The 72,089-nt window shown below is 37.0% G+C and overlaps 2 protein-coding genes across 7 annotated transcripts; one reads left to right on the top strand and one right to left on the bottom strand.

The window, feature by feature from the left end:
• Window positions 1–36,677: 36,677 nt before the first annotated feature.
• On the bottom strand, window positions 36,678–43,530 carry LOC110799973 (uncharacterized). 6 transcript variants are annotated; one of them, XR_008919444.1, is made up of 9 exons: window positions 43,314–43,528; window positions 43,079–43,176; window positions 41,230–41,358; window positions 41,053–41,151; window positions 40,908–40,965; window positions 40,711–40,786; window positions 40,526–40,634; window positions 39,872–39,986; window positions 36,678–36,916 (listed from the first exon to the last, which is right to left on the bottom strand). XR_008919444.1 is itself a non-coding variant. In XM_056827374.1 (8 exons), exons 3-8 carry the CDS (start codon window positions 41,320–41,322, stop codon window positions 36,805–36,807), a joined length of 552 nt encoding a protein of 183 aa, XP_056683352.1. In that variant the 5' UTR covers window positions 41,323–41,358; window positions 43,079–43,176; window positions 43,314–43,528; the 3' UTR covers window positions 36,678–36,804. The 6 variants fall into 6 exon arrangements, 3 of the variants coding, with proteins under 3 accessions (XP_056683352.1, XP_056683353.1, XP_021860951.1); XR_008919446.1 differs by having other exon boundaries at window positions 36,901–36,916; window positions 39,872–39,985; window positions 40,422–40,634; window positions 43,314–43,527; XM_056827374.1 differs by lacking the exon at window positions 40,526–40,634 and having other exon boundaries at window positions 39,872–39,985.
• A 1,361-nt stretch (window positions 43,531–44,891) lies between these two features.
• LOC110799974 (glucose-6-phosphate 1-dehydrogenase 6, cytoplasmic) lies at window positions 44,892–58,877 on the top strand. Its single transcript, XM_022005260.2, has 16 exons — window positions 44,892–45,123; window positions 45,672–45,861; window positions 46,323–46,408; window positions 46,801–46,867; window positions 46,957–47,143; window positions 48,848–49,005; window positions 49,081–49,149; window positions 49,573–49,631; window positions 49,898–49,934; window positions 50,227–50,298; window positions 50,879–51,026; window positions 51,237–51,332; window positions 55,415–55,485; window positions 57,734–57,849; window positions 58,353–58,398; window positions 58,506–58,877. Exons 2-16 carry the CDS (start codon window positions 45,679–45,681, stop codon window positions 58,671–58,673), a joined length of 1,563 nt encoding a protein of 520 aa, XP_021860952.1. The 5' UTR covers window positions 44,892–45,123; window positions 45,672–45,678; the 3' UTR covers window positions 58,674–58,877.
• Window positions 58,878–72,089: the final 13,212 nt, after the last annotated feature.

Raw genomic sequence — 72,089 nt, 5'->3', positions numbered from 1 at the left:
GTCCGATACTAGTCTTCCCAAAGTAAGTATCTATGCAAATGATTACGACATTGCCATGTCCACATAGTTCAAGAAACAGAACTACTAGTCATCTTGCATTCTAGTCGTCTAACATTTTCTATGCGTCCATCTTTATAGAAAACTCCGACCAGGGACCATTTTCAACTTTTGACATTCAAGTTCACTTGATAGATATTTCTTAGTCACAGGTCTGGTCCTGACAGTCTATCTTGAATATATCGTCAAATTGAAGGGACTCGTCATTTAATACTAAACCAAGAGTAAATGGAATATGAAAATTCATTTCATATATGATAAATGTTCAACCCTTATGTTTTACAACCATGGGCCTCAAACCCATCTTTAAAACAGTTCATGGAATTCAAAGCTATGCTTGATTTCCAGTGCTACAACGTGAGTGTTGCTTCTCACTTGTTGCATAGGTTTAGTTATCATGCTTTGCCAATCTTAATATCCTTTTCATCGAATGTTCTTCGAGATATGATGATAAGATCTTTTGAGTATATTTATTTTGTAATCTAGTCTTTCTTGCTACAATAGTGGTTCTACGCATTTTGCAATGAAGAACCATTAAGTCAACAGACATGTGATCTTCTCAAGTTCAATGAAGAACTCTTTAATATAAGCAACTCTGTTTTATTGCTTCTTAGGCAATAAGTATTTTTACTTCAACTGTTTGGGTTGCTAGTGATGCTTTGTTTGGATTTACTTATCCAAGCAGTTCACAGATATGTGGAAGACTTTCCAGCTGTATCTTTAGAACATAGAAATTAATATTTTAATTTCCCACGCAACAACTCATGGTCTCCAATCCATGTTGCCATTTTAAAACACGATGCTCAATAGCTCGTCCTTGCCAATGGTTAACTCCAACGGGATCTTGCTTGATCCTTTACCAGTGTTTATGCGTGTAGCATTAATATTTAGCATATCTTTATTTCCTTGAATCAAGAACTATTCCTATGTACCTTTTCAATTACCATAAGTATTCTTGATCTTAATCTAGTTGATCTTCACTTAGATCAATAGAGATTGGTATATGTTCGTCATGCCTAAAGTCATACGATACGTTTTTGGCGATCCTCATATTATATCATACATGATAAATTCTTTTGCAGAATAATTCCCAATTGAATTCTATTCATGTAACTTTAGCTCATTCTAGTTTCAGTAGATACTGAATCCAGCTAAATTTGTTGACATATAATATAGGTTTAAGAATCTCACTTGGATCCTTTGATGTTTAACTTAGTAAATGCTTATACATAGTTCAAACATTCATTACTTAGATTTATTCATATGGGTCGAATATCTCCAATGGAGTCTTTCGTGTTAGATTTAGTAAATGCCATTACTTAATCTAAAACAATATTCTAAGATCTTTGTAAATAGATCTTAATACCCAATATGTAAATAGATCCTTGGTCCATCATTGATGAATAATTTCAAATCTAAGTCATTAGCATTTGAATGTTATTTCACAATAGAGAGATATGTGTATGACACACATAGGACCAATTAAGTTTTATGTACTCCCACTAAACTTCTTATATATATCTATAAGAATCATGTAAATTTTATGAAACTAAAATCTTAATAGCTTCACTAAAATACAGTTCCAATTCCCAATTGCTTGCTTAAATCTGTACTTAGATTTTATAAGCTAGCATTCATTTCAAGCATTATTTGAATCCACAAATCCTATAACATGTCATGTACATAGTTTCTTCCAACATTCGACCGAGGAAGATGTTTTGTCATCCAATTGCCATATGTACCAATATGCAATCATTGCTTGAATTATAGACTTAAGCATTACGATTTTGCATGAGGTTTCAACACAATCCACACCGTGAATTTGCTTATAACCTTTAGCAACTAATCTAGCTTTGTGTGTGAACACAATTTCATGTTTGATGGTTTTTATCCTTAAAACAAACTTGCAACCAATAGCTGTGAAACTATTCTTGCAAATCAACAAAATTTCAATTTTGTCATCAAAACATTGAGTATGTTTTATGGCCTCTAACCATTTAAAACATTTGAGTCTATATATGGCCTCTAACCATTTTAGGGAATCTTGGTTTCGTCATAGCTTTCTCACAGGTCACAAACTCATGATAGTAGTTTGACTGCAAGTTTTAGGTTTCTTCACTATCTAATAGAAGAATCGCATAGCTTCAGTGACCTGAACTCCATGTTTCTTCACTATCTAATAGAAGAATCTCATAGTTTCAGTGACTTGAACTCTATGCCTACTTGGGTATAGAACATCAAACAATAGAATATCAATAGCCACTTGAAAGTCCTTTGAATATTCTGTTCTCCTTGAAGCACTTGTAAAGTCCAGCAAGAGATGTCTATTCTTTAAAGCCACTTCTAAAGTCCTTAAAGAATAAGTGTTCGGATTTTCTAAAGAACTTCGAAAAGCCTCCGGAATGTCCGTTTATGTTTGTTGTTCGCCTCGAAGACTTTCGAGGTCTATTTTCTCCCACTTGTCATTTTGGAAAAGAATCTCCAAAAGGACATTATTTCGAGCAAACAAACATTATGTTCTCAAAAATTCGTGGTAGAACAATACCCTTGTGTCTCATTTGAATGAATCACAATGAAACATATATCTATTCTTAGGCCTTAGTTTGTTTGAATAATAAACGCTAAGCTCCCACTGAGTTTAGGAACTCTTTAGATATATATTATGAAAAGATATTCTGAAATTACTTTTCAATAGCTTTGACGAATTTGGTTTAGTTTGGTGGTAGTTGAGAATTTTGTTTTAGAAATTATAGGAAAAGTCTTTATGATCCATCATTGATCGAATCAAGTACTAATCGACTTCGATCATTCCAACTTACATATGCCATATCTTATGGAGCTAGATCGTGAAATTACAACACACAATCATTGATGATCATTCTTGGTATAAGTAATCAACAATATGATCTAACCTAGATCTTTATGATTTCTTACCAAGTGGATTTTATACTTCTGAATCTTTGTACTAGCCAAACAGATTCAAACTTATATCACTTTGAGTAAATAAACCTATATTCACTCAAATCTGTGTGAAATAATAAAGTCATAAAATCTTTCTTTAGCTTTGAACTCTATCGTCTAGGCGTTCTAACAATAGTTCATATCTTTTGTTACTTTCAACAAGTAAGACTAGCTTGTCTTGAATTGATCTAGAAATCAATCAACTTTCAAAAGTCCATCAAAATAGAGCTTATGAATGTTAACTTATTGATATGGTCTAAGCAACAATGCCAAAGATTAGTGGAACTCAAATCAAGGGTTTGATTTGAACCTAGTAAAGTTTTTATTGTTAAAGAGTTGTTTGTTTTAATCAAGCATATTGACTCAACCCGTAAATGACCATTTCATTCAAATAAACAAACAAACATTGCTTTTGTTCTTCTGAATGTGAGTCTTTCTGTGTTTGAAACAGAAATTTAGGTATGCTGATTATGGAACAAAATAGCCATTAAGTTCCAGCCTTTGAAAGGACTTAAAACAAAACCAGATGACCCTACAACTAATGTAGCATTGCCATGCTTCATTTCCCACTTGTAGGTCATTAGTGTAGCCTAGCTTCCATTGTTTGAGTTATTACCGAAGTAAGAACCTCAAGCGGTATATGATACCAAGGAAGTTTGATTGCTATGTTACTTCTCTTTAAACATAAACTTATAGGTAGAAACGAAATCGTCAAATTTCTTTCATTTGTTCCTTATTTTCCTATTTCTTGTACCCTTTCTTATAGTCTTAAGAATTGAATTCTTTAGTGTTGACTTTTATACATTGTTTAGACATGTCCAATGTCACTCCAACAAAGTTCTTACCATTTTATTTTTGTTGAATATTCTTTTTCAACTAGATGATCTTACCAGAAGCTTCTAAAGTTCTCTAAGCATCTATCTATTCGAATGTCCAGGGACTAGACTCATTCGAGAATTAAATGGAAAAAGATTTTAGGTTGTTAACCATTGGTAAAGCTGAGCGTTTAAACTCAATGCTTTATGATCTCAAAACTACATTGTATTTTGAATTCACAAGCACCAATCGGTTCGCCATTCGACTTTGATACTCGAAAACAACCATAAAAGTCGCTAAAAGAAACGTACATTTTAAATTTCTCATTTTCTCTCATTTCCGTGAATCGTTCTTGGATTCACTGCCAATCGAGGAAATTTACTGGTACCTTTCTAAAAGGATTTACTGCAGTGCAAGATATTTAATTATAAACAATAATTAAAACATACATTGAAGCATGCAAAGTCTAAACATTTATCATGAGTAATAACTTGAAAATTAAAGCAAACATGCAATTCAAACAAGTTATTAGCATTTTATTCGATTTTATTGTTCCGGCAGGTGTGAATAAAATTATTCCAAGACCCTAAAAACCATTGAAGAATTAAGGACATTATGTATTTTGACTCAATTCTAAAATATTTTAGGTAAGAAAAAGCCTTTTGCTAATAGTCTAGAAACTACTCTAGGTTGATAGGTACGTCTAAGAACTTATTAGGTAAACCTATCGAATTTTCCCCGACATAAAAGGACTCACTTATATCGTTGAGTTTCACCAAAACTAACATGTACTCACAATTATTTGTGTACCTTACCCCTTTAGTATCGATAAGTAACACCTCGCTATGGCGGAAATCTATTACTAAGATCGATGTAAAGGATATCCAAGTAAGTGTTATTTTGGCATGGCACCTTTTAACTCAATTTTTAAGTTTGGAACTTAAGGCTCTTACTATGTTGGTTAGATTTTAAGTGAACTAAAATTTTAATCATGCAACATAATCAAGCCACAATCTCATGCATATTTAAGACATATTTAAAAGCAATAAATAACTTAAAGCATGCATAAGATAATTGTGATCTAGTATGGCCCGACTTCATCTTGAAGCTTCAAATTCAAAGTCCGTCTTGAAAATGGATTGGAAACTCCGTCTTGAATTTCACCGTGGGAGGCGCCATTTTCTTCAAATAGTATAAGCTATAATTAAACTAATTACAACTATTTGATGGTACGCAGACCATATTTGAAATGAAAAACAAATTTGGTGCTTTAGACCAATTACATTCAAATTAATGGTACGCAGACCATATTTTCTATCCTATTTGGGCCATACTAGTCACTTCATAACCTGCAAAACAGTACATATACAATATATACCATTCACCCATTCATTATCATGAATGGCCCACATAGCTGGTTAGTAAAAAAAAAAAAAACACGTTGTTTGCATCACATTAATATTTGCAGCAATTAATCAAGGGCACCAATAATCTACTAATTATTCAGTCCTTATTAATATTAATCAAGTTGTTTTAACCTTAAAGGATTTGTAGACCTAATCAAGAGTTTATGACTAAAATTGCTCCCACTTAAACCAATAAATTCATATGCTTTACTAATTTTAAACATAAAAATGTATTTCTAGTCTAACCGGAAACATACAAATTTAATTAAAATTTAAAGCTCATATAAATTTATAATTGAATCCATTTAATTTATTTTTCAGTTGAATTAAATGAATTTAAATTAATTCAAGGTTTAATTTTAGTAAAATAATTAGTATAAATAAAATTTATAATAATTATAATATTCAAAATTAAAATCCGAGAAAATAATTTAAATTATTAATTTTAAAATTAATTAAAATTATTTCCGAACTGAAATTCCTAAATTAATATTCAAAACGACTTAATCGTAACACGACGAGCACTTGGGCTTGCACCCAAGCCCCGTCGAGTGCACGAGGCTTAACGCCTCTCGGCCGATCGTACAGCACCACGCAAGCAGGCCACACGCAACGCAGCAAGCACAGGCCACGCTACGCGCGGCCCGCTCACTCGTCGCGCCTGCTTGCTTCGCGTCTGCTTGCTTCGCTAGGCGCGGCAGCGCGCTGTGAGGGGGTCGAAAAAGCACAAGGCTAATGCGTGACCTTGTCCCTCGTGGGTGTGACATTTCTTTTTGTCAAATCAAGTGTAATTGGATTTCCTGTAAGTTTACACCCAATTGACTAGTAATATAGGAGTCGCCATTCAGTTTTTAACGACAATGAGAAAAACTGACAAAACCCGGTTATCGTGACATAAAGGGAGTGCAATTATGTTTGACCACGACGGCTGTAGGTTCCCTTGTGATCCCTGGTGTGGGGATCTCTCAACATACACCCGCAAGGTAGAGATTGAGGGTTCGGGGGACTGTAACTACCGAGAGGAGTACTCGCTCTTCGATAACTCCAGAGGCAGGATATCCTTACTAGCTCAGCATAAATAATTGAAGAGACATGCGTTAACTATTAAACTAATCTGAGTTGATTTTAGCAATATGCAAATATGATACTAGATCGATCGCGATTATCTGATTTAGATTGTTTTAAGGGACCTAGCATGATGATCCAATTTCCCAACATATTATCTTTATTAGGCGTGATAGAACAATCAGATTTAATTAGTTTAACAGTTCATAAAAGGGCGAGGAAAGCAATTAAATCATGGAAAAGGACACATTACGACACACCCTTGAGAGGTGCATCACGGTTCTCAGAAAACTAACCACTTTGACTTTGCTATTTCTCCTTTTATTTAACGAATCTCAAATTACGGGACAAGATACGCTCTGTTCGATTTTTGGATCGATTGCGACAGAACGCGTGATCAATTTCTCAGCGTGAGGCTTAGGCTTAGGGGTTTAGAGTCAATACTCAGAATAATAATTGTGTGTTGTGTCCTTTTCACGTCGAACTTGGGGCCCTATTTATAGAAAAGAGTTCGTGGAAAGATAGAATTGTAGAACTCTAATCCACGAGGAATTAGGAAAGAACACGTCCCAGGTATTTTCATCGCCCAGGGTTGGGCGTCAAAGATTTCGGCGCCCAGCTCTGGGCGTTGAAAATAGGATCCAGGCAATTTCAGCGCCCAGGGTTGGGCGTTGAAATTGATGTTTGGGCCGTTTCTTTGTCAGATTCGGACTCTTAGAATCCGGAGTGTATGAGATTTAATCGAGTCTTTTAGTGCGTATTAATTTTATGACGGAATGCATCTGGGCCCGTTACGAACTCTAGGCTCGTTAGGACTTTAATTAATACGTAACTCTTTTTTTCGAATTGTATTAGGAAGAGGATTCTCTCGCAATTTCTATCTCATTTAGGATTTATGTTGGAGTGCAACACCTAATTCTGACAGGTTTCTATCTTTTATGACTTGCCACTTTTAACAACTACCCATTACGGTAGTTACTATTTTTAGCAGGTTTCCATAAATAGCAGGTTTCTATAAATAGCAGGTTTCGGGTGAAATGGAAAGGGGAATTGAGATTCGTTATTTTATAGGAGATGCGTTGTCAAGTGGAGATTTATGTTCTCATCATCGAACCTTCCCTTTCGGGAATGGGGACAAAAGTAGGTGTCTATAGTTAGCCCCCACTTTGACTGAGTCTTGGAGTAAGACGATGGTCAAAGTACTAGACGGAGTGCGTCACACAAGCCATGGTGACCTGCTTTTGCGAGGGTCTCATGAGCCCCCGAGTGATAACATTTGAGTTAAGGGTCATCACTTGAAGTGTCGACATATCCCTCACGTTTCATTGGGATTCGTCAACAGATAGTATAGAAACTCCCTCACTTTGTCATTGGAAGTATCTAAAGAGGCGTAGGAACTCCCTCACTTTGTCATTGGGAGTAGCTACAAATGTTTTCGAAATAAAAGCTATAAAGTGTAATTGGGCCTGGCCAAGCCCAACCACGAGGTAAAAATATTTTTAAAGATTCTCATTTTCAGGGCTAGCTAAACGAGAAAACCCCCTTGTTTTTATAGGACGTAAAACGAAGGAAAATCCAGCATATCGTTCTTTTTTGGAAAAACGGAAAACCAATCCTTTAATTTTTGGAAAAAGGGAAAACCGATCCTTTAATTTTTGGAAAAAGGGAAAACCGATCCTTTAATTTTTGGAAAAAGGGAAAACCGATCCTTTAGTTTTTGGAAAAAGGGAAAACCGATCCTTTAATTTTTGGAAAAAGGGAAAACCGATCCTTTAATTTTTGGAAAAAGGGAAAACCAGAAAAAGTTATCGCTGCAGCGACTAAGGACCTGCGCGGTTAGTGGCGCAGACCCCGCCGGCTAAGGGTGGACACCCCGTCCGATAGAAGTGGACGAATCTGTTTTGAAATTTGTTTGTGCTTTTTGAAAATAAGGACCTACGTGGTTTGTGACGTAGACCCCGCCGGCTGAAGATGGCGAGCCTATTTTGAATTTGAAGATTTTATTTTTCGAAAACTGAGGACCTGCGCGGCTAGTGACGCAGACCCCGCCCGCTGAGGGTGGGCGAGCCCTGTCCGCTAAGGGTGGACACCCTGCTCGCTGGAGGTGAGCGAACCTGAATTCGTTTTTTTGATTTGGGATTCGCGTGCCGCCGTCTTGCCTGATTGCGGTAGGCAAGTCCCTATTTTTGTTCATTGTGATTTCTTTTTGACAATTTTTTTTTATTCATTCTTGCAGGAGAGAATTCTTTCGAGGGATGCTCGGATTTAGTTGCAACCTGAAGGTGGGTTGACAACGTGCTTAGACGGACCATTGCCTCGTGGTCATCATCTTTCATGGTTTTGAGCTAGTCTTTACGGCTTTACGGCTCAATTTTGCCACTACTTGGGTCCTTGATTAGGGGACTATGTATAAGTATCAACGGCGACCTTTGTCTTGAGGTCGTAATCCGATTTTATTAATTTTTTTTTTGAGACATCCAAACATGGGACTGCGTGTAGCGTAGTCCGGGAATATGATTTTGACTCCGCACACTCTTTGTTGGAGTATATATTTTTTCGCGAGCCCCAAGCAATTGGGCTCGTCGGTCATTTTTCGCCAAGAGAAGTACGTATTTTATAACGTCTTTTGATCATGTTTGGGGTCGCGCTCGTATGTGCGAGCGGCCTTTAAAGTGGTGTGCTATTTTGGCGAAGTCGTGGAGTGCGACTTCAGTTTCCGGGCGACAAAGTTTATTTTCCAATAATATCCGGTTTAGCTTGGCCCGGATTTAATCTTTTGACAAACAAATATTTTTTATTTTGAGAAACCAACGACTTAACAATATTTTTTGGTGTTTCGAAGAATGACCTTGATATTTATTTCGCTCATATTTGTTTTGAAAAGTGTACACATACATTCCTTGAGACGAGTCTAAGTTTTGACCAAGTTTTAACATTTATTTTTTATATTTGGGTGCTAAAGGTGCTTTTGGGCTTGATCTTAATTGCAATAGGGCCTCGTGCCTAGCGACACGGTTTTACGTCCTTTCTTGTTCCGCGTTTTGTGAAATCTGGGCCTTGGGCTGCATAATCAGCGCCTAAGGCAGGGCGTTAATTATTTCGGCGTCCAGCCGTGGGCGCTGAAAGTCCTTTCCTGGCGAATTTTGATTTTCGGATTTCTTAACGCGTTTCCGAATGGGATCAGGATGTCACTTGATGTGTTCAGCTATATATAAGGGCTAGATACGTCCCTATTTTCCATCACTCTCAATTTCCGTCTCTCTTGTAATTGCTGCGTTTTTAATTACTCCTTGCTTTCGTTATGTCGATTCCTCCTTTCTCACTCCAACGGGCTGTTAGGCGTTGGCTACGAGCCCTTACTCCTACAGAAAAGGCTTTGTTGAAAGAATACCACTTAGAGGCACTTTTAGGCTTACAAAAAATTAATATTGATTATAACTTTCTGCATGCATCCCTAAGATTTTGGGATTCCGATCATCATGTTTTTGTCTTTCGGGGCAACGAAATATGTCCTTTGCCAGATGAATTTGCTGCGATCCTTGGTTATCCTACTAATGCTACTCCTGCCACCCCTGGCACCATTGAAGAGGGTAAAACAACCATAGGGGCTTTCCTAGGACTAGATGCTAACATGCGTGCTGAGATTGTTGTAGGTGATGAGGTTAATTTGGCAAAGCTTGTAAAACACCACTTTAGACCTAGTAAAAATATGACCGAACAAAAATTGAACATTCGAGCCCTTGTATTTTGCTTGTTGAATCATTATTTGTTGTCGAATAACAATGGTGAGTTCGGTGACATAAGGTTGATCCCCTTGATTAGCCAGATGGAAAGTTGCTATTCTATCATACTGTTGGTTGTTGCCGAGACTTTACTGAGTGCGGATGAACTGAAGAAGGATGCCAAATCTGAATATTTTAAGGGGAGCCCCCAATTGCTGCAGGTAATCGATCTTTTCCTTGCGCATGTTTTTTTTTTGCATTCTTTTTTACTCGTCCTGCCTGGAGCTGAGTTTCAGCGCCCAGAGCTGGGCGTTAGAATTTTCGGCGCCTGGTCCTGGGCATTGAAACTGCGCCCCATGCTTCGTTTGTTTATTTATTATATTTTGATCTGATCGTACCCGTTTTTTGCAGATTTGGCTCATGGAACGACTTAGGCTCTTAGAAATTCCTGCCGATCCTAAACACTATCGCTCTATAGCCTTGGGTAACCGGAAGTGTTTGCACCGAGGCCAGGACGAGGCCGAGTGGGCCTCCTTTTTTACTCATGGTATTTGTTCTATTAAGTGGGTGGTACCGTGGTGGGGTTTGACTACTATGACGGGGGGTTCTGATGTATCGGTTTATGTTTCCTTGTTGGGGCTATCTCGGCCCATTTATATCTTCCCTTACCGAGTCATGCGTCAATACGGTTTAAGGCAGACTATCCCCTTTTTTGATACGGTACCACCTAAAGTAGCGGCCTTTTCACAAGCACGGGTTCAAGCATGGGCTAAGTATTATGATGGTCTCCCGCGTTGGGTCGTAGCTACAAATGGCTTTGTGGGTCTTTCTGAAAACTACAAGTTGTGGATGAGTTCCGATGATAAGGCTGTGAGGATCGAAGCTCGAAATGGGGAGTCGGCTGAGCTTTTGATACCTCGTATTCGGGTTAGATATGAGGGCCGTGATTCTGCCAATCCTCGCACCCATGGTATTAAGACTGTGAAAGCTCGTCCTGATCGAAAGCGAAAGGAAGTTCCTCCCCGTTCCAGTTCTAGGCCTAAGAAGATGCCTAACATGAAAGGGTCTGCCGTTGCTAAAAGAAATGCAAGCTCTCGCGGAGATCGTCGCCGGAACAATGTATGGGTTAGGAAGGCTCAGCCGCCTATAGAAATAGTGACTAATCTAGGTGATGTTGATAATCCTTCTCCCACCATTGTCTGTGCCCTTGAGGCTGAGCAGGCTGTAACTGAGAATGTTTCTGAAGTCTTGGCATCTTTGGAAGTTAGTGTCCAGAAGCCGGTTCTTATGGAGATTGATATAGGGGCAGCGCAGAAGACTGTGGGGGTGGATCCTGCGAACCTTGCCCTCTACAAGACTTTATTTGATGATCCGGAAGAACTAGAATAGTGTAGTTCCTGCTAGGGTGTAGGTGCCCTTTGTTTATTCCAGTTGTGTTTGTTTTTCCTTCTTAGCACTTTTGTTTTCCTTATTATTTTTTTTTAATAAAGGCGTATTTTATTTTTGTTTTCGTTTTTTGCATCTCCTCTTTTTTTATATATGTGTCTAACACTTTTTGCACAATGTATATATTTTTTACTTGATTGGACCGAATCCATAAATAGGATTGCCTACGTATCTTTGTTAGAATCAGGTCGCGCGTAGTTCTTGCCAGAATAAATTCTAGGATGCCGGATTTAAATAGATATGCCCTGAGGTGGAAACTTATTATTTAATCGGTCAAATGAGTGAAGTATTATCATTATTTTCGTCTACTGTTTTTTGCCGTAAGCCGCGTATAAAAATTAAATTCTATGTTTTTTTTTGTACGGCTATTTTTTGGTACGCATATCTGAATACGTGCTGTACCCCCCAAGTGTTCGTTATTTTTCCGTTATGTGCGGATAAAATGACGAGCACTTTCTGGAAAAAAGTTAGGCAGGCAGAGAGTTTCAACGCCCAGGGTGGGGCGTCAAAGATTTCGGCTCCCAGCCCTGGGCGCTGAAAATACTTCTGGGCGGTCCTTTTTTGACGCTTTGCTTCACATGTTCTTGCATTTAATTCTTTTTGTTTTGTGCTTTACTTTTTTACTTGTATTAAGATCAATTTTGAGGCTATTTCGGAGGCTTTTTTGACTGTTAGCGTGAGACGCATTTTTGTCCGGATTAATTTTTTCTATTTGTGACTAGAAACGGTTTTGAGAATGGGGTTAGTGTGTGGAAGATATGAAGATTTTTGTATAGGCTTTTGAGTGGGCTGAGGTGCGTGTCGGTGCGGGGGGCGGTGTCTATTTTTTTATGAGTTTTTTCTTGAGCAACATTTGTATTGTTTGAATTTGATTTCCTTTTGATTTCTTTGGGTTGCATGGGTTAGACCCTCATGTTTTGGTAATATGATAATGTGGTTCTCTTTTGGGGTTTGATGAATTTCGATGTCACGATTCAAGACCGAGTGGGCCTTGTTTATTTGGCCTAGAGTGGGCCGCCTCTTTGCAAGTACGTTTGGTGCTCTTTTAGTGTTAGAAATAAAGTTTTTAGGAGGAATATTACGCCTTTATTAATTTGGAAAGTAAGGAAAACACACTGCAATAAAATTTAACCTATATTCTAAGGGGTCTTAGAACCATCTAAAGCCTTTATTATTTCTTTTCTACCAATCTAAAGAACTACTAGGCGCTTTTTACTAAGGTGATCTATATGGCTCAAGCCTTGGGTTTAGTCTCGTAAAACTTTGGTCCTTCACCGGTACTCATCTTGAATTCTATTCCTTTTGCGTTGACCCACTGAAATGTCTTCACCCATCCGTTCTCGATCTCTTCTAGTGTTGATGCAAGAGAGATTAACCGGGTTGGATCGAAACCTTCATCTTGTAAAGCTAGGGTAGTCATCACAGTCTCGTCCTCCATAGGCCTCGATTCGTTAAACAATGTCCATAGAGCCTGGTTGTCCAATATTTCAGCTGTTTTGGTCTTGGTGAGGTGGGGTGCCTCATCCAAGGTGTGGCAGTCATGGAAAATTTCAAATCCGGGTTTTAGCAAGCCATCCTGAACGAAGGGTTCAGGGAAATCACAGCATGGGTGTTCTTCTCCTTCCCGAACGAACATCCCGTTAAGGGTCCTTTGATATGGGGGAAGGAGGGTGGTTTGTTTGGCCTTGTTGAGGCGTAGCCCAGACAGGCGGTCAGCAATATCTTCCTCCGTTGGTTCAAAGCCTAAGCCAAAGGGAGTAGATTTGTTGGGTAAAGGATGGAATGTGCATTCCTTCTTCCTTATGCCCAATGGGGTTCCTGGGAAATAACCTTGAGCTAACAGCATTCTAGGGACGACTCGGGATGCGCGCGGGTCTAGAATGCTGGATCATAATCTTTGACGAATTGGATTGCTTCATCCATTTGAAACCCATAAAGGTCGTCTGCAGTTTCGCCGTTCCAACCATGGTACAATTGACGTCGAGGGGAGGGGCGCGGATTTCTAGTATTACCCCGTTATGGTTAAGTTTAACCATTTGGTGCAAGGTAGAAGCCACACCTCCTAAGTCATGGAGCCAAGGTCGCCCCAAGAGGAGGTTGAAAGTGGGCTTGATGTCGATTATTTGAAACTCCATGGTGCGTGCCACATGGCCGGTTTGTATGGTAAGGTTGATTTTTCCCAACACAGGCCTTCGAGAGTTATCATAGGCTCGTACCCCTTGTGTGGAGGTTTGGAAGTCATCGTTTCCTAGCCCCAAGCAATGGGCGGTTCGCAATGGGCAAACGTTAACCGCTGAACCGTTATCTACGAGCGCTAGGGGGATGTTTTGTCCTTTGCATCCAACCACTAGATAGAGGGATTTATTATGAGCACCCCCCTCCTTGGGCAAGTCTTTGTTAGTGAAAACTATGGCCTTTTCTCCAGCATCTCTCGTGACGTGGCTAACCAATGAGTCAGGTGTGATATCTGTAGGCACCGAGATGAGGTCAAGTGAGTGGATAAGCTTTTCGCGATGTTCCTTTGAAGTACACATGAGGTCCTAGATGGTAATCTCGGCCTTGGTTCTTTTTAGCTGCTTCAAGAGAGGATTTTCAATGACTTCCGCGACGGTGGTGTGCCGTCCATTCTCAGGAGTTTCTCTGACTGGGATATCGTCCATAGGAGGTGGGCGAATATCCGATTGATATATCCTTCCGGATCGGGTGAGATTGTCGACTTCGGGTTCCTGAGGGGTGGTGTCAATGAGAGCATACCCGGGCCAAGTTTCAGTAAAGAGGTCCTGGCCCGAGACTTGAGACAGGTAGATATCTTCACCATCATCATCCCACACACCGCACACTTCTCTCTCGATTCGATCCATAGGGACCACAGCGAGTGGTGCACCTTGAGGTGTAATATACACCGTGGGGTCGAAGTTCTCATTTTCTGGTTGGTCGAGAGAGACGTGACAAGAGCCGAGTGGGCTTTTGTTGTTGTTGGGTTTGCCAACGTTAGGGAGCGGTATCACTTCATCCTCTATCATGTCCTGGATCGTATGTTTTAGGTTCCAACAGTTTTCAGTGTCATGCCCATTTCCTTGATGGAATTTGCAGTAAGTACCTTCGACCCAATATTTGTTCTTGACAGGAGGGTCACGGGTGGGGCCCATAGGCCTCAACTTTCCTTGATTGGTTAGTCTTTCAAAGGCTTGTACCAATGTCAACCCGAGTGGGGCAAACTTTCGGTCTCGAACCCATCTCCCAGGGTTTCTTCGGGCGGGAGTCTCCTCTACGGCATGGACTTCTTGGGCTTGGGATGTGTTGCCCCTGTTGTAGGCATTGCTTTTGTATGCGGGTTTATTTTGTATTGTTTTTGCGAGATCATCCTCGATCTTTATTCCCACATCATAAACTCTTTTGAAAGTGTCAAGTCCCAAGTACCTAAGGTGTTGTCTGTAAGCCGGGTCCAGGTTGTCAATGAATTTTTGGACCAATTCTGTTTCGGGAGGCCTATTGATTAGTTGGGCATCCTGGTCCCTCCATCTAGCAAAGTAGGTTGTGAAACCTTCGTTTTTCTTTTGGAAGAGAACTTCCAGCTCGCGCATGGTGACTTGAAAATCCATGTTCGACGAGTATTGCTTGATGAAGACATTGACAAAGTCTTCCCAAGTGGGGAAGAGCTTAGGGTCCTGGTGATAGTACCATTTGAGCGGCACAGGTTCCAAGGACAAAGGAAAGGCAGGTAAATACATGGACTTGTCCACGCCTTTCAAGTTCATGGCATTCACAAAGCTCAATAGATGATCAAGGGGATTGTCCGTGGCTTTAAACTTTGTTAAGTCAGATGAACTAAACTTTTCTGGTAGTTTGCCAGGAAAAGGTTCAGGATCAAGGGAGAAGTACTTGCTCCCCATGGTTTGCTGTAGGACCCATTTTTTAATCCTCTTCTCGTTATCGAGGTCATTTTTGGCTTGTGCAGCCGCTAAGGCTTCGTTTTCCATTTTGAGTTGGGTCATTTGGGCCATCTGGTCTCGCAATTCTTCGATGGACATGTTTGAGGGTGCGAATCGAGGTTGGGGAAGCGGAGATCCTTGAAATGAGGGATGATGGACGGAGCTTGGAGTCACTAAACCTGGTGTTGGCGATATATCTTCGAGACGCACTAACCTTTGATTTCCCGATCGGCACCAAGTGGCAGGACCAGTCCTATGCATAAGATAAGCTAAAGTTTAGGCCCCAAAGTTTCAAGCATTACTTAGTTTAGACTTTGACTCTCTCTATTGGTTTCTTCGCTCTTTCTTTTGTTGGTACACTTTTGGTTCTTTCTTTTGGTCATTCTTTGGATTTTCGAAACACTTGCCCATTGTGACATTCATAGTTATTGGCATGTTCGGTTTTGGTGCCGAGTATTGTCGTCGTAGGATGCCTAACAACGACTCGAAGAGTTATTTATATATTTTTTAGTCGCTTCAAGAATCGAGTGCTTTTCATACGCCCTTGCAGCAACTTTTTTACGAATGGTTTTTTTTTTGCTACAAATTTTTCGCGCGGGCACCGAGGCTGCTGCGCCTGACCAAAAGGCCAGGCAGGAACTTCAGCGCCCAGCGAAGGGCGTGAGAAATTATGGCGCCCTGCCAGGGGCGTTGAAAATGCGTCCCTGGCTGGTTCTCGTTTTCTGTTTACGTCTACTTTTGTTTTTGCGAATTTAATTTTGCGTGCTTGACTTATAACGTCCTTTACGCGTTGTGCAGCGTTTGTGGGATTCGTTACGGGCCATCCCGAGCGTCGCTTATTTTTGTGGCGATCGTTCGGGTTTGCGGAACACGTATTTCGGTATAACTCTTTGGCCAATTGGTTTATGAATGTTTGGGCAATTTTTAAGGTCGTTGGTTTTCTAACATTGTTTGTCACACACAATCACATATTTCGCTACACATAACTAACATTACATCATGAGGCAATAATAATATGTCATGTAGTTTATGATAGGCTTCTATGGGTAGTATTTGCGCCTGGCTTGGTACCGCTTCTATCGCAGATCCAACACATGCCCCGGTCGAGGTAGTGCCTTCAACAGACGAATTTCGCCCAAGAGGCCAATCACGATGTAAGCCAAGGGGGCATGCACCGATGAGAGGGACCTAATGGGCGAGCGATTGGGTTTGGGACGGGTGTACTACTAGCGAAAGTGCCGAGTGGACAACATTCGAAGCGTATGCACCCCCCCGGTTGGCGATGGGTATCCTTAGTCCCAACTCCCGAGATGAAACATCCAAGGGAGCCAAGATTCGTTATGCGGTTCTGCCCGTTCACATTAATATGCTGATTTTCAGGTCGTCCCAACTTGATGGGGAAATAAACGCGGGGTAGGATCGTTTCACCCTTCGGCTATTTTGATTACCTACAAGCACGAGTATTTCCTTCACTATCCCCAGCAGAGTCGCCACTGTGAGGGGTCAAAAAAGCACGAGGCGAATGCGTGACCTTGTCCCTCGTGGGTGTGACGTTTATTTTTGTCAAATCAAGGGTAATTGGATTTCCTGTGAGTTTACACCCAATTGACTAGTAATATAGGAGTCGTCATTCAGTTTTTAACGACAATGAAAAAAACTGACAAAACCCGGTTATCGTGACATAAAGGGAGTGCAATTATGTTTGACCACGACGGTCGTAGGTTCCCTTGTGATCCCTGGTGTGGGGATCTCTCAACATACACCCGCAAGGTAGAGATTGAGGGTTCGGGGGACTGTAACTACCGAGAGGAGTACTCGCTCTTCGATAACTCCAGAGGCAGGATATCCTTATTAGCTCAGCATAAATAATTGAAGAGACATGCGTTAACTATTAAACTAATCTGAGTTGATTTTAACAATATGCAACATATGATACTAGATCGATCGCGATTATCTGATTTAGATTGTTTTAAGGGACCTAGCATGATGATCCAATTTCCCAACATATTATCTTTATTAGGCGTGATAGAACAATCAGATTTAATTAGTTTAACAGTTCATAACAGGGCGAGGAAAGCAATTAAATCATGGAAAAGGGACACATTATGACGCACCCTTGAGAGGTGCGTCACGGTTCTCAGAAAACTAACCACTTTGACTTTGCTATTTCTCCTTTTATTTAACGAATCTCAAATTACGGGACAGGATACGTTCTGTTCGATTTTTGGATCGATTGCGACAGAACGCGTGATCAATTTCTCAGCGTGAGGCTTAGGCTTAGGGGTTTAGAGTCAATACTCAGAATAATAATTGTGTGTTGTGTCCTTTTCACGTCGAACTTGGGGCCCTATTTATAGAAAAGAGTTCGTGGAAAGATAGAATTGTAGAACTCTAATCCACGAGGAATTAGGAAAGAACACGTCCCAGGTATTTTCAACGCCCAGGGCTGGGCGTCAAAGATTTTGGCGCCCAGCTCTGGGCGTTGAAAAAAGGATCCAGGCAATTTCAACGCCCAGGGCTGGGCGTTGAAATTGATGTTTGGGCCGTTTCTTTGTCAGATTCGGACTCTTAGAATCCGGAGTGTATGAGACTTAATCGAGTCTATTAGTGCGTATTAATTTTATGACGGAATGCACCTGGGGCCGTTACGAACTCTAGGCTCGTTAGGATTTTAATTAATACGTAACTCTTATTTTCGAATTGTATTAGGAATAGGATTCTCTCGCAATTTCTATCTCATTTAGGATTTATGTTGGAGTGCAACACCTAATTCTGACAGGTTTCTATCTTTTATGACTTGCCACTTTTAACAACTACCCATTACGGCAGTTACTATTTTTAGGAGGTTTCCGTAAATAGCAGGTTTCTATAAATAGCAGGTTTCGGGTGAAATGGAAAGGGGAATTGAGATTCGTTATTTTATAGGAGATGCGTTGTCAAGTGGAGATTTATGTTCTCATCATCGAACCTTCCCTTTCGGGAATGGGGACAAAAGTAGGTGTCTACACGCGTGTTGTGGCGCAGCACGCTTGCTGCCCACACGCGTCTGCACGCTGGCTTGCGCCTTGGCCCATCGCCCTTGCCTACTCGCCCACTGTGCGCACAACACTCGACACAAGGGCAGCGTGCTACCTTGTGCTCGTGTGCCATTGCCCTTGCTCGCTGCATTGTACCGCACGGGCGACGAGCTCCCTTGCTCGTCGTCGCGTGCCCACACTATACAACACCCCTTAAGGGTAATACGTAGCGTCCATTTCTTTGTGCGTGCAAGATTTATGGGCGTGTTATATAAAAATTTAAAATTTTTAATTCAAAATTAATGACAAATTAATAAATCATATTAATTTCATAATTTTAGGGCGAAAAATCGAAAATTTATTAATCAATTAATTTCCGATTACAATGGATTCAAATCTAGGTCATAAAAATTAAAATTTTAACATAAATTAACAATTTTTATGGTGGATTTTAATCATGGATACCTAATTAAATTATTAATTTTAAAACAAATCAATTCTAAATTATTCGAATTTCAACAAATTAATCATCATTACAAATTAGGTTGTATAATTAACAAGTCTAGGAATTCATAATTGTTAAAAATATACTGTAGGTCAATCAAAACTCAAGATTTATCAACAAGAATCGCAAATACTTAATTTAACATCTTAAATTTACAAACTTTTGCGTTCGAAAAACTAAAACCTCCGAAAAGTCATAGTTAGGCTTCGAATTTGGGAATTCTGGGTTCGACCGAAAAAGACTGTTTTTGTCAAAATTTTAGAATGCCTTTTACATGCGGAATTGACACAAAAATCACTCGATTTGGATGAGTAACGAAGAAACTGCCGAAAAACTACGTACATATAATTAAATAAACGCAATTTGCAATTAATTACGAAAATTAATCACCCCTTTAATTCTTTGCAAATTTGTAAAATTTAACCATGTTCATCTATTTAGATTATGTAAATAATAAGAGGCTCTGATACCACTGTTAGGTTATGATACATATGAATAAACATATATCATGCGGAAAAACCATAAAGCCAGGAAACATATTATTTACACATAATCATCTAGCATAATTCAGATGCATACACTTTGTAGCGTGCCCTCCCTATCTGCGCCCGAACCGAACAAGAACAAGTCTTTAGGACTCCAAGTGTCGTCCCTCCGTAGATAGTCCACAGCACGTCTGGATCCGCCTTAAGATTGACCAACTAGAATCGCCCTTAAGGTACTAGGATTTTCGGCTAATAGGCAAGTGTTGGTGGCTGATTTTTTGCTTGAAAATCTTACCTTTGAATACTTCAATCCTCTATGTAAATATGTGACCCTAGGCACCTATTTATAGAGTTATGGAAAAGGACTTGGAATCCTATTAGGATACTAATTTATTTAATTAGAATCTTATTAAAACTCTATTTAAATAAATTCTATCTTTATTAGGATTAGGATTTAATCATATGACGAATTCCGATAGCATTAGGATTCGTCACGAACACGAGCACACACACATGCATGCACGCCCGCACGCAGGCCTTGCGGCCCACGCCGAGCGCACAGCACATGGGCCTTGCTTCGCAGCCCATCTTGCTATGTCGTGCGTGCGCGCCAAGGCTTGGCTGGGCCTAGCCTTGCGCTGGGCCTGGTCGAGCACTTGGCGTGGATGCGTATGGCGAAGGAAATATGTCCTTCACCCAAGATGCATTAAGTCTAATACCAAGGTTCAGATTAATTGCGAACAATTAATTCAGTGAGATGAAGTGATCGGAACAGCTAGCTGGAGCAATGCTTCCGATCAGTGAGTTCTAATGGATATTGAACTCACAACTTACTCTTGACTGAACCTACAAGGTCACACCAATGACACGTAACAGATCACCGGATTAAATGAATCGGAAATTCATTTAATAGCTTTTCGGGAATTGGTTGGAAACGTATTATACGATACGACCTTTGTCGGAATCGTATATCGTATCGCGAATATTCGTAAGTTGGGCGACACGAATAAATCGTATAGTACGGCGGTGATTCCTCGTATACGAAACGATAAATAATATATCGGAAATATATTAAATCGCGAATACGAATGGCATCGGAGTTGCCGGCCCGTCGAGCCAAGCACATAAGCGTGCAAGGCCCAACAAGCCAACAAGCTCGCGAGCCAAGGCAAGCGAGGCAAGCCCATTGGGCGCAAGCACGCAACAGCAAGCAGTAGCGCACAGCACGACGAGCGAGCAAGGCCCATGGCCCAGCTGCTCGGCGCGCGCGCTGTGGGCTTCGGCCTGCAGTGTGTGTCGCTGGGCGCGGGCGTGTGTCCGTTGCTTGGCTCGCACGGCTTGCTAGCCGGCCTTGCTTTTTGCTTGGTCGGTTAGTAAGGTTAATGATATAACCTTACAACCTTGTTTCCAACATACGCACAATTCATATTACTCAAACCCTAGAGACACAGAGAACCCTAATTCTCTCTATGCCTCCAAAGTGAGTTCTTCCCAAAAGCAAAGTATCTTGATCAATTGTCTAAGCTACGATTATCAAGACGGATCTGATCGTGTTGGTGAACCAAGTAGAGGAACGACAAGTGGAGTTCTTTGTTCGTGTTCGTTGACAGATTATTGTGGAAAACACGCTTCGAATGTAAGTTTGCTTAATCTGTGCTTTATACATGTTTCCTGGCTTTGGGGATTGTTCCGCACATGTTATTATGTTTAACTGTATTCCCCTACAGTGGTATCATGAGCCTTATGTATTCAAAGCATGAATTAGCATGATTATTATTGTTTTTGCATTTATCGAAATTTTGGATTTTTTGTTGATTTTCGGAATTTTTTTTTACGAATTATTGGATGAATTGCGTATAATCAGGTCCGAAATCAAAAATCATTGCTTTTTCGATTTTTAAAACCCTAATCTGATGGAAAACGATTTTCTAAGATCAACTCAAGAGAATAGAATTGCGAAAACAGGCCTCGAAGTATTGTTTTTTGGGCGTTTTTGTTAATTTTTCATTAAAAATTAAAAGTATCGGACAGTAATTCAATTAAAAGGTCGACTTAAACTACTCGGAATTGCTTGAAATTTTGACACAATGTTGCTGGGTACATGCTGGATATATGGTAAAACTTTCTAATTTTTCCGATAAGTATAAACCCTAATTTTTCCTTTCCCTAATTCGTAAAATTTGCAACCCTAATTGAATTTTAATTAATTTTGGTTTAATAATTCGGTTAATTGGGGAAGGGGGTATAATTTCATGGGTCGGTGGCTAATTTTAAAAATTATTGGATTAATATTTTGAATGGTTTCGTTAATTTTAAACGCACTTAAACCAAATTATTAATAATCTGAAATTTAATTGTTTATGAACGATATAAAGTTTCGGATTTTATTAATTAAAAGTTCAAACTTTAAAGTTGATTCGATCGTTCTTGAAATTTTGAATATTGTTATCCCTTGATTTATTAATTTTACGAAATTGGATTGTCGTTAAAGTTTATTAAATCGTTAAAAATCGTTGTTTTTCGAAAATAAAAATCGTAACTTTTTTTGAAAAATAAAATTAATGCAAGTTCGTGAATTAAATTTAATTTTAATTAAGTTGGTCCGTATTACGAACCAAAAACACGAACATGAGCATGGTGGAAGTATGGCTCGTCGAGCCATACGAGGCCATTGTGCTCGATCGAGCCATGCGACACGGGCAGCAGCATCGATGCTGCGTGCCTCGTGCGCGCTAGGCGAGGAAGGGGCAGGCGAGGTAGCTTGCGGGGCTGCGACGAAGCGAGGCGCAAGCCTTGCGACGTCTAGCACACACGATGCACAACACGCAGCGCAGGGGCAGCGATGCTGCGGGGACACGCGCGCGCGCGATCGATGGGGCGGGGTGCGCGAGCTCTGCTCGTGTGCTCTTGGGCCTCACGCGAGGCGGGGCTGTGCGCAAGCCTAGCCCGATTTAGCAATTGGACTTTTTTTTTAAAAATCGTTTAATTCGTGGGCTTCGTATATTTGCATTAATTTGGGCTAACGGGATATTTAATTTAATATTTTATTTGCTTGGGCCGGGCCGCGAGTTTTAATTTAATATTTCATAATTAATTATCCGGAATTATTATTGGTTTGAGTGGGAGCCACTAAATGAAATTAAAATGAAATAATTATTTTAATTATTTCGTAGGTCGCATTATTTTAATTAAATTCATTTTAATTAAAATAAAGTCTAAGGATTAATAATTTGCAAATTGATTAATCTTTTAGGACGTGTTTATGTGAACGTGAATTTTAATTAATTCACGTAAATACTTGCATATTAACATGGGCCATTCGTTTTAGCACACGAATGGATGAATGCGTAGAATATATATTTTATGTAATGCAGGTACTCCAAGTGACTAGTATGGCCAATTTAGGATAGTTAAATACGATCTGCGTACCGTTCTATCTTTGAATGTAAAGTTTTAAATATGGTCTGCGTACCATGGAAATTTTGATGTAATTTATTATTTTCAAGTATTTCTAAGTTTAGAACTTTAAGTTAGCATTTGAACGAAGATTCAAGACGATGTCAAGCTAACAAGAGGTGATGAAGATTGGATGCTTCAAGACAAGATGTTTTGGGCCATACTAGATCACCATTTATTTATGCACTTCTATATATATATTATGCGTGAATGTATGTATGCTTTGCATGAACAGGTTGTTTCCTATGAATCGATTAGTTTTAAGTTCACTAAATAATCGAACCAACATAGAAACAACTAGGTCCAAGTAATATTGAGTTTAAAAAATTGCCTTCCAGATCAACACTTACAAAAATCTAGGGATCTAAGATAGTAGGTTTACGCTAAAGCGAGGTGCTATTTTAGTTGACTTAGGTGGTAAGGCGTCCTAAAGGAGCACGTTGATTGTGGTTACAACTCAAACAACAATGGCATTAAGTTGTGGCAATGGGATAAATTATGGCATTAATTTATTAACCAAGAGTAATTTGGAGATTACTAGCATAGGTTTTGCTTACCTAAAATCTTAAACTACTTAAGACATGCTAAAGCTGCTTAAGGATTTAGGACTTTTGGGGTCTTGGAATCGTTTCATTCATTTTGGACCATGTTTTTACTTTTTGCATGAATGAAATGTTTTAATAGCTTTAATGATTACATGTTTTTGCTTTTATTTCAAAGTTATTGAATTGTATGAATGGTTATTTATTGCAAATTCTTTTCGATTGTAGTAATCAAATGGCCGCAAACAATAACACTTTCAATCTGCGTTCAATTCTCGACAAGGAGAAGTTGAATGGCAACAATTTCCTCGACTGGCAAAGGAACTTACAAATAGTTCTTATGCATGAGGAAAAAGAATATGTCCTTGAGGAAGAGTTACCGCAAGAGGCTGGGCCGGAGGTAACTCAAGCTTCCCTTAATCGTTGGATTGAGGCCAACAGGGATGTCAAATGTGTGATGCTTGCATCCATGAGTCCTGAACTTCAGAAAACATTCATTAACTCGGATGCTTACCAAATCATCTCGGAGTTGAAGAACATGTTTCAGGACCAAGCCAGAATCGAAAGATTCGAGACTCAGAGGTTGATCCTTGAGACTAAGCTCAAGAAAGGAGAACCAGTGAGCCCACATGTTCTTAAAATGATTGGACTCTTTGAGAACATGAGAGCTCTAGATTCTGACGTCTCAAATGAAATGGCTATAGACATCATTCTCCATTCGCTTCATAATGGCTATGATCAGTTCAAGTTGAATTACAACATGAACAGCATGGAGAAATCTCTTACTGAGCTTCACGGTATGCTGAAAACCGCTGAAAAGACGCTTAAGCAAGAGAACAAGCACGATATGCTTATGGTGCGTAAGGGCAAGAACTTCAAGAAATCAGGCAAGAACAAGGGCAAGAAGGGTAAGGGCAAGGCTTCGCCCTCATCCAAGTCCAATGGCGCCGGTTCTGGTAAACAGAAAAGGGCGACTCGTTCTCCTGCCGACTCTGAATGCTTCTACTGCAAGAAGAAGGGGCATTGGAAGAGAGATTGCTTGAAGAAGAAGGAAGATGAGAAGAACGGGAACGTTGCTTCTACTTCAGGTATGTATGTTATACATTGTAATCTTGCTAATTCTACTTCTTGGGTATTAGATACTGGTTGTGGCTCACACTTATGTTCCAATTCACAGGGACTAAGGAGAAGTAGAAAGCTTGATAAAGGCGAGATGGATCTACGCGTGGGAAATGGAGCACGGATTGCTGCATTAGCCGTATGATCTTATTTTATTTCTTTGCCTAGTGGGTTTGTTTTGGAACTAGAAAACTGCTACTACGTTCCTAGTATTACCAGAAACATCATTTCCGTTTCAAGTTTGGATTCTAAAGGTTTTAGTTTTCAATTTAAAGACAATAGTTGTTCTTTTTCTTTGAATGGAATGTTTTATGGTTCAGCACAACAAAAAAACGGTCTTTATGTGCTAGATACGAGCAAACACATTTATAACATAAATACCAAAAAGGCTAAAACTGGTGATTCGGATCTCACATTTCTGTGGCATTGTCGATTAGGCCATATAAACATAAAGCGCATGGAATTACTTCAACGGAAAGGAATTCTAGAATCATTCGACTTAGAGAAGATTAATCAATGCGAATCTTGTTTACTTGGCAAAATGACAAAGAAACCTTTCTCAAAGGTGGGAGAAAGAGCAAGCGAACTACTAGGGCTACTACATACGGACGTATGTGGGCCTATGAGTACGAAAGCTAGAGGTGAGTTCAGCTATTTCATAACGTTTACGGACGACTTCAGTAGATATGGCTATATTTACTTAATGAAGCACAAGTCTGAATCGTTTGAGAAATTCCGAGAATTTCAAAATGAAGTAGAGAATCAACATGGCAAGAAAATCAAAGCTCTAAGATCGGATCGAGGAGGTGAATATCTTAGCCACGAGTTTGATGACCATCTAAAAGAATGTGGTATTCTTTCTGAATTGACTGCTCCGGGGACACCTCAATGGAATGGAGTGTCGGAACGGAGAAATAGGACCTTACTCGATATGGTCAGGTCAATGATGGGTCAAGCCGAACTTCCTTTACAGTTTTGGGGACATGCGTTGCAAACTGCAGCACTCACACTGAATCGTGCTCCGTCAAAAGCTGTTGAAAAGACTCCATACGAATTATAGACTGGGAAACTTCCAAAGTTGTCTTTTCTGAAGATTTGGGGTTGCGAAGCATATGTCAAGCGATTAATTTCGGACAAGCTACAACCTAAATCTGACAAATGTTTCTTCGTTGGGTATCCAAAAGAAACTATGGGGTATTATTTCGACAACAAGGTATTCGTTGCTCGTGACGGTGTCCTTTTGGAAAGAAATCATATTTCCAAATTGACAAGTGGGAGAATAATAAACCTCGAATAGATTCGAGACGAACAACGAACTCAGAACTCTTTAGAAGCAGTTCAAGTTGATGAACCTCCAAGGTCCTTTAGAAGAGCCAGTGGGAGTAGTTCCTCAAAACGTTGTTGCCCCTCGTAGGTCAAATAGAACTATTTTTCAGCCGGACAGATAGACAGGCGTCCTCTTGACTGAAAACTTAGACGTTCTCATATTGGATAGTGATGAACCTTTGACTTACAAGTAAGCTATGACGAGCCCAAGCTCCATTAAATGGTTAGAGGCCATGCAATCTGAAATAGACTCCATGTCTGAAAATCAAGTCTGGGATTTGGTTGATTTGCCGGATGGGTTCACACCTATCGGATGCAAATGGGTCTTCAAGTTGAAGAAAGACAAAGATGGAATTGTATACATATACAAGGCTAGATTGGTAGAAAAAGGTTACAGGCAAGTTCACGGCGTTGACTACGATGAAACCTTTTCTCCAGTCGCGATGCTTAAGTCTATTCGGATAATCCTTGCGATTGGCGCTTTTCATGACTATGAAATATGGCAAATGGATGTCAAAACTGCCTTCTTGAACGGTGTTCTTGAAGAGACTGTGTTCATGACACAGCCGGAGGGTTTTGTCGATCAAAAGAACCAAGGAAAGGTATGCAAGCTTAAGAAGTCCATCTACGGACTAAAGCAGGCATCAAGGAGTTGGAATAAACGATTAGATGAAGCAGTCAATAAGTTTGGCTTCATCAAGAATCAGGACGAATCTTGTGTATACAAGAAGGTCAGTGGGAGTAAAATTGCATTCCTAGTCTTGTATGTTGACGACATACTGCTTATTGGAAACGACATTCCTATGTTGGAGTCTGTAAAGACTTGGCTCTGGAAGTGTTTCTCAATGAAGGACTTAGGAGAGGCACAGTACATATTGGGCATCAAGATCTATATGGATAGATCTAAGAGGATGATTGGACTAAGCCAAAGCACTTACATTGACAAAGTGCTAGCTAGGTTCAATATGATGGAAGCCAAGAGAGGCCACCTACCCATGTCACATGGCGTATATCTAAGCAAGAATCAGTGTCCCAAAACATCTGATGAGCGTAGAAAGATGAGTGGAATTCCATATGCTTCGGCTATTGGATCCATCATGTATGCTATGATTTGTACAAGGCCGGATGTTTCGTTCGCACTCAGTGCAACGAGCAGGTACCAGTCAGAACCAGGTGAGGCGCATTGGACTGCTGCAAAGAATATCCTAAAGTACCTGAAAAGGACTAAGGATCAGTTTCTGGTTTATGGTGGTACAGATGAGTTGATTGTTAAGGGCTATACGGACGCAAGCTTTCAAACCAACAGAGATGATTTCAGATCACAGTCTGGGTTTGTGTTCTGCCTCAACGGCGGAGCAGTAAGCTGGAAAAGTGCTAAGCAAAGCACTATTGCGGATTCTACAACTGAAGCCGAGTACATTGCTGCCTCAGAAGCAGCAAAGGAAGCTGTTTGGATTCGGAAGTTCATCGAAGAACTTGGTGTTGTCCCCTCCATTAAAGGACCAGTGGCTTTGTATTGCGACAATAGCGGAGCCATTGCCCAGGCAAAGGAGCCTAGGAGCCACCAGAAGTCCAAGCACGTACTGCGGCGATTTCACATACTTCGAGAGATCGTTGAAAGAAAGGAAATCGAGATTTGCAAGGTTGGAACTGACGACAACGTTGCGGATCCATTGACTAAACCGTTGCCACAAGTGAAACACAACGCACAAGTAGCAACCATGGGAATCAAGCATGTTGGAGAATGGATTTGATTTTCTAAGTATTGTTTTAGAACATCTGTTAGATCTATGTTTAAAACAATTGGTTTAACCATTTCATATTTATGAAATTTATTTATTTCATATTCATTTAATTGTGGTTTAGAATTATATGATAAGTCCATGTGATTCAAATCATTCAAATGGGATGTCAAGATGGATTCTTCGACAAAGAAACACCCATAAGGGAACTTCAATATTGAAGTCACAAAGGATCCCTAATCCAGGTCATTGAAAGGTGGACGACCAATGACTAATGAAGATTAGTTTGCAAGTAGATTACTTAGTTCTGTTTCTTGAACTAGAGTGACTGGATGTCAGAAATCATTTGCATGGATACTTATTGGATCTTGTATCGGATTGAAAATGAGAACGCTTTAAGAGATTCAAGTCATGTCATAGGTAGTTCTCATTAATGGTGATTAGAAATCGTTCCTCAGAACATGAGCGATTATGTCTGCTCGTTTGAGAATTAGTTCGCTTTGATACTAGCTAAACGTCGCACCGTAAAATGAGGCTATAAAAGCAGTTATTGGGCGTACTGTGAATCAAAGTGAGTGTTCATAGATTGCAAGAATGGATTGTCCTCCTATCTTTGATAGGATATGGTGTTGTTGTGTAACAAGGCCTCTCGGAGAGTTAGATACTGTAAAATGCATGGCCGTGCTCAGAATGGTTAGGCTTAACCTTCTGCAAAAGTTTGACAGTTGAACTCTGTAATCCGAGAAACACTTCTGGACCTAATAAGGATGGCTTGGATCTTACCTTATGTTCAGTAAGTAACACTAAGTGACAAAGGAATGTGGATGCACACTTGTCTGAATGACAAGTGGGAGATTGAAGGAAATATGTCCTTCACCCAAGGTGCATTAAGTCTAATACCAAGGTTCAGATTAATTGCGAACAATTAATTCAGTGAGAATAAGTGATCGGAACAGCTAGCTGGAGCAATGCTTCCGATCAGTGAGTTCTAATGGATATTGAACTCACAACTTACTCTTGACTGAACCTACAAGGTCACACCAATGACACGTAACAGATCATCGGATTAAATGAATCGGAAATTCATTTAATAGCTTTTCGGGAATTGGTTGGAAACGTATTATACGATACGACCTTTGTCGAAATCGTATATCGTATCGCGAATATTCGTAAGCTGGGCGACACGAATAAATCGTATCGTACGACGGTGATTCGTCGTATACGAAACGATAAATAATATATCGGAAATATATTAAATTGCGAATACGAATGGCATCGGAGTTGCCGGCCCGTCGAGCCAAGCACGTAAGCGTGCAAGGCCCAACAAGCCAACAAGCTCGCGAGCCAAGGCAAGCGAGGCAAGCCCATTGGGCGCGAGCATGCAACAGCAAGCAGTAGCGCACAACACGACGAGCGAGCAAGGCCCATGGCCCAGCTGCTCGGCGCGCGCGCTGTGGGCTTCGGCCTGCAGTGTGTGTCGCTGGGCGCGGGCGTGTGTCCGTTGCTTGGCTCGCACGGCTTGCTAGCCGGCCTTGCTTTTTGCTTGGTCGGTTAGTAAGGTTAATGATATAACCTTACAACCTTGTTTCCAACATACGCACAATTCATATTACTCAAACCCTAGAGACACAGAGAACCCTAATTCTCTCTATGCCTCCAAAGTGAGTTCTTCCCAAAAGCAAAGTATCTTGATCAATTGTCTAAGCTACGATTATCAAGACGGATCTGATCGTGTCGGTGAACCAAGTAGAGGAACGACAAGTGGAGTTCTTTGTTCGTGTTCGTTGACAGATTATTGTGGAAAACACGCTTCGAATGTAAGTTTGCTTAATCTGTGCTTTATACATGTTTCCTGGCTTTGGGGATTGTTCCGCACATGTTATTATGTTTAACTGTATTCCCCTACATGTGGCTTGCTGGGCGTCGGCCTGGCCTCGTGCTGGGCCTTCGTCTAGCAAGCCTCGTCCGATGCTAATTCGTACGATACGCTTTCCGATTAAAATCCCGATTCCGGAATTTATTTTCGATACGAACAATATTTAATATTTCCGATTCCGTAATTAATTTCCATTTCGAACAAATATTTAATATTTCCGTTTCCGGAATTATTTTACGATTTCGATAATATTTCCGATTCTGACAATATTTCTGTTTCCGGCAATATTTCCATTTCCAATAATATTTTCCGATACGTACCATGTTTCCGTTTCCGGCAACATCTACGACTTGGATAATATTTATATTTCCGATACGATCCATATTTCTGTTTCCGGCAATATCATCGTTTCCGGAGTATTCATTTCTTGCCTTTGACGATCTCAGCTCCCACTAAAACCAAGATCCGTCGATTCCGAATATCCATAGATGGAGTATTTAATTCCATTAAATACTTGATCCGTTTACGTACTATTTGTGTGACCCTACGGGTTCAGTCAAGAGTAAGCTGTGGATTAATATCATTAATTCCACTTGAACTGAAGCGGCCTCTAGCTAGGCATTCAGCTCACTTGATCTCACTGAATTATTAACTTGTTAATTAATACTGAACCGCATTTATTAGACTTAATATTAAATGCATACTTGGACCAAGGGCATTATTTCCTTCAATTACTCATGATAAATGTTTAGACTTTGCATGCTTCAATGTATGTTTTAATTATTGTTTATAATTAAATATCTTGCACTGCAGTAAATCCTTTTAGAAAGGTAACAGTAAATTTCCTCGATTGGTAGTGAATCCAAGAACGATTCACGGAAATGAGAGAAAATGAGCAATTTAAAATGTACGTTTCTTTTAGCGACTTTTATGGTTGTTTTCGAGTATCAAAGTCGAATGGCGAACCGATTGGTGCTTGTGAATTCAAAATACAATGTAGTTTTGAGATCATAAAGCATTGAGTTTAAATGCTCAGCTTTACCAATGGTTAACAACCTAAAATCTTTTTCCATTTAATTCTCGAATGAGTCTAGTCCCTAGACATTCGAACAGATCGATGCTTAGAGAACTTTAGAAGCTTTTGGTAAGATCATCTAGTTGAAACAGAATATTCAACATAAATGGTAAGAACTTTGTTGGAGTGACATTGGACATTTTAAACAATGTATAAAAGTCAACACTAAAGAATTCAATTCTTAAGACTATAAGAAAGGGTACAAGAAATAGGAAAACAAGGAACAAATGAAAGGAATTTACGATTCCGTTTCTACCTATAAGTTTATGTTTAAAGAGAAGTGACCTAGCAATCAAACTTCTTTGGTATCATATACCGCTTGAGGTTCTTACTTCGGTAATAACTCAAACAATGGAAGCTAGGCTACACTAATGGCCTACAAGTGGGAAATGAAGCATGGCAATGCTACATAGTTGTAGGGTCATCTAGTTTGTTTTAAGTCCTTTCAAAGGCTGGAACTTAATGGCTATTTTGTTCCATAATCATCATACCTAAATTTCTGCTTCACACACAGAAAGACTCACATTCAAGAAAAACAAAAACAATGCATGTTTGTTTGTTTGTTTATTTGAATGAAATGGTCATTTACGGGTTGAGTCAATATGCTTGATTAAAACAAACAACTCTTTAACAATAAAAACTTTACTAGGTTCAAATCAACCCCTTGATTTGAGTTCCACTAATCTTTGGCATTGTTGCTTAGACCATATCAACAAGTTCACATTTAAAAGATCTATTTTTATGGACTTTTGAAAGTTGATTGATTTCTAGATCATTCAAGACAAGCTAGTCTTACTTGTTGAAAGTTACAAAAGATATGAACTATTGTTAGAATGCCTAGACAATAGAATTCAAAGATAAATAAAGAGATTTTATGACTTTATTATTTCACCTAGATTTGAGTGAATATTGGTTTATTTACTCAATGTGATATAAGTTTGAATCTGTTTGGCTAGTTCAAAGATTCAGAAGTATAAAATCCACTTGGCAAGAAATCATAAAGATCTAGTTTAGATCATGTTGTTGATTACTTATACCAAGAATGATCATCAATGATTGTGTGTTGTAATTTCACGATCTAGCTCCATAAGATATGGCATATCTACGTTGGAATGATCGAAGTCAATTAGTACTTGATTCGATCAATGATGAATCATATAGACTTTTCCTATAATTTCTAAAACAAAATGCTCAACTACCACCAAACTAAACCAAATTTGTCAAAGCTATTGAAAAGTAATTTCAGAATATCTTTTCATAATATATATCTAAAGAGTTCCTAAACTCAGTGGGAGCTTAGCGTTTATTATTCAAACAAACTAAGGCCTAAGAATAGATATATGTTTCATTGTGATTCATTCAAATGAGACACAAGGGTATTGTTCTACCACGAATTTTTGAGAACATAATGTTTGTTTGCTCGAAATAATGTCCTTTTGGAGATTCGTTTCCAAAATGACAAGTGGGAGAAAATAGACCTCGAAAGTCTTCGAGGCGAACAACAAACATAAACGGACATTCCGGAGGCTTTTCGAAGTTCTTTAGAAAATCCGAACACTTATTCTTTAAGGACTTTAGAAGTGGCTTTAAAGAATAGACATCTCTTGCTGGACTTTACAAGTGCTTCAAGGAGAACAGAATATTCAAAGGACTTTCAAGTGGCTATTGATATTCTATTGTTTGATGTTCTATACCCAAGTAGGCATAGAGTTCAAGTCACTGAAACTATGAGATTCTTCTATTAGATAGTGAAGAAACATGGAGTTCAGGTCACTGAAGCTATGCAATTCTTCTATTAGATAGTGAAGAAACCTAAAACTTGCAGTCAAACTACTATCATGAGTTTGTGACCTGTGAGAAAGCTATGACGAAACCCAGATTCCCTAAAATGGTTAGAGGCCATATATAGACTCAAATGTTTTAAATGGTTAGAGGCAATAAAACATACTCAATGTTTTGATGACAAAATTGAAATTTTGTTGATTTGCAAGAATAGTTTCACAGCTATTGGTTGCAAGTTTGTTTTAAGGATAAAAACCATCAAACATGAAATTGTGTTCACACACAAAGCTAGATTAGTTGCTAAAGGTTATAAGCAAATTCACGGTGTGGATTGTGTTGAAACCTCATGCAAAATCGTAATGCTTAAGTCTATAATTCAAGCAATGATTGCATATTGGTACATATGGCAATTGGATGACAAAACATCTTCCTCGGTCGAATGTTGGAAGAAACTATGTACATGACATGTTATAGGATTTGTGGATTCAAATAATGCTTGAAATGAATGCTAGCTTATAAAATCTAAGTACAGATTTAAGCAAGCAATTGGGAATTGGAACTGTATTTTAGTGAAGCTATTAAGATTTTAGTTTCATAAAATTTACATGATTCTTATAGATATATATAAGAAGTTTAGTGGGAGTACATAAAACTTAATTGGTCCTATGTGTGTCATACACATATCTCTCTATTGTGAAATAACATTCAAATGCTAATGACTTAGATTTGAAATTATTCATCAATGATGGACCAAGGATCTATTTACATATTGGGTATTAAGATCTATTTACAAAGATCTTAGAATATTGTTTTAGATTAAGTAATGGCATTTACTAAATCTAACACGAAAGACTCCATTGGAGATATTCGACCCATATGAATAAATCTAAGTAATGAATGTTTGAACTATGTATAAGCATTTACTAAGTTAAACATCAAAGGATCCAAGTGAGATTCTTAAACCTATATTATATGTCAACAAATTTAGCTGGATTCAGTATAGATCATGTTGTTGATTACGTATACCAAGAATGATCATCAATGATTGTGTGTTGTAATTTCACGATCTAGCTCCATAAGATATGGCATATCTACGTTGGAATGATCGAAGTCAATTAGTACTTGATTCGATCAATGATGAATCATATAGACTTTTCCTATAATTTCTAAAACAAAATGCTCAACTACCACCAAACTAAACCAAATTCGTCAAAGCTATTAAAAAGTAATTTCGGAATATCTTTTCATAATATATCTAAAGAGTTCCTAAACTCAGTGGGAGCTTAGTGTTTGTTATTCAACAAACTAAGGCCCAAGTATAGATATATGTTTCATTGTGATTTATTCAAATGAGACACAAGGGTATTGTTTCTACCACGAATTTTTGAGAACATAATGTTTGTTTGCTCGAAATAATGTCCTTTTGGAGATTCGTTTCCAAAATGACAAGTGGGAGAAAATAGACCTCGAAAGTCTTCGAGGCGAACAACAAACATAAATGGACATTCCGGAGGCTTTTCGAAGTTCTTCAGAAAATCCGAACACTTATTCTTAAGGACTTTAGAAGTGGCTTTAAAGAATAGACATCTCTTAGAAGACTTTACAAGTGCTTCAAGGATAACGGAATATTCAAAGGACTTTCAAGTGGCTATTGATATTCTATTGTTTGATGTTCTATACCCAAGTAGGCATAGAGTTCAGGTCACTGAATCTATGCGATTCTTCTATTAGATAGTGAAGAAACCTACAACTTGCAGTCAAACTATTATCATGTAGATTAATGACTTTGTGACTTGTAAGAAAGCTATGACGAAACCTAGATTCCCTAAAATGGTTAAAGGCCATTTATAGACTCAATTGTTTTAGATGGTTAAAAGCCATAAAACATAACCAATGTTTTGATGACAAAATTGAAATTTTGTTGATTTGCAAGAATAGATTAAACACCTATTGGTTGCGAATTGGTTTTAAGGATAAAAACCATCAAACATGGAATTGTGTTCACACACAAAGCTAGATTAGTTGCTAAAGGTTACAAGCAAATTCACGATGTGGATTGTGTTGAAACCTCATGCATAATCATAATGCTCAAGTCTATAATTCAAGCAATGATTGCATATTGATACATATGGCAATTGGATGACAAAACGTATTCCTCAATCAAATGTTGGAAGAAACTATGTACATGACATGTCATAGGATTTGTGGATCCAAATAAATACTTGAAAAGGAAAGCTAGCTTATAAAATCTAAGTACAGATTTAAGCAAGCAATTGGGAATTGGAACTATATTTTAGTGAAGCTAAGAAGCGTTTTAGTTTCATAAAATGTACATGATTCTTATAGATATATAAGAAGTTTAGTGGGAGTACGTAAAAACTTAATTGGTCCTATGTGTATCACACATAAATCTCTCTATTGTGAAATGACATTCAAATGCTAATGACTTAGATTTGAAATTATTCACCAATGATGGACCAAGGCGAAACTTAGTACATATTGGGTATTAAGATCTATTTACAAAGATCTTATATTATTTCTTTGGATTAAGTAATGGTATGGTATTTACTAAATCAAACACGAAAGACTCCATTGGAGATATTCGACCCATATGAATAAATCTAAGTAATGAATGTTTGAACTATGTATAAGCATTTACTAAGTTAAACATCAAAGAATCTAATGAGATTCTTCACCTATATTATATGTCAAAGAATTTAGCTGGATTTAGTATCTACTGAAACTAGATGAGCTAAAGTTACATGAATAGAATTCAATTGGGAATTATTCTGCAAAAGAATTTATCGTGTATGATGTAATATGAGGATCGCCAAAACGTATCGTATGACATTTAGGCATGATGAACATATACCAATCTCTATTGATCTAAGTAAAGATAAACTAGATTGAGATCAAGAAAATCCTATGGTACTTGAAAAGGTACATAGGAATAGTTCTTGATTCAAGGAAATAAAGATATGCTAAATATTAATGCTACACGCATAAATACTGGCAAAGGATCAAGCAAGATTCCTTTGGAGTTAACCATTGACAAAGACGAGCTAAAGAGCATCGTGTTTTGAAATGGCAACATGGATGGGAGACCATGGGTTGTTGCGTGGGAAATTAAAATAATAATTTCTATGTTCCAAGATATAGTTGGAAAGTCTTCCACATATCTATGAACTGCTTGGATAGGTAAATCCAAACAAAGCATCACTAGCAACTTATACAGTTGAAGTAAAAATACTTATTGCCTGAGAAGCAATAAAACAGGGTTGTTTATGTTAAAGAGAAGCAATGAACTTAGTTATTGCATTACGATGTTATCACTTTGAACATATGTTTACATTATCTCGAAATAAAATCCTTATAGAACACCGTTGGATTTTGAATTTGTCCGATTGTTGGTTCTACACATTGATGCTTCTGAGCTTGTTCATTTTAGTCATTAACTCAGGAAGATTGGAATTATTTCATTTCTGGACAATTAGGCATTACCTTTATGTGTAGTAGTGATTAAGATTAAGGTGTAGAAACTTTGTGTTTTGGTTCATAAGTTTATCTGTTTTGCACCTTCTCTATATTGATCGAAAAAAATTGTAATGGTCTAAAGCCATGATCAGTCGGCAAGCTAAACAACTTCTAAGAGAAGAGACTTGCAGATTATCTACATTTTTCTTGTGAACAACCAACTCTACTCTTCTATAAGATGAAAGACTACAAAAGGAAATGACAGCAATTGAAAATTGATAATTCCTTCAAATAAAAAGTATGAACATGCAATTTCATTATGAACATTAACCAGATGCTTATTATGAACAAAAAATAAACAAGGAACAAACAATTCAACAAAAAGAACAAACAATATAAAAAAGAACATAAAATTCAAAGAAGAAAGAACAAACAATACAACAATCACTAGAGGAAAAAACATCATAAGTTGCCCTTAAAATAGGCTTATAAGTTGCCCTTCATAATTGCCACCTATGGGGGGGTCACTTTTGTAAAATTATCAAAAGTTGCCCTTAACAAGGGCAACTTATAAGCTTATAAGTTGCCCTTGTTTGCAGCAAGGGCAACTTATGTGAAACTTATAAGTTGCCCTTGTTGCAAACAAGGGCAACTTATAAGCTTCACATAAGTTGCTCTTGTTTGCAACAAGGGCAACTTATAAACTTCACATAAGTTGCTCTTGTTGCAAACAAGGGCAACTTTTGAGTTTTTTTATAAAAAAAAAAAAAAAATCTGCAATATAATTCCTGATATTCTGTAATATAATTTCTGATTTTGCAATATAAAATTCTGCATTATAATTTATAGAATACTGTTTCATCAAACATCATATTGACATTCCTCAAAAATGATATAAATTTTAAATTTCCAATAATATTACTGAATTAATTCAAATGTAATTAATTAAATCGATAAATAACAAAATAATGTAAGAGTCACGGATAACTACAAGCCTGCTCTATTTATTACACTGAGGGTGGTTCACAATCGTTAAAGTAAGTAGCCCACTTGTCTCGAACTTCATCCAACTCCGCTTTGGTAAAGGTCCCCTCCCTTGGAGTTTTGAAAACCTTTAAAAGAACAACATACATGCAAACCAATAAATTAAATTAAGTTTCATATGCGAAAACATAAATTATATTGGTCGCGAAATCAACTTTCTGAGTGTACTAAGATTCATTACAAGTTCTTTATGCACATCTAAGGCTCATTTTGCTCGATATAGATCATATTTGGCCAAAAATGGCATTTTCGATCCCAAATGTCAACAAATGAACTTAAGGACACTTTCTAAATCTTTTTCACGATTCATATGATTAATTATATGTTTATAAGACTCATTTCAAGTTCGTTATTCACGCCTATGGGTCATTTGGGTCGATATAGGTCATTTATGGCCAAAAATGGCATTTTTGATCCCAACTACCAACAAACAAACCTGTTTCCACATTCTAACCCTTTTTCGTGATTCATATGATTAGTTATATGTTTATGAAACTCATTTCAAGTTCGTTATGCAAGCCTAAGGGTCATTTGGGTCGATATAGGTCATTTATGGCCAAAATGGCATTTTCGATCCCAACTACCAACAAATGAACCTATTTCCATATTCTAAACGTTTTTCATGATTCATGTGATTAATTATATGTTTATAAGACTCGTTTTAAGTTCATTATGCACGCCTATGGGTCATTTGGGTCGATATAGGTCATTTATGGCCAAAAATGGCATTTTCGATCCCAACTACCAACAAACGAACCTATTTCCATTTTCTAAACGTTTTTCATGATTAATATGATTAGTTATATGTTTATAAGACTCATTTTAAGTTCGTTATGCACGCCTATAGGTCATTTGGGTCGATATAGGTCATTTATGGCCAAAAATGGCATTTTCGATCCCAACTACCAACAAACGAACTTATATTCAAATTCTAAACCTTTTTAATGATTTATATGATTATTTATATGATTATAAGACTCATTTCAAGTTCGTTATGCATGCCTATTGGTCATTTGGGTCGATAAAGGTCATTTATGGCCAAAAATGGCATTTTCGATACCAACTACCAACAAACGAACCTATATCCACATTCTAAACCTTTTTCATGATTTATATGACTAGTTATATGATTATAAGACTCATTTCAAGTTCGTTATGCACGCCTATTGGTTATTTGGGTCGGTATAGGTCATTTATGGCCAAAAATGGCATTTTCAATCCCAACTACCAACAAACGAACCTATATCCACATTCTAAACCCTTTTCATGATTCATATGATTAGTTATATATTTATAAGACTCATTTCAAGTTCGTTATGCACGCCTATGGGTCATTTGGGTCGATATAGGTCATTTATGGCCAAAAATGGCATTTTCGATCCCAACTACCAACAAATGAACCTATATCCACATTCTAAACCCTTTTCATGATTTATATGATTAGTTGTATATTTATAAGACTCATTTCAAGTTCGTTATGCACGCCTATGGGTCATTTGGGTTGATATAGGTCATTTATGGCCAAAAATGGCATTTTCGATCCCAACTACCAACAAACGAACCTATATCCACATTATAAACCTTTTTCATGATTTATATGATTAGTTATATGTTTATGAAACTCATTTCAAGTTCGTTATGCAAGCCTAAGGGTCATTTTGGTCGATATAGGCCATTTATGGCCAAAATGGCATTTTCGATCCCAACTACCAACAAATGAACCTATTTCCATAGTCTAAACGTTTTTCATGATTCATATGATTAGTTATATGTTTATAAGACTCATTTCAAGTTCGTTATGCACGCCTATGGGTCATTTGGGTCGATATAGGTCATTTATGGCCAAAAATGACATTTTTGATCCCAACTATCAACAAACGAACTTACATTCAAATTCTAAACCTTTTAGTCAAATTCTAAACCTTTTAGTCAAATTCTAAACCTTTTGGTTCATTAGTTGAGAGTTGGGAGCGAAAACGACTATTTTAGTCAAAATATGACATATAACGATCAAACGAGCCTTAAATGTGCATAAATTGACCAAAGTAGATGAGAATGAGGATTGGCGACCTAATACTAAGTATTTTAAACATGTAAAGGGTTAAGAATTCCTATTTCGGTTCATTAGTTGAGACTTGGGAGCGAAAATGGCTATGTTAGTCAAAATATGACATGTAAGGATCGAACGAGCCTTAAATGTACATAAATTGACCAAAGTAGATGAAAATAAGGATTGGAAACCTAATACTAAGTATTTTAAACATGTAAAGGGTAAATAATTCCTATTTTGGTTCATTAGTTGAGAGTTGGGAGCGAAAACAACTTTTATAGTCAAAATATCACATGTAAGGATCAAAAGAGCCTTAGATGTGCATAAATTTACAAAATTAGATGAGAATAAGGATTGGAAACCTAATACTAAATATATTACACATGTAAAGGGTTAATAATTCCTATTTTGGTTCATGAGTTAAGAGTTGGGAGCGAAAACAACTATTTTTTTCAAAATATGAAATGTAAGGATTGAACGAGCCTTAAATGTGCATAAATTGACCAAAGTAGATGAGAATGAGGATTGATTACCTAATACTAAGTATTTTAAACATTTAAAGGGCTAAGAATTTTTATTTTGGTTCATTAGTTGAGAGTTGGGAGCGAAAACTCCTGTTTTAGTCAAAATATGACATCTAAGGATCACATCTTATCTCCCTCTTCCTAGTCCCTTCTACTTTTTTCTTTCCTTCGAACAAAACATTTGGCCTCTCGTACAAATATACTCATCTTTTCAAGGATCAGATCAGTTGCTGATCTACTACTGCTGATCTGATCAGCATCAGATCAACAGCAGCAGATCAGTAGCGGATCAGATCAGAGACTGCTCAGATCAGCTGATGATCTGCTGCTGATCTGATCAGCTTTTGATCTGATTTGCTGCTGCTGATCTGCTGCTGATCAGATCAGAAGCTGATCAGATCTGCTGCTAATTTACACTGCGATTACTGGCAAAAAGTGAAAAGGGTTACATTGCATCAGGTGCCACTCTTGAACTGCCTGTAGGCTTTTGACCTGGTTCACAGCAGAGCCTCGCATCTTTTATCATGTTGCATGTCCTCTCAACCGAATGCCCGTGACACAAACTGCAAGTTGAAATATTACCAACCAACTTTAAAATGATTGTAAGCAACAATTTCTTAAAGGAGAGCAAATGGAACCAACATTAGCACAAAACTGAAAGCACGTAGTAACAACTTCACTAACTAAATCTTATTGCTTTAGCTTATTGATGCAAGGTTAGATGTAACTTAGTATTGATTAAACCTAATGTCTTTAGATGGTTGTGAGAATCTCCATAAGGACATGATTTGTCCACTGGAAATAAGTTCATCTGGTTGTTAGTAACTTTAGGATGTCGTTCTAATGTCTTTAATAGTGCATGATTCCATGAGCCTAGGTTTCAATGCATATTACAAAAATCTTTAATACTCAAGAATGGTTATTAGCAACTAAAAGGCTCATCTTTTTTTTTTCTATAGCTTTATCGATTGATTATTGAGGTAGGGATTTATTAGATACATTGATTATATCCTTAGTTGCATTTACAGTGGTTATATCCTTAGTTGCACATTGCAGAAGCATCATATGCATAAACAACATAGCTGAACTCCCAGTATCTTTCCAGAATTTCCCAGATCAATCAAGAGCTTCCGCAGCTTTCCCTCCACATCTAAATGCACAGGAGTGTCACAGAGCCATTGCGTATTTGTTGTTGGTCCCATATTAATGATTCTGACAGGTAAATAAATCTATATCAGACTAAAATGAACTTAATAAAAACATCCACATTCGGTTGAGACTAACACACCCTCCCAAAGCAGACTCGGCAAATGGTCTCATGATATCTAAGTAGACAATGCGGACATCCATTGTGGCAGAAAGACCTAATTTGAAGTAAAATGTTTAATTAATATCACATAAACCCACGTATGTTATTCTCAAGACGTTATTTAAACAAAAATCTTTATGACAAAAATTATCTAGTTAAGCCATTTACGCACTGACCTCTTAAAAGATTAAGCACACGTGTAAATATCACTATATCTCCAGGGAAGGCATCAACCTAGAAACAACCATTACAATGTTTACATACATGTGTGACAAGAGTCATAGAGCAGTACCATTCAGTAAAAACTTAGACCAAACTTACAGGAATAAATCGTTTAGCTTCTTTTTCACCAAGCTGCATCTTTTCTTGTAAGGCCTTCAATTTTTTTTCTCTTTCTTCTGTGAACTTTTTTAAAGTTTCCTGTACAGAGAACTCGGCTTTAGTAAAAGAAGATTAGAAAAGTAAACCGAAAACCTTGACACCAAATCCGATACTCACAGCAGCTTCACTTGCAGGAGTTGAGTTACGAAAGAAGACCGTTGCCACCTCCATTGCCTGCTCAGGCAAATGCATGCGCAACTTAAGTCCCATTTCTGCAAATGCAGACAAAAGTGCCACATGATCCCCCTGCCATTATTAGCATAGTAGCATCAATCATTTCGTAATTCTATCAAACTGGTATATCCAAAGAACTTCTAAAAAGGCTCATTTATCAAATTCACTTTTCGACAACTTAACTAACCTTTAACTCACCTTTAATCATAGCAGAATTTTTTTTTAAAAAAAGATAAAAAAAACAATTTAAATCATATAATTAAGTCAGCTCTTTTAAAAGACCCAAACTATTATTTCTATTTGGCCTCTTGCATTTCCTCTAACACCTCTGAACATAGGAAGAAATGAAGTAAGTCAACTAATTATACGTAGGAAGAAATGAAGCATAAAGCCACTGCACTTTTTTTTAGTAAATTTGTAAACTTCTGCTTATATGTAAATTTGTAAACTTCTGCTTACATATAAATCTCTTTTGTTCAAGGATCCGTTTGCCAGTACTATGTGGGAATAATGTGATTACTGTGTTCTACAAGTCATGCTACTGTAAGTCTACAAGTCATGCTACTGTAAGTCCTGCAGGCAGTGTCCACTGCCTCTTTATAACATCATTTTTTGAGAGGCTAATTAGATAATCGGTAACGAAAGGTTTAGATAATAATAACTGATTAACTATTGTATTTCATTAATCATCATCGAAGTAGAAGATAATGTTTAAGCATGTCAAACCTATGACATTGCTTTACAAATGACCATCACAAATTTACAATTTCACCCAAACTTTGACATCTAAAACACCTACCTGCTACAACTACCAACCAACAACTACAACTAACTGATGCAACTACAAGTCCTATCGGAACTTGTTGGCAATTTGCAATTTGCTGATCCTATCGGAACTTACTTCACAGACCCGCTTGTTGTTATCTGAAACTTGAACTGCAGACATACTGGTACTAGTTTTAAGCAAATGATAAAAGTCTGTTAGCTGAGTAAAGATGCTTATTGTTACAGAATTGCAACAGGAAGTAATGAGATTGTATATCTTTAATTTCCAACGTAACTTAAAGTCTAATTAGGGATAACATTCAATGATCTTCTGTTAATGCCTTAATGGACACTTGCTAGTGTTGCTACCAACTGATTCAGTTCCTGTCATCCCCCCACCCCCGGCCCCTCTCCCTTGACGAGGTACTAGGTAGCAATGTAGTATCAGTCGGAGAATTTGTAAGTTTTGACTTTTAACAATTTCTGTAATAAATCACTGAAAACTAAACAATTAAGCTAAGAAAACATGATAATAACATTTTGAATTCCAAAGAACCAACATTCAAATTTCAACATTACTTCTGTTCATCCAACTGCTCAAGTCAATCACTATTCAGTATTAACCACTGAACTGCTGCAACTGCAAGTCTACAACTACAAGCTTACAACTACTTGTTGCACTACAATCTCAAAACTACCTGCTGCAGCCTAAACAATATATTCCGTCAAAGAATAATAGTTGCAGCATAAACCAATCTATCAAAGACTAACTATCAAGGTTGTTAACTATCAAAGACTGTTTCTAACAACATTAATGAATTTAAATAGCCCTAAATCTATAATCAAATAATCCAATATGCCAATATGCCAAAAAAATTCAATTTCACCCAAAACAACACCAAATGACAAAATACCCAGAAACTAAATTGCATAGCTATCATCAAAACGAAAGTAACCAGAAAATGGAAGAAACCAGCACAAATTGAGCATCCAATTTCAAACAAAGATTCAATTGAGGAAGCCTGACCTTCGAATAACTCCGAAAACACAAAACTCTTCTTGAAGCTCTCGCTCAGTCACCCGTGGATCCAAGTTTCCACGTCTACACGGGACATTTTTGCAGAACTAAAACCCAACAACAAAAAGTCCGAGACTTTCATATCAATTGAATAGAAAACATTAAGAAACATTAACGAAAATCAACACTAAATTAAGGCGAAGAACAAGAAAAGGAGGAGAGAGCCGGTGGCTTAGCCGGTCACCTGTGCAAGGAGATGGTTTGCAGGGAGCTGAGAGCTGTGAGCAGTAAGTGTGGAATTTTGTTTTTTTAGTTCCTAGGTTAAAGGATGCGCTTGTATATTGGAGGGAAGATTTTCATATTTATTTATTTTTTTTTTAATTTATTTTTTCTTAAAGGTTGTACTTGTTTGATAAGAGCAACTTTTGATGAGCAACTTATAAGGATTTTTCCTCTAGTGAATTATGAACAATTTTATGATGAATTTTAAAAAAACAACATGAAAGAACAAACAATACAACAAGAAAGAACAAACGATAAAAAAAGAAAGAATAAACAATACTGGCGTTTCTAAAAACATAAAAGATCAATGAAATGTTTAATTTCATTATGAACATTAACCATATGATTATTATAAACAAACAAATAAACAAGAAAAAACAAACAATATAAAAAAGAACATAAAATTCCAGAAGAAAGAACAAACAATACACCAATAAGTTTGATGAATGAATTTAAAAAACAACATGAAAGAACAAACAGTACAACAAGAAAGAACAAACAGTACAACAAGAAAGAACAAACAGTACAACAAGAAAGAACAAACAATACAAAAAGAAAGAATAAACAATACAGGCGCTTGTAAAAACATAAAAGATTAACGAAGAGTTTAATTTTATTATGAACATTAACCATATGATTATTATAAACAAACAAATAAACAAGAAAGAACAAACAACATAAAAAAGAACACAAAATTCCATAAGAAAGAACAAAAAATACAACAATTATGAAAATTTGATGATGAATTTAAAAAACAATTAACATAAAATAACAAACAGTACAACAAGAAAGAACATACAGTACAATAAGAAATAACAAACAGTACAACAAGAAAGAACAAACAGTCGACAAGAAAGAACAAAAAATATAGGCGCGTCGTTTTTTAGGGGTACAACTAGAGCTGGCTGTACCCGGGTACAACAGTTATGGGTTAACGGAAGGAGTAGTATCTATCTATTACTATATACTAAAAGAGACACCAGGAATGACACGTGTCACTTCTTGGTGAAATTTTTTTCCTCCAAAAACTCTTTCCTAAAAAGACATATTTTTTTTATTCTTTTTTTTTTATTTTCTCTCCTTTTATATAAATGTTTATATATGTAATAAAATATAGGATTATGGAATATGCCATTATTAAAATTTTGGTAAAATTTTAGGCAAACTATCATTTCAATAATAGAAAATATTCTTACTCGATATTTTGGTCAAATTAGCATATTCAATATATCAAATATTTTAGTCAGATCATCATATTAAACATATAAAATATATATTACGTAGTAAGTCAAAATATGATAAAATGAGTACATTCGAGATTATTAATTACGCAATAGATTTAAGGGATAAATAATTTAATTAAAATTTTTATAAAAAAGATGGTCAAATAATAATTTTTAAATATCCATTCGTGCACGGGACCTAATATAGTAGATTAATAAAAAGAAAAAGGAGGGAGCATGGGTTTGTGCGTTTGGTGGGGTCGGCGGCTAAGATGCGCGAGAGTGGAGTATTGAGGGTTGTTGGGACGCAATTCTCCGTAGTAAAATATCCCCAAATTAATCAAGAATCTAAGACTACGAACAACATCATCTGTCAACTACCTTCCACCTACCGTTAAATCATTCAACATCTCTTTCTCTTTTCTTAATTTTTAATTTAATTAACTTTATTTCTAATTAAACCTCGTCCTTGCTAATTTATTTGCTGCCATTATTCTCAAATTCCGTTTTACTTACTCCCATTTTGCGCCATCATATCATAATCTTCTGGTAAGTTTTTTTGTTTATTTTTTTAGAAAAATGCAGCTAATTAGTCCTTGTAACTACTGATTAATCTAATTTGTGTTTTTCAATTAGTTCAATTATTGATTATGTCGCTAGATTTTCAATTTTAAAGTTGTGATCAGTTTGCTAATTGGTTCAATTGTAAAATTAGAACATTTTGAGCTTCACATTATATTTTTAATAAATATTTTATTGATCTTGATCTTCAAATCTGAACATGCATGATTTTGTATGACGATTATATTGATCGTTTAAATGTAGAATTTTAGAGCTTGATTTTGGCTAAAATTATATCTATTGGTTAGTAATTATAACGTTTCGATCTAGACTTTGGCTCGGAATTATATTCATGTTGATCAATCAATAGTAAACCTGCATGATTTTGGTGGACATCAATTGATTGATTATGATTCTTTTGATTTAATATGCATGGTAACCTACCTTTTATTTTAATTTTTAAATTTACTTTGTTAATGTACTCCAGTAATCATCTTCTTGGAACCGGTGACTGATGATTTGATAAATTTTGTCAGCTGAAAAATGGCCTCTGGTGGGTGGCATATGGAAAAAAGATCCACTTTAAAAAGTGACTCATTAGCAGACAAAGGAGAGGACTCAGAAAGTTCACTGGAATGTGGATCACTTTCTATAATCGTCCTCGGTGCTTCTGGGGATCTTGCAAAGAAGAAGACTTTTCCTGCTTTATTCAACCTCTACCGTCAGGTTCGACCACGTCTATATGATAATTAACTCCAACGTCCTATAATTTTTATACTGAGTAGTGAGTAGTATTCTTTATCACTGGGTACATATATTCCCTCTGTCAGGAAATTAGTTGTTACATTGTCTTGAATTGATAACCTTCTTAACTATAGATATGATGATTTTTTTTTTTTTTTTTACGATAGATAGTTGTATTATCTCTAAACTCTGTAACACTCTCCATCACTTGAATATGGAAGTTCATTCACAAACGACTAATAATCAGGAAAGGTGACATCACTTACCGTTCATCATAAAATTGTATATGTGACTATTGATTTAGGACAGACTATGTTTATTCAAGGTTAATTAGCTGAAGCAAAATAATTCAACTGCATGTACATTAACCTTATATCTATCTAGTATATTGTATCAACAAAAGAGGCTTTTGAATCAACTTGACTTGCTGATGGTATGTCTAGGGATTTCTTCCTCCAAGCGAGGTCCATATATTTGGTTATGCTAGGTCAAAGATGACAGATGATGACTTGAAAGACCGTATTCGTGGGTGAGATATTTCGCCTTATGCTGTTTACTTTCTTTTTAATGTGGCTGGTGTCATGATAAGATGAGGATTTGCTTGTAATTTTCTACAAGTTTTCATTGCAAGCTTTGAGCCGAAGCTTAACTTATTCTTTTTTATCCTTGTCAAACTGTTGTTTTCTTATTTGTTATTTTCATTTTATGCTTCATTCCTTCAAATTATTTTATATTTTTTAATTTTTGTTCTTGAAGCCTGCAATGTATCTTCATTTCATCCTACCCAAATGAAAAAAGGGGAAACACATATTATAATATTTTTCTTTTGCCTGCACTTATTCCATCTTCTAATGTTTCCGCAATCATTATGAATAGTTCTACTTCTGGTTATAGTGATTTACGTTTCGCTGATGAATGCAGATATTTGGTTCCTTCCAAGAATGCAACACCAGAGACATCCGAAGATGTTTCTAACTTTTTGCATCTGGTTAATATCCCTTCTCAGTGTTCATATTGTATCTAGTTTCTAGGCTGAGGGAGGTAGAATTATATGTCCTTTCCCGCTCTTTGTTGCAGATCCAATATGTCAGTGGATCTTATGATTCTGAGGAGGGATTTCAATTGTTGGATAAAGAAATATCCAAGTATGAGTATGAGCAAAACCGTCAAGAAGGAATATCTAGAAGACTCTTTTATCTTGCTCTACCTCCTTCGGTGTATCCATCTGTCTGCAGAATGATAAAGCTCCACTGCATGACTAAATGTATGTTCATTAAATTCTGTACATGGTGGTTGTGACTTGTGGCCGCTTGGAGCATATGAGTACTGTTGGAAGGTCATTTTATAAATTCCACAATAGGAAAGCGCAATTCCATTTCATATACTTACTCCGTTCCGGGAAATATCGCACAATTTGTTTTTTACACTATTCATATTACGACTTTGGCCATTTTTTGTGATTTGTACTTAAGGAAATTTTAGTCATGTGGGGTCATGTTAGATTCATATCGATATATATTTTCTAAATATTAATTTTTTATAATTTTTACTTGCACATGATTTGAGATATTAAGAGTCAAAGTAATGGTTAAAGGAGTAAAAGTCAACCATGGTGCGATATTTCCGGAACGGAGGAAGTATTATATCTGTACGAAATTTATACTTTAAAGCAACATTTTCATGCATGCTATCTTTTTTTGAGGAGAAAACGCACATATTTCTCATTGATGCTATTGGTTAAATTACTGTATTCTGTATGTTTAACTTAGTAACTTACTGAAATAAGAGCAAGAGTAAGTGGTTTGGTAATGTTTTCCATCAAAATGTTATAGGCCGTTTTGGGTATGTGCTTCTGGTTCTGGGCTTCTGGTTCTGTTGTCACCCATGATTATTGAATATTGAATATGGAACTTGAAGTTCATCAGTTCTAGTTTGAAGAAGGAATGTCCTTCAAACATCCTTGAACATTTGTAAAGTTAGGATTTTTGGAAAACTTGTATGAAGATTCCTGTAAAGAGCATTTTCAAGAGTGAAAACCTCACTTACTAATCATGGTTTTCGAAAATAAGCATTAATGATTGATGCTTTGAACTTGTAAATGGAGTATGGAAGATCATTTGAAGGGATATTCAAGTATGACAACCCCTCAAAGATTACTTTTTTTTTCAATTTTCCTAGTTTATGTGAGTATGAACTCACATAAACATTATGGGATTATTAAAAAACTTGAAGATTAGAAGCATACATAGTAGAAAATGAAGAGATTTAGGGACTCGGAATTTCCTAGATTTCCTAGGTTGGTGCCTCCACGTTTTTCCACCAATTGCTTTAATTGTAGAACTTCAGGAAATTTATGGAATTTTGTATTTTTGAAGGTTTGTATGAGGGAGAATTTCTACAGCATTTCGACGCCTAATATCTGGTTCTTTCTCCTCCTCCATTCGTAATGGGGAACATTTACAGGAAAACTGGCGGGAAAATGGCTGCTAAGCCCATTCGATCACGGGACTTGATTATGTAGAAAATTTTAAATCCTGACTAGATCATCCAGACTTGCTACTTCGTTATCATTACCCCATTGTCTCAAATAGGCTCCCGCAAGAAGCGGGGTAAGGGGGGGGGGGGTCGGGTGTGCGCAATCTTACCCCTGCAATTGCAGAGAGGTTGTTTCATTGACCCAAAAGCGATAACGGGACGACAACGGGACAACCATCTTCTACTTCATGGAAATGAAGCGAAGAGGTTTTAAGAGCCATTTTGATTTAGTCCATTACATCCCACAGCCAAAAGAACAAATGAATCTTTGGCTTCACCGGAGATGGACAGGCTTGTTGCTTGTGCTTGAAAATTCATTTGAGAATCAGTATTGTGTACTTTTTTTTTTTTTGTCAATATTGTGCTCTTGATGACAGTGAAATTAAGTCGTTGGAACACTGATCTTTTTCATGTCATAAATTTTTTGTTGCAGCTGGCAATGTTGGATGGACACGAGTAGTTGTTGAAAAGCCTTTTGGGAAAGACTTGGAATCAGCAGAACAACTTAGTTCACAGATTGGAGAGTTGTTTGATGAGTCACAGATTTATCGTATTGATCACTACCTGGGAAAAGAGTTGGTGCAGAACATGGTATACAGGAGGAAGTTCTCTAAAATTATTTCCCACTTCTTTTCTTCTGGATACTGATATCTTGTGAATTTGCAGCTGGTAATGCGATTTGCCAATCGCTTTTTTCTTCCCCTTTGGAATCGCGATAACATTGATAATGTACAGGTAATATAGACGTCGTGATGTCTAAAATGGAAAAAGGCATTTATTTTTCAATTTATCAGCATACGTCAACTATGCAACAAAATAGTGTTTTACATTTTCGTCTAAGAATTAGTTCACTGTAAATTTTCAAAAGAAAATTCAAAGGGAAAACTGAAGGAAGGTAAGAGGCGGCATCTTAGTGAATTTGATACGTTAAGAGGATTAGTTTTCTAAAGGATAGAGGGCAGCTGACCTTGAACCTTTAAATATGCTTACACTCATTAAATGTGTCACTGAATCTTCAAGTTAAAACTAAAGTTGTCCAGGTCAGAGTCCTGCATAGTTGCGTCCATACTTGACTCCCACACCCATACCCAAGTGTCAGCTGTATAGGTTTTGCTTGTTTATGGACATGCTTGTCTAAGTTGTGCATCTTTATCACAGATTGTGTTCAGAGAAGATTTTGGAACAGAGGGTCGTGGTGGATACTTCGATCAGTATGGGTATGCTTTGACAACTTGTTTTTGGTGCATATGTGTGTGTCAACTTTTTTTGTGTGTGTGTCTGTGCTGTGGTTAGTTTAGAGAATATTTCTACAGAACAGTTTATTGTTTCATGGAATATTTATCAGTAGTGGTTTCTTTGCCACGCATTTGAACTCACGATAACCAATGATTCTCGTTTGAGTAAGGATTAGAATGGTATGTGTATCCTGATTTGTCTATTATTTTGAATGTCACATTAAAGTTGAGATTTTCTTATTCTGCAGAATAATTCGTGACATTATTCAGAACCACCTATTGCAGGTAAGATTAATAGTTCTATATGCTGCAGGTCAATTACTCTCCCCCTTATGATTACCAGATTCTTGGTGTGCTTAGAAATTCTTGTGCATACAATTGTGCAAAGCATATCTGAGATGCCGTCCTTAGACGTGTTACTTGCATTCATTAAGCTGCTTGGAGTTTATCAATGAAGAGAGAACAAACTGTCCCTCTATTTTGTTTATTTCTTTTAAATTCCTTCTGGCTTTAAGCTTGCAGAGGTCCAGCTGCTAGTTTTGATTTCTGGAAAGAGATTAATGTTATTGCCTTTCAGGTTCTTTGTCTGGTTGCCATGGAGAAGCCAGTCTCACTTACACCAGAGTACATTCGTGACGAAAAAGTGAAGGTAAAATTTTATACTCTTTAATCAACTAAAAATTTTGCAATGCGTGACCTACTCTACTCCTTACTGTCTTTATTAGTTGTTCACTTAATCAGCTTTTCTTGTTCCATATTGTCTACCATTTTCAAATGCTAATGCTCTACTACGTGTCATAAAATACCAATTAAATGGTATTTGTCTGTTATAGTACAATTACATATGCTTCTGCATATCAGAGTCATTAACAGCTGTTGAAGGTCAAGTTTTTACTTCTGAGATGGTTTATTTATGCTACCTTATCTGCTTAAGGCATTGAAAGTGCTGCTATTGTTTGTTTCTTTTTCTTTTCTCTTTTTTTTATATAAAAATAATTTCTTCTCCTATCTGAAAATACTAAAATACCATTTAGTTGTGTTGATTAATTTTGTATACTAAATTGTATTTTGTGGACTAGTGAACTAAATTTGAATCTAGATATGAAAGTTACAGGTGATGAGGTTTCTGGTTATTTACTAATAATATAATCTTTTTTGGGTGAAACTTTTATTTAATCTACAATCAGCTTTCAGTATGATCATTGATTTGGTTCTTGTGTGTTTTTAAGGTTCTTCAAGCAGTTAATCCGATTAAGGATGAAGAAGTTGTTCTTGGGCAATATGAAGGCTACAGAGATGACCCAACTGTTCCAAAGACCTCAAACACACCAACATTCGCGACTGTCGTTTTGCGGATACACAATGAAAGATGGGAAGGTTCCATTTGCTAACCTACTCTTCTGTGGTCCTCTTTTGATTTAGAAATATTGCTATTTCTTTGATGTTGATTGCTTGAAATTCCTACTCTGAAATTTTGTATAACGCACCCAATAAAAATTTGATGTAGCTCTAAAATCACGATTATGTGGGATCCATGTCACCGATGCTCACCCATAACTCATTATTCTAAACAACACTGTATTGCAGGCGTTCCATTTATTCTAAAAGCAGGGAAAGCATTGAATTCAAGAAAAGCAGAAATCCGTGTTCAGTTCAAGGATGTCCCTGGTGATATATTTAAATGTATGGTCTCTTTGGCTGTTATTTACCTTTAAAATATTTTTCTGCTCCTGTGAGTATCATCTCATTTAATGGTAAGGGGGCTAAAGTCCTAGTCTTGTTAGGATGACTGATGGCTTGCTACGTGTTATGTTGCGGTGGCTAGTAGATGTCAGCATTTTCTTAGGCAGGGTAGCACCGTAATTGATGGTACATTGTATAATGATAGTGAAACGTATTTGTTAGGACAACCAACAATTTTACCAAGTACCATCCCTTGGGTGAATTGAAGTGAATATGGACTTTTTTTTAAAGTAAGTTGCAGACTTGCAGCTATTATATTCAAAACCCAAAACCATTTTTAGAACGAACCTAAAGTTCAAGCTGTATTTCCAAACCTTCTAGGAAAGACCTGAAACTAAGCCAGCCAAAACAAAACAGCTCAGGTAGAAACAATTTCAGTAAAGCCTAACTACCATTACAGACACTTTCATTAAAAACTAATAAGAATATAAAGGCTCAAGCTCTACTCTTAACGCTTGTCTTCTGAGTCATAAGACTAAGAATCCTATACTTAATATCCTCTTTGATGTTCTTTACTAGTATATCCTCTGTAAAAGTTTTATGATTTCATAGGACATAATTCCTGGTGTTCCACAGGTGGTAAACGGTAGCTTGTATTCCAGTGAGGCACACCCGTTCATGAACTCATTCCCAATATGGACTTATAGATGAAAATGTAGGCTTTTGTGGTAACAGGAAATGAGCCGCACTTTCTTAAAACTGAGAGCATGCTCATAAGCTGCTGACATGGCAAGAGGATGGTGGGATTGGTAATATAGGTTGAGAAAAGAACCGGGGATTAGGCTTTGGTAGCACAGAGTTTTGTAACTTGTACCCAATTGTTTATAGCCTCTCAGGTAAATACGTTTTCCCCTTCCTTATCCCCTCATGGACCATGTTTGTCTTCCTGACTTGCCTCAACGTAACTTATTAGAAAAGAAGAACAAATTCAACATGTCCAATTCGATGAATTTACAAGATAATCTCAGTGGAAGAAAAATGATATTTGAAGAATGAAATCAGCTGAACGAAAAGGGTGTAAGAATATAAATATTTCAATCCTAGTTTTTGGTCCGACCCTCGTGCTGAATGGAACTCAAAATTCCTGATTTGTTTTGCTCTAATTTTGGACTGCAGCTGTGGATGTTGCTGTAATTTATAAACTTTCACAACAAATGCAAGAAATTTTGAGCGGTTAGATTATGGGAGTTCATTGATGGGAAGGTAAATAGTGATTATGAGTCATGTGATCTTATTAGGTAAATGCTAAATTAAGCACTGATTCATGCAAAAAAACAAAATAAGAAGCTTAGAAGTACAAAAGCATTGAGCCTGGTTATTCCCATTTTTTTGTTTTCCGATTTAAGACCTGAGCTGGCTGGTTTCAGGACAAGAAATTACTAAACGTATAAGTGGACTAATTTTATCCAGTCTTGGTTGGGGCAGACTGGATGGTACTTCAGCTATCCATCAGCTTTAAGTTCAATGGGTACACGGAATCTCCTACTTTCAAGTTTCACCAAACCCCATTGGAGAAGGGCCTTAGACTTTCCGTAGCTTCAACAATCATAATCAACCTGTTTCAACTCCTGGTCCTACTTCTTTACAATTTGTAATTATACAAAAGGGACAGAAGAAATTCCTGTTTGATAAGTCTATTCTGGACCCTGCAGTGAATATTTTTATCTTAACTTTGCTGCATTTCCAGTCAAAGTGTTCAGCATCCCCTAAAATCTATAATCCATAGTCTTCCATTCTCAGGTTTAGCATACCAGCTAAGCACAATCTTTCAAGCAATCTCCAATGCCTTGTGAATTTTAGCTCTAGTTTTTACCAATATTACCATACTCGCCTTAATCTTTTGCTGTTTAGGCCTTTTGTTGTCCTCTCTCATCACCCCAAATGACTATCATGGTGAGTAGAATTGAAATTCTTTTAGCTAAGCTGTTGAGCCCATAAAGAGTTCTCTTTCACTAGTACCTCATTTGACGTAATACCTTCCTCTTTAATAGCACCTCCTTTAGAAGATAGTGCTAGTTCTGCCATATTTTTCTGCATTTTTCAAGGATTTTCCTTGTGTCCTGTATCGGTCTGCAGAGATACACCATCCATATTGAAGGAATGAAAATTTGATTTTCTTCTCCTTGTCACGATCCACTGCCTTCAACGCTGCGACTGTCCTGATAGGTAACTGAGGACTCATTAACCTCTATTGTCAGCAGGCACTTTTGGCTACTATATGTGCTTGATCTTTATCTTTCTAGTCTTGACTTCCTTTCTTGCTTCTTAGGAGATATATATTCTTTCTAATAACATTTAAATCCAGCTGCTCAAATCTACAACAGGATTGCAAAGCATCGGCTTCCATTCAAAATTAACAGGCTGTTTGGGCTGTTTTCCATATTTATCTATGTGGTGTTAAAGGAATCACAAAGTCTAGTATGCTTACAAAAGATACATGGTCATCAAGAGTGACCAATTTACTATCAAACGTGACAGTTGTCTGTATGCCAAAGTGAGAAGTTAACTATCGGGAAGGCATCAGTGAGTTAATGGATCACTATTCACTACGTATGTTGAATCATTTGACTACTCAATTTGCCAGATTGGTAATTCCTATGTGGCACGGACACATTTATTTAATGTAAGTAGTATCTTAAATATCTTCCACGCCAGCATTACTAAAACTTCCTATAAATGGGAGACAGCTACTTTGTGACCAAATCAGCTGAAGGATAAAGCCAACCTCATGCTCCAAGTGCTTATTTCTGAATGGCCAGCTGATAATTAGCCTACAATTTCTAATGTTTTGGGAATCCAGTTTCCAAAGAGGTTTACTGATAACCTATCATTTTATGACTGACATAGATACCCAAACATCAGAACTCGTCTCTGTTTGTTAGCGCATTTTCTTTAGATTCTCTTCATTTTCTTCCATTCCTTTTTTCCACAAAGAATATGTAACTTGACCGTCGAAGAGAGGGGAGAAGGGAATCCGCATTGCATCCTGTATTGTAATTCATGTCCAGTAATTATGAGGGATGGCTACGGTTATTCTCTAGGTCATCGATTGATCTTTGAAGATCCTGGTTCTTAACTTGAATGGCAGACAATCATTGTCCAAGAAACTTCAAAGGTTTGGAAATTATTTAATAAATAGGTCCATAAGGTTTCAAGCTTTGCATAGAGTTTATGCGTTAAGTTGTTGTTAGCTTATCTATCATATTTCAACAGAAAAGTAGATATTATTGGAGATTTTTTTTTATTGAATGAGAGAGGGTGTAGGACCTAGTATTGGTAGGGGAAGAGAGGTAATAAAAGAGAGTGACAATTCATTTGTGATGGACATAAAAGAAATATTGGCATTCTCGTTACCCATGTCAGCATTCTCACTTCTGATATCTTCAGGCGTTGTGACCATAAACCTTATTGTCACGTCGCTTTCTTCATGTTCACTTTATTATTTTCAGTTTCTTGTTCTCACAAAAGAATTTGAATGTAATTGAGTTTCAGGTTTCTTATACTTGGTATTCTTTCTTTCTTTTCTATATGGAAAATTTTGTTCATAATCAAATTGGTGCTTTTGTCTGAGACAAATGATTATTATATATTTTATTTGATTCATTGCTATGAAGCCTATGATGCTATAACTGACAAACAGTTATTATTTGCCTGTTTAAGACAAAAGTGATCTACTATAATGGAGGTGGGAATTTCCTCTTCTCTGACTGGGTAGTCATTTTTCCTTATAATCATGATTTTAGTCCCCCCCTCCCCCCACGTCAACATAAAAAATAATCTTAAGGCTCAGATTGATGTGTATACTATATTCCTATATGCTTTAAACTAAAAGAGTTCTTGTACCATCTCAGTTCTTTTCTCTTTGTCATGTGCAGTGCTCCATTTTACTAATTTGCCTGCTTCTTTCCTTGAAAGAGTTTTGGCTTATAACTTTTAGTGTCTCCATTCCAGTCGAGTTATCTACACTGCTTGCTGAGATCTCTCCTATAGTATTTCTTAGTGTTTATACTTATTGTCTCCAGGTAAAAAGCAAGGGAGAAATGAATTTGTCATGCGCCTACAGCCTTCTGAGTCAATCTATATGAAATTAACGGTATGTGAGTAAATAGTTTTTCTTCGGTCTAGTTTTCTGGTACTCCCTCCGTTTTCTTTTAAATGCATCACTTGCATGGGTACATAGATTAAGGAGGTCCATGCAAAATTATTATTATTAAATGGTGCAAATGGGCAATTTATTAAAGAAAAACAACAATAAAGACCATGATTTGATAGCATGTGAGAGATGGTTGTTTTTTTAAGTATTTAAGTGAGGACCATGAGAGAGAGAAACAATAAAATATTTTCTGTGGGGATATAATAAAATATAGAAGTGATATAGTAGAAAGTGACCAAATGTAGAAGTGATGCATTTTAAAAGAACGGATGGAGTAATAAATTTGCGGGTGGGAAATTTTTGCAAGGATTTTTGTAAAGTTGGCATAGGGCTCTTGAAAGGATGTCTGACATCACCGCACGTGTTTCCTTATTCTCAAAATGATATTCAGAAATGCATCTGACTTATGCTACTACGTAGTACTTTGATGTACTTTCATCAAAATATGACTTACTTATTATGCATACTGCTTGATAGCTGCTAATTTATAATTCTGTTACCCAGTTTCAGTTAACTGGCTAAACCTAGTCGTCTAGAATAGCGTATAAAATGTGCTCTTCATATTCTAACTTTTTGATTTGGATCCCCAACACTTGATCCAGGTGATGACAATAACTGAATAACTTAGATATCTGGCTATATATAAGTTAGAGAAAATTGACTGTGCTACGAACTGTGAGGAGGTGCCACCGCACCACATTGCAAATTATCTAACTGAATCTGAAATACACTCTTGGAAGCATTTATGTTTTTGATCTCCCACCAGTTGTCAGAAGCTTATATATCATCTATAAAGAAAATGCTGAGAATAGGCCTTTGAGATTTGTTAAACAATACATATTTTCACAAAGAAAATAGTACACAGTGGTTTACAGCGAACAAGTAATTTTGTTATAAATTCCTTACTTAGTACTATAATGGGAAGATTTTTGTTTAAGAAAACCCTATGTTCATACTTCTTGATTATCTAAAAGTTATTAGGCAATTAGCTAATTGTACACTAGCGGCCCGTTTGGTAGCCGGCCATAAATGGTGTCAATGGGGATTAAAATTTCCCATCCATTACCATTTGGGGAGTGGTATTAGGTAGGAATGCAAATTTAAGAAGAAAACACCAAGTTTGAGACAAAATTTCATTACCATGGACATCATGATGTTATTTTCTTGTCAAATGACACTTAGATTTATTCTCATTCTCACCATTTATTACCGGTTACCAAATGGGCCGTAGTTGTTGAGCTAATCATTCACTTATTTGTCCTATCATGATCGGAAACACTTGATAATAAGATAGACAACATCTTGCTCACACAAATCTGACCGAACTGACTGATCAGAGCAGGTGATCTGGTATTGAATCTTCTGACCCATGCAATGTAGACGCACACAAATTTAAAGGAATATCTCACTAGGTAACCTGTTAAACTAAACGCATCCAAATACCCCAGGTTTATAATCTGTGAACAGTGCTATACTGTCTTTCTAATATATGAGTATCTCTTTATGACTCGTCAAAAATAATTATTCCCTCTGCTCTTGAATGTTAGTCCTCTTTCCTTATTGATTTTTTCTTTGTTAGTCCCCTTTGGCATCTTTCCTTATTTCTCCAACACTATCCCCGTTATACCCTTATAAATATCCAAACCGCCCACTTGTTTACTCCCAAGTAAACCTTTTACCCCCTCAAACCCTTTAATTATTTCGATCTTGTATCCACATGGGTTAGGTTCCATTGAGATTTATGTGACAAGTGTACTTATGTTAGATTGTCTTAGATTCTAAAAGGGGCTAACATTCAAGAACGGAGGAAGTATAAACGGTTCAATCCCTAGGTTTTAAAAATTCAGTGTCCTATTATACTATTTTGTTTTTTTAATGAAAAATCTAAAGCAAGCCCTTAAAACCTATTAACCAAGGAAGACCCTGCCTCTGAAAATTCCTTTTGAGAACTCCACTATTTCACTAATTCAATGTCCTATTGACTATTAATCTAATCTTACTGGATGTTGATAGATTACCTTTTGAGTCCTTCAGATCTTTGTTAGCATTCTAGTGCTGCAGGAGTATGTTAGTCAAGTTTTTTACTGTAATATTTTGTATGAATCATTCTCGAGAGTAGAAGTCTAGTAGTATCGATAAAGTACTTGTCTAGATTCTTGTGGAAATAAAAACGTTTCACCATCAACAGGTGAAACAGCCAGGGCTGGAAATGTCGACTGTACAAAGTGAATTGGATTTGTCATATAAACAGCGGTATCAGGAAGTCGTTATTCCAGAGGCCTATGAACGTTTGATTCTGGACACGTAAGACTCCTCAATCCTGCATTAATGTACTTAATACTGTTGATGTTGAACATTCTAGGCCCGAGCACATGAGAAACATGAAACACTCGATATATTATTAAGTTATTAAGTGCTGGTGAAGCAAGATTCACCCAAAGCTAAACTTGTCCATAGGTCAGGTACTCAAGTTTTGGTCTTGGTAAACTATGGGTCGGGTACTCGGGTGTATATTGTATCTCAACTTAGAAGTGCATATCTATCATGGTAACTCGTACGTTCTGATCAATCAATAATGCCTTTTCACTATGTTGTTTTCCTCGACTTTTCCAGAAACAAGTGAGTTAGTTCTCTTGTATAATAATTGTTTAAGTATCAAGTGATCATATTAACAAGTAGCTCTTAGATTATGACTATGTTGGATTTTGGAGGCCTAGGTAAAAGAGCCCTTCTTAAATTTCAATGAGAATACATTATCATAGTCTTGTACATGACAGTAATAATGACCCTCGTACTTTTTTCCACAGAATTAGAGGCGATCAACAGCACTTCGTCCGCAGAGATGAGCTCAAGGCAAGAGGAGCAAATGTTTACATTAGCGTTTCCTTGTTTGTTGATAGCTAAACAAATAATATAGTGTTTGAATAAGTAGAACAACTGATGGGTTTTTTCTGTTTCAGGCTGCTTGGGAGATCTTTACTCCTCTTTTACACAGAATAGACAAAGGACAATTGAAGTCTCTTCCATATAAGCCTGGAACTCGAGGTCCTGTTGAGGCAGATGCCTTACTTGAAAAGGCTGGTTATGTTCAAACTCATGGCTATATATGGGTTCCACCCTCATTATAGGTAATGTGGTAAAATAACACAACTATGATTGGACTATGTCAAGAGTATTGGATTATTAGATTACTGAAAATAATGTATCCCACTGCTATCAAAATATTTTTATGGCTTCATGTCCACCGGTTCGTTGGTGGTGTAATCTCGCTATTACTTTGGTTTTGTAAAATTTATTTATTAGCATTACTTTTATACAATCCGTTAAATCAATCACTGTGATTTATTAGATTTATGAATTTATAATAAATCGTAAATAAATTGACTTTTAAGTGAAATCAAATTATTCATTCACAACCAACTTTTATTCCTTTTCCTGCAAAGTTATTCATTTACGCTTAGCTCAAACTTTATTTATTTAAACTCAATTTTTATTCATTTACTTCACCTTTTCTTTTTTCTTTTCTTTTTTTTTCTTTTTTTGTTTTTTTTTGTTTTTTTTTGTTTTTGTTTTTGTATCCAATTAATTAAGAAAATACTCATTTTAAAATTCTCAGGCCCATGTGACACGATGGCCCTGTTTGGTTGGTTCGTAGCTGTTAGCGGTTTGTATTAGCTGGTTTGACTAGCTGGTTGAATTAACTTTTTGTGTAAAAGTGTTTGGTAAATTAGTTGTTAGATGTTTAATATGTGAAATGACCATTAAGGATACTTGTTGTTGGATACTTTGTTTCTTATAAGTATAAGACAATAGGTTATTATGTTAATTATCTTCTCTTTACTTTTTAAATAACCATAGAATAAATAAAACAAATTTATTTTCCCTTTTAAAAAATTAAAAAAAAATTAAAAAATTATTCTTAATTAAAATTTTAAATGCATAAATTATTGATATGCAAATACAGAAATGTTAGTAATGATATTACAAGCATGATTGCAATAGTTTTAATTAAGTACTTCAACATACTAATATACATTTTATTACAACAAGTAACGAGTAGTAAATAAGGCAAAGGAAATAATATAGAATGCTAAGCTTATTAAGTGTTGTAATTTAGGCAATATTAGGACAAAATAATAATTTTACATTCACTTCCTCAAACCTCTAATTGCAAAAAGCTCATATATTGAGCTTTTTGAGAATTAATTTTTTCAACCCAAAAGTCTCTTCCAAACCTCTCCTAACCAAACACTCTATTAGCTTTTTGAAAAAGTAAAAACTCTAATTCACCTCAAAAAGCTATTTTCCCCTCAAATATCTCCTAACCAAACACCCATTATAAGCTTTATATGCAAGTTTATTTTATTTTATTGTTATTGTTATTGTTTTTTACATTGACTTAATCATGCAATAAACAAAGAGAATTAACACATAAACAACATATAAACACATACCATATGATTTGGTTTCCAGTTTCCAGTTTTTGGTTTCATAAGCCATATGATTTTATATTGAATCATGAACTAAAAAAAAAAAATCATACTTATACTCCCTCCGTCCCGGAATACTCACAACGGCTTGACTTTTTGCACTATTTACATAATTCACTTTGACCCTATTTTATTTATATTATATGAAAATAAGCGTTAGCATATAATATATTATTGGTTTCATCTTAATATATATTTTCAAAATATTAATATTTTATAAGTTTTTATAATATATAATTGAAGATATTGATGGTCAAAGTTGTGCACTGGCAAGCGTGTCCAGTCAAACCATTACAAGTATTCCGGGACAGAGTGAGTAGTAATTAGGTTAATTTGAAAACTGAAAACTATTTTTTATGGTTTTCATATTTTGGTTTTTAGTTTTCTAAAAACAGAAAACATAAAACAATACCGGAAGGGCTCTATAGCTTTCGAGTCCATTTAAATTCGCAAAATTTGCCAAGTACTACTTAGGTCGTTAGAGAGTTTGTCAATTATTACATAGATTGTTAAAAGTTATCAATTATTACTTACCTTCATAACAATTGATGTCAATTGCTACCTTAGTCCATATTTTAGTTACTTTAGTCTACCCCTTCGTTTATAATTTCATTATTTTATTTTAAAAAATAATCTAAAAAAAATATCCCAAAATTAAATCCAATAAATTACACGAAATTAAAAAAAAGTTACAAGATAACTAATCCCGAAAAAGATAATTCCTAAATTAAATCCCGATTTATTTTGCTAATTATGTGAATTAAAAAAAATTGGGACACTTTTTTTTGGATTTTGATTCATTAATCTATATATTATACTAAAAGAGAGGAAATAAATGTGGAGCTGACAAATGTCACTCTCTGATTTGCCTCTCTTATATTTTTTAATAAAAATATTTAATTCTATAATTATTTTGTTAACATTCACCTTATAAAATATTTGATTCTAATTTCCTAAAATAGAATATCCATTCTACACATGCGGTATATTTTCTAAATTATATTTCTATATTTTAGTAACAAATTCTGCAAACTTCCACTGCCACTACCATGAAATCAATGTAATTCCCATACAAAAATGAAACAATTGTTAATCGTTCAGTCTACTTCACTTTCAGTATTAAGCACAATAATAAATTGCATCTCTAATCTCTTCCAAGCTCCTCCCCCATCACTAACGTTAATATAAGGTTAATTGTCGATTATCCCATTCGTACTTCGAAGGTCTTTCCGACTACCATAGTAGGTAGAAAAAAAAAGGGGGGGTTTGGGTTATCATAATTAGCTTTAAATATGATTTTAATGTAGTGCTAAATTGTTGGTTGCCGATTACATATTAGATTTTGCTTGACGGAAATTACGATGTCGGTGGCCTGAATTTGTTAAAGACGCAAAATCGTTGAAGGTTGACATGAGAATTGGTGTTGGTCGGATTCGCCTGGAAGATTTATTAATCGATGAGATTTGAGGGATATTTGAACACGAAATTTAAAATAAACTATGATAGGTGACTTGGGCCAATAAAACGAGTGGTACACCGAATGGTACAAAGTAATGGGGCAGAGGATTTCGAACCATATTTTACAACCCTATAATCTCACACACATAGTATACAAATTCCATGAAATAGGGTTGAGAATCGTAATATCAAATGGTTCATTACTTTGTACAAAATATAATATGCATAAATGATACTTACTAAAATTGCTACTACATATAATTTATACGAAGTACTAATTTCCAAAAGGCAAAATATAATAATATCAACATTTTAAGAATTTATGTCATATAATGAATACGGATATGCATACCAAACATTAACTATTGGTTTAATATATATACTTCATATTTAACGAAGTTGTCTCAAACATTTTATAGGCCCAATGTTAACTAACAAAATGAGACCCCTAACCATATTTTTTTTATGACGGATCATAACCTTTTTTTTTTTTGACGGGGAAGAACAATATCCATTAATAATAAGCCATGCGGCATCTACAATGATAAAAAGGATCTGCATACCACAGATTCAAAGAAAATACATAACTGTTACAATCAAAACAATTACTATTCTGCATCCTAAAGCACATCTCGTACTCCACCGCTTCTAGCTTGACGCGAGCAGTGATTTTCGATGATTTCACATCTTTCTAAGTAGAGCCCTTCGCAATCTGCGCACGAATTGTTCTGATCGACGAGTTGATGATAAACCCTAAACCTTTATGAATCCAAATCTCCTTCCCAATTATTGAAACCCTAAAAAAATTCTCATCCATAAATGAGAATCAAGAACCTAGAAAACTCCAGGAAAAACCCAAATAAATTGGGAACAACCCAATAATAAATTGGGAACAAATCAATAGAAAAGAAACCAAAAACAAGAAAAAACATGAAAAGAAAACAATGAAAAGCAAGAAGAAGGGTCGGAAATAGTCTAATTTCCGAAGAAATTAGACTACTTCCGGCCTAAACGGCCAAGAAAATTGAAACCCTAAAAGATGAGAGAGAAGAGAGAAAAAGGAGAGGGAGAACAGTTAATATCCTATCCTTACTCTCAAATATCAAAATTTAATTTGCCCACCATCTCATTATCGTAATATTTCTATATGAAGCACGAAAATAAGTATTCACTCATATTATTGAAGTCCTTAAGGGCATGTTGATTGAAATATTTTTGACTAATATATTGTATTCTCTCTATCTACATATATGCTACTAAAAGACAGGAAATTAGTGTGGTGAAATGGTGATCACAAATGTCACTCATTGATTCGCCTTTCTTTTACTATAAATAATTAAACTAAACAAAATTACAACATCAAATATCGTACAACTATATATTCTCACGCAAATAGTATACAGATTCCCAAATATAGGGATGAGAATCGTAATATCAAAGGGTCATTGCTTTTTACTAAATATAATATGCATAACTGACACTTACTAAAAGTTCTAATAAGTTAATTGATAACTGAGACTTACTAAAAGAGGGAAAATCAATGTGATGATGACAAATATAGGGTGGAGAATCGTAATATCAAATGGTTCATTACTTTTAACCAAATATAATATGCATACCTGACACTTGCTAAAAGTGCTATTACGTTGATTATGATCGAATATAAACAAATTTACTAATAACTTACATATTATAATTTTTTGTTTACTTAATTATTCAATTAGACAAACAAATTGTCAAAGACTCTAGAATAGAGTTTTAAAATTCAAAATTGTCTTACCAAAAAAGTAAAAAAATATTGAGATTAGGGGTGGGTTTGAGGCGGGTGTAGATACACGAGAGGGGGTGATGAATAGGAGATGCATTTTATTTTATACCTCTCGAAACGGGGATTGAGATGGGCGAACATCATTCTTTACGTGGATGGAGGGGATAGGTGAGATTTGTAGGCGGGTACAAATATGCAGGCTAAAAGTGGATTATTTATTGAATATAGGGATGTCAGATTGTTAGTGGGTAAACTTTTGGGGGATCCCCATCTGCATTCTCTTTAAACGGGCGGGAATTGAGGAAAGTTTGGTGTGTGACGGGGTTAAGAAATGTATATGTTGCGGGGTGACGGGGCGATGATGAATTTTAGATTGGACCCGCCTGCGTCCCTAATCCTATATATGATTGATTATGTATAGAAAAAAATACTACTACCTTAGGAGTACATATTATAATGTTTTGTTTATTTCTCAATTATTCTAATCGGAGAAACGAATTTTCAAAGACTGTAGAATAAAGTTTTAAAATTCAAAACTCTCTAGGGTGAATTTGAAGCGTATGTGGATACATGGGGGTGATGAAGCGAGCATGAATTTTATTTTGTATTTTTTGAAATGGGTATTGGAAGGGGTGGGTATAATTCCTATAGTGGAGGGTGGGGATGAGGATGAGAATTGTAGGCGGGTACTAGGGTGGAGGCTCCACCCCACTTTAATGTCATCTCGAATTGAATAAAGTAAATGGTGTAAGTAGGTGTTAAATAATCGGGTAATGAGGTTGATATGGGGCAAATGTACAAGTATTAAAAGTTGTTATTACTATCGAAGTGAAGGGTGAATGAGTTTATGCTTGACACAACTGATGAATGAGCATAAAAATAATTTTATCTATGTACCCTTATTTGTTTTAATAAATAGTACTATTTCGAATGAACAATAACAAATTTATCCATCATTAATTTTAATATGGAGAACCTCTATAAACCTACTTTGATGATAATTGTCTACCAAATTTCATATAACTTTATATTTTAATTATAAATCGTGCATCGCAATGGTACTATACTAGTTAAAATGACTAAATTATAATTAAGGGTTAATTATGATGTCATTAGTGGATTAACTGGCCAAAATATGGAGTAACGTAGCAATTGACATCAATTGTTATAAAGGTATGTAATAATTGACAATTTTAAACAAATTAGGTAACAATTGAAAAACTCACTAACAACGTAGGTAATAATTGACAAAATTTCCTTAAAAATCCTTACACACCTGAAATACTAAGATGAGCTATAGTAGGTCTTACAAACTTAAAACTAAAAAAATTACAATTCATAAATATAAAGAACATTTTGGTTGTTGGCCCATGATTGTTGGCCCATGATTTTTATACTCTGATGGAGCATAGGTTAATAAATAATTAAGGAGAATCTTGAATCCATGGAACTTGAAAAATGATGAAAGAATCTTCCTTTGCTCGTGATTTTACAGTCCCCAAGTGGAACATGAAGTTTATCTCATGGAATTGTCGGGTTTTGAATGATGTAGAATCTCCAAAGTTACCCTATGTTTTGTGGCTTTTGCAAGTTCATGCTCCACATTTTTTGTTTTTAAGTGAAACTAAGATGGTAGTAACTGATGTTGTAGTAACTGATGGAATCCTAGCTTTTATAATGGTGTAGATGCAATAGGTTCAACCGGAGGTTTAGTTGTTTCAGGTTGGAGTCCCTTTGAGGTTACTTGTATTTTCAAATCTCCAAATGTTGTACTTTGCAACTTACTTGAACCTAGTGGAACTAGCTATCATGTGATGTTTTGTTATGGTGCTCCTTTATTAGAAGATAGGAAAGGGGTTTGGGAAACAATGTTGTTGTTAGGTTATGATACATATGATATTACATAAATCATGCGGAAACAACCATTAACCCAGGATTACATATTATTTACACATAATCATATAGCATAATTTAGATGCATACTCTTTGTTGCGTGCCTTCCCTAGCTGCGCCCGAACCGAACAAGAACAAGTCTTTAGGACTCCAAGTGTCGTCCCTCCGTAGATAGTCCACAGCACGTCCGGATCCGCCTTAAGATTGAGCAACTAGAATCGCCCTTAAGGTACTAGAATTTTCGGCACTTTTGAGCAAGATGTGTGGCTGAATTTTTTTCTCTCAAAAACTCACTTTGAATACTTTGAAACTTGTGTTATAAATTGTGAGCCCTAGCCTCATATTTATAGCGGTATGGAAAGGGAATCGAAATCCTATTCAGATACAAATTAATTAAACCTAGAATCCTACAAGAACTCTAATTTAATTAATTTATCAAATAGAATTAGGAATTTAATCATTAACCGAACTCTACATGTTTTAGGAAACGTGCACGAACACAAACACTTGCACACACACGCACGGCAGCCACGATGGGCCCCATGCGTGCGCGCGAGCAGCAGCCCACTCAGCGCCCGCGCGCGCTGCGCGCTGCGCGTGCTGTGCGCGCTGTGCGCGCTGCGCGCTGCGCGCTGCGCGTGCTGTGCGCGCTGTGCGCGCTGCGCGCTGCGCGCAGCCTGCTGGGCCTGGCCTTGCGCTGGGCCTGGCGTGGCTGTTTGTGCGGCGCGCTTGGCTTGCTGGGCGATGGCCTGGCTTCGTGCTGGGCCTCGTCCGGCAGGCCTCGTCCGATGCTTATTCGTACGATGCGCTTCCGATTAAATTTTCCGATTCCGGAATTCATTTCCGATACGAACAATATTTAATATTTCCGATTCCGGAATTAATTTCCGTTTCGAACAAATATTTAATATTTCCGTTTCCGGAATTATTTTCCGATTCCGGTAATATTTCCGATTCTGACAATATTTCCGTTTCCGGCAATATTTCCGATTCTGGCAATATTTCCATTTCCGATAATATTTTCCGACACGTACCATGTTTCCGTTTCCGGCAACATCTACGACTTGGATAATATTTATATTTCCGATACGATCCATATTTCCGTTTCCGGTAATATCATCGTTTCCGGAGTATTCATTTCTTGCCTGTGACGATCTTAGCTCCCACTGAAACCAAGATCCGTCGATTCCGAATATCCATAGATAGAGTATTTAATGCCATTAAATACTTGATCCGTTTACGTACTATTTGTGTGACCCTACGGGTTCAGTCAAGAGTAAGCTGTGGATTAATATCATTAATTCCACTTGAACTGAAGCGGCCTCTAGCTAGGCATTCAGCTCACTTGATCTCACTGAATTATTAACTTGTTAATTAATACTGAACCGCATTTATTAGACTTAACATAGAATGCATACTTGGACCAAGGGCATTATTTCCTTCAGTCTCCCACTTGTCCTTAGGGACAAGTGTGCATTTCCTAATTCCTTTGTCGCTCGATGCTTGCTCTTGAACATAAGGTAAGAGTTGTCATCCTTATTATGTCCAGAGGTGTTCCTCGGTTTCAGAGTTCAACTGATCAAATAAACAGATAATCATAGCCTATGATTCATCCGAGCACGGCCATGCATTTCACAGTTTCTAGCTCTCCGAGTGGCCTTGTACAACTTTTAAGCATCTCATCCCGACTTATGGGAGGACAATCCCAATCTTGCGATCTTGAGATTAGACTTCGTTTGATAGGTGATTACCTGAGCGTTGCCTTTATAGCCTCCTTTTACGGTGCGACGGTTGGTCAACGTCAAAGCAACCAGTTCTCAAACAAGTAATCTCAAATCACTCAGGTATTGAGGATTTAGTGTCTAATAATTTAATGAAATTTACTTATGACAGACTTTCATCTCTTACAGTAAAGTTTCATAGGTCTTGTCCGTGTTAGGTTATGATACATATGACATTACATAGATCATGCGGAAACAACCATTAACCCAGGACAACATATTATTTACACATAATCATATAGCATAATTTAGATGCATACTCTTTGTTGCGTGCCCTCCCTAGCTGCGCCCGAACCGAACAAGAACAAGTCTTTAGGACTCCAAGTGTCGTCCCTCCGTAGATAGTCCACAGCACGTCCGGATCCGCCTTAAGATTGACCAACTAGAATCGCCCTTAAGGTACTAGAAAATTTCGGCACTTTATGAGCAAGATGTGTGTTTTAATTTTCTCTCAAAAAACTCACTTTTGAATACTTTGAAACTTGTGTATAAATTATGACCCCTAGGCCTTTATTTATAGAGTTATGGAAAAGGAATCGTAATCCTAGTAGGATACGAATTAATTGAAATTAGAATCCTACATGAATTCTATTTAATTAATTTATCCAATTAGGAATAGAAATTTAATCATACACTGACTCTTGTAGATTCAGGAATCACGCATGAGCACAAACTCACACACACACGGCAGCCACAAGGGCTGCCCATGCGCGTGCGAGCAGCAGCCCACGCAGCGCGGCCCACGCATCCGTGGCCCTTGGCGCGCGCTGGGCCTGCCTTGCGGTAGGCCTGGGCGCTGCCTTGGCTGGGCTTGTGGCGCGCATGCTTGCTGGGCGATGGCCCCGGCTTCGTGCTGGGCCTTCGTCCGGCAAGCCTCGTCCGATGCTAATTCGTACGATACGCTTCCGATTAAATTTCCAGTTCCGGAATTTATTTCCGATACGAACAATATTTAATATTTCCGATTCCGGAATTAATTTCCGTTTCGAACAAATATTTAATATTTCCGTTTCCGGAATTTATTTTCCGATTCCGGTAATATTTCCGATTCTGACAATATTTCCGTTTCCGGCAATATTTCCGATTCTGGTAATATTTCCATTTCCAATAATATTTTCCGATACGTACCATGTTTCCGTTTCCGGCAACATCTACGACTTGGATAATATTCATATTTCCGATACGATCCATATTTCCGTTTCCGGCAATATCATCGTTTCCGGAGTATTCATTTCTTGCCTGTGACGATCTTAGCTCCCACTGAAACCAAGATCCGTCGGTTCCGAATATTCATAGATGGAGTATTTAATGCCATTAAATACTTGATCCGTTTACGTACTATTTGTGTGACCCTACGGGTTCAGTCAAGAGTAAGCTGTGGATTAATATCATTAATTCCACTTGAACTGAAGCGGCCTCTAGCTAGGCATTCAGCTCACTTGATCTCACTGAATTATTAACTTGTTAATTAATACTGAACCGCATTTATTAGACTTAACATAGAATGCATACTTGGACCAAGGGCATTATTTCCTTCAGTCTCCCACTTGTCCTTAGGGACAAGTGTGCATTTCCTAATTCCTTTGTCGCTCGATGCTTGCTCTTGAACATAAGGTAAGAGTTGTCATCCTTATTATGTCCAGAGGTGTTCCTCGGTTTCAGAGTTCAACTGATCAAATAAACAGATAATCATAGCCTATGATTCATCCGAGCACGGCCATGCATTTCACAGTTTCTAGCTCTCCGAGTGGCCTTGTACAACTTTTAAGCATCTCATCCCGATTTATGGGAGGACAATCCCAATCTTGCGATCTTGAGATTAGACTTCGTTTGATAGGTGATTACCTGAGCGTTGCCTTTATAGCCTCCTTTTACGGTGCGACGGTTGGTCAACGTCAAAGCAACCAGTTCTCAAACAAGTAATCTCAAATCACTCAGGTATTGAGGATTTAGTGTCTAATAATTTAATGAAATTTACTTATGACAGACTTTCATCTCTTACAGTAAAGTTTCATAGGTCTTGTCCGATACTAGTCTTCCCAAAGTAAGTATCTATGCAAATGATTATGACATTGCCATGTCCACATAGTTCAAGAAACAGAACTACTAGTCATCTTGCATTCTAATCGTCTAACGTTTTCTATGCGTCCAATTTTATAGAAAACTCCGATTAGGGACCATTTTCAACCTTTGACATTCAAGTTCACTTGATAGACATTTCTTAGTCACAGGACTGGTCCTGACAGTCTATCTTGAATATATCGTCAAGTTGAAGGGACTCATCATTTAATAAACCACAAATTAAATGGAAAAATGAATTCCTTTCATTTATTGTGAATGATTAACCAATAATGTTTTACAAAGATTTAAACTCTAAAACTTTAAAACATTAAACAGAGACATCAAAGCCATTCTTCAATATGCTTGATTCCCATAGCTGCAGTGTGCGAGTTGTGCTTCGCTTGCGGCAGAGGTTTAGTTAATGGATCTGATATGTTGTCATCAGTTCCAATTTTGCTTATCTCGACTTCTTTTCTTTCAACGAACTCTCGTAGAAGGTGAAATCTACGAAGTACATGCTTGACTCTCTGGTGGTGTCTAGGCTCTTTTGCCTGTGCAATAGCTCCGTTATTATCACAATACAGGGCTATTGGTCCTTTAATGGAGGGGACTACACCAAGTTCTCCTATGAACTTCCTTAGCCATATAGCTTCCTTTGCTGCTTCATGTGCAGCAATGTACTCCGCTTCAGTTGTAGAATCCGCAATGGTGCTTTGCTTAGCACTTTTCCAGCTTACTGCTCCTCCGTTGAGGCAGAAGACAAACCCAGACTGTGATCTGAAATCATCTTTGTCGGTTTGGAAACTTGCGTCCGTATAGCCTTTAACAATTAATTCATCATCTCCACCATAGACCAGGAAGTCATCTTTGTGCCTTTTCAGGTACTTCAGAATGTTCTTGGCAGCAGTCCAATGCGCCTCTCCTGGGTCTGACTGGTATCTGCTCGTAGCACTGAGTGCGTACGCAACATCCGGGCGTGTACATATCATAGCATACATTATTGAACCAATCAATGATGCATATGGAATCCCATTCATTCGTCTACGCTCATCAAGTGTTTTTGGGCACTGAGTCTTGCTTAGAGTCATTCCATGAGACATGGGTAGGTAGCCTCGCTTGGAGTCCGCCATCTTGAACCTATCAAGCACCTTATTGATATAAGTGCTTTGACTAAGTCCAATCATCTTTTTAGATCTATCTCTGTAAATCTTGATGCCCAATATGTACTGTGTTTCTCCTAGATCCTTCATCGAAAAACATTTCCCAAGCCAAATCTTGACAGAGTTCAACATAGGAATGTCATTTCCGATAAGCAATATGTCGTCGACATATAATACTAGGAAAGCAATTTTGCTCCCACTGACCTTCTTGTATACACAAGATTCGTCCGCGTTCTTGATGAAACCAAAGTCACTGACTGCTTCATCAAAACGTATATTCCAGCTCCTGGATGCCTGCTTCAATCCGTAGATTGACTTCTTTAGCTTGCATACCTTTTTAGCATTCTTTGGATCCTCAAAACCTTCAGGCTGTGTCATAAACACAGTTTCTGTTAAAACGCCGTTTAAGAAAGCAGTTTTGACATCCATCTGCCATATTTCGTAATCGTAATATGCAGCGATTGCTAACATTATTCGAATAGACTTTAGCATTGCAACTGGTGAAAAGGTTTCATCGTAATCCACACCGTGGACTTGCCTGTAACCTTTTGCAACCAATCTAGCTTTGAAAACTTCAAGTTTCCCATCCTTGTCCTTTTTCAGTTTGAAAACCCATTTGCTTCCAATGGCTTGGTAGCCATCTGGCAAATCGACCAAATCCCATACTTGGTTTTCAGACATGGAGTCTAATTCAGATTGCATGGCTTCTTGCCATTGCTTGGAGCTAGGGCTCGTCATAGCTTGCTTGTAAGTCGCAGGTTCATCACTTTCAAGTAATAGAACGTCATAGCTCTCGTTCGTCAAAATACCTAAGTACCTTTCCGGTTGAGATCTATATCTTTGCGATCTACGCGGGGTAACATTTCTAGATTGACCATGATTCTCACCAGATTCTTCTAAAGATCTCTGAGTTTCATCCTGAATGTCATCTTGAGCATTCTCTAGAGTTTGTTGTTTGACTCGAATTTCTTCGAGGTCTACTTTTCTCCCACTTGTCATTTTGGAAATGTGATCCTTCTCCAAAAAGACACCATCTCGAGCAACAAACACTTTGTTCTCAGATGTATTGTAGAAGTAATACCCCTTTGTTTCCTTTGGATAGCCCACAAGGATACATTTGTCAGATTTTGGATGAAGTTTGTCTGAAATTAATCGTTTGACGTAAACTTCACATCCCCAAATCTTAAGAAAAGACACATTTGGAGGCTTTCCAAACCATAATTCGTATGGAGTCTTTTCGACAGCTTTAGACGGAGCTCTATTTATAGTGAGTGCAGCTGTATTTAGTGCATGTCTCCAAAATTCTAATGGAAGTTCGGCCTGACCCATCATTGACCTGACCATGTCTAGCAAGGTTCTGTTCCTCCGTTCTGACACACCGTTCCATTGTGGTGTTCCAGGAGGAGTCAATTCTGATAGAATTCCACATTCTTTCAGATGGTCATCAAATTCATAGCTCAGATATTCACCGCCTCTATCAGACCGCAGTGCCTTAATCTTCTTGCCTAATTGATTCTCTACTTCACTCTGAAATTCCTTGAATTTGTCAAAGGATTCAGACTTATGCTTCATTAGGTAGACATAACCATACCTACTGAAGTCATCAGTGAAAGTGATAAAGTAGCTGAAACCACCTCTAGCATTTGTACTCATTGGTCCACATACATCTGTATGGATTAAACCCAATAGTTCATTTGCTCTTTCTCCAACTTTGGAGAAAGGTTGCTTTGTCATTTTGCCAAGTAAACATGATTCGCATTTACCATAATCCTCTAAGTCAAATGGTTCTAGAATTCCTTCCCTTTGAAGTCTTTCTAAGCGTTTCAAGTTTATATGGCCTAATCGACAATGCCACAGATAGGTGAGATCTGAATCATCCTTTTTGGCCTTTTTGGTATTTATGTTATATACTTGTTTGTCGTGATCTAATAAA

The sequence above is a fragment of the Spinacia oleracea genome, chromosome 4 (genome assembly GCF_020520425.1).
Source record: "Spinacia oleracea cultivar Varoflay chromosome 4, BTI_SOV_V1, whole genome shotgun sequence".
In the NCBI taxonomy this organism is placed as follows: domain Eukaryota; kingdom Viridiplantae; phylum Streptophyta; class Magnoliopsida; order Caryophyllales; family Amaranthaceae; genus Spinacia; species Spinacia oleracea.
Note: the sequence above shows the minus strand (reverse complement) of the source record. Positions and strands in the feature narration are given on the sequence as shown.

Coding starts and splice junctions, on each gene's coding strand:
- LOC110799974 (XM_022005260.2), top strand. CDS start 45,679: ATGGCCTCTGGTGGGTGGCATATGGAAAAAAGATCCACTTTAAAAAGT. Junction 50,299..50,878: donor TTCGTGACGAAAAAGTGAAG/GTAAAATTTTAT, acceptor TGTGTTTTTAAG/GTTCTTCAAGCAGTTAATCC. Junction 51,333..55,414: donor CCCTGGTGATATATTTAAAT/GTATGGTCTCTT, acceptor TATTGTCTCCAG/GTAAAAAGCAAGGGAGAAAT.
- LOC110799973 (XM_056827374.1), bottom strand. CDS start 41,322: ATGGGACTTAAGTTGCGCATGCATTTGCCTGAGCAGGCAATGGAGGTG. Junction 39,986..40,710: donor GCCGAGTCTGCTTTGGGAGG/GTGTGTTAGTCT, acceptor TTCAACTTGCAG/TTTGTGTCACGGGCATTCGG. Junction 36,917..39,871: donor AGAGTGGCACCTGATGCAAT/GTAACCCTTTTC, acceptor GTTCTTTTAAAG/GTTTTCAAAACTCCAAGGGA.